The 68,204-nt window shown below is 51.3% G+C and overlaps 4 protein-coding genes, 1 long non-coding RNA gene and 1 pseudogene across 13 annotated transcripts; 3 read left to right on the forward strand and 3 right to left on the reverse strand.

Annotated features, from left to right (window-relative positions):
- The first annotated feature begins 1,591 nt into the window (after positions 1-1,591).
- On the forward strand, positions 1,592-10,085 carry LOC145532970 (cystatin-8-like). Of its 4 annotated transcripts, none has more exons than XM_081559203.1 (4): positions 1,592-1,695; positions 2,152-2,493; positions 6,340-6,453; positions 9,919-10,085. In XM_081559203.1, the coding sequence occupies exons 2-4, from the start codon at positions 2,263-2,265 to the stop codon at positions 10,000-10,002; spliced, it is 429 nt and encodes a 142-aa protein (XP_081415329.1). In that variant the 5' UTR covers positions 1,592-1,695; positions 2,152-2,262; the 3' UTR covers positions 10,003-10,085. The 4 variants fall into 4 exon arrangements, with proteins under 4 accessions (XP_081415329.1, XP_081415327.1, XP_081415326.1 ...); XM_081559201.1 differs by lacking the exon at positions 1,592-1,695 and adding an exon at positions 1,754-2,057; XM_081559200.1 differs by lacking the exon at positions 1,592-1,695 and adding an exon at positions 1,754-1,986.
- Positions 10,086-17,553: 7,468 nt separating this feature from the next.
- On the reverse strand, positions 17,554-20,600 carry LOC145532973 (uncharacterized). Its single transcript, XR_014073734.1, has 2 exons — positions 20,425-20,600; positions 17,554-20,036 (listed from the first exon to the last, which is right to left on the reverse strand). It is a non-coding gene; the product is annotated as an uncharacterized LOC145532973 (long non-coding RNA).
- Positions 20,601-20,667: 67 nt separating this feature from the next.
- On the forward strand, positions 20,668-29,268 carry LOC145532972 (cystatin-13-like). 2 transcript variants are annotated; one of them, XM_081559204.1, is made up of 4 exons: positions 20,668-20,858; positions 21,797-22,110; positions 27,070-27,183; positions 29,097-29,268. In XM_081559204.1, exons 2-4 carry the CDS (start codon positions 21,883-21,885, stop codon positions 29,178-29,180), a joined length of 426 nt encoding a protein of 141 aa, XP_081415330.1. In that variant the 5' UTR covers positions 20,668-20,858; positions 21,797-21,882; the 3' UTR covers positions 29,181-29,268. The 2 variants fall into 2 exon arrangements, with proteins under 2 accessions (XP_081415330.1, XP_081415331.1); XM_081559205.1 differs by having other exon boundaries at positions 21,800-22,110.
- Positions 29,269-33,703: 4,435 nt separating this feature from the next.
- On the reverse strand, positions 33,704-36,334 carry LOC145531310 (cystatin-9-like; annotated as a pseudogene). The gene is made up of 3 exons (XR_014072352.1): positions 36,094-36,334; positions 34,748-34,880; positions 33,704-33,974 (listed from the first exon to the last, which is right to left on the reverse strand). The product of XR_014072352.1 is annotated as a cystatin-9-like (transcript).
- Positions 36,335-40,580: 4,246 nt separating this feature from the next.
- On the forward strand, positions 40,581-43,230 carry LOC145532974 (cystatin-9-like). Of its 4 annotated transcripts, none has more exons than XM_081559208.1 (3): positions 40,581-40,890; positions 42,139-42,251; positions 42,957-43,230. In XM_081559208.1, the coding sequence occupies exons 1-3, from the start codon at positions 40,602-40,604 to the stop codon at positions 43,047-43,049; spliced, it is 495 nt and encodes a 164-aa protein (XP_081415334.1). In that variant the 5' UTR covers positions 40,581-40,601; the 3' UTR covers positions 43,050-43,230. The 4 variants fall into 4 exon arrangements, with proteins under 4 accessions (XP_081415334.1, XP_081415332.1, XP_081415335.1 ...); XM_081559206.1 differs by having other exon boundaries at positions 40,581-40,886; positions 42,108-42,251; XM_081559209.1 differs by having other exon boundaries at positions 40,581-40,886; positions 42,108-42,251; positions 42,982-43,230.
- An 18,568-nt stretch (positions 43,231-61,798) lies between these two features.
- LOC145532976 (cystatin-C) lies at positions 61,799-65,737 on the reverse strand. Its single transcript, XM_081559210.1, has 3 exons — positions 65,437-65,737; positions 62,908-63,021; positions 61,799-62,114 (listed from the first exon to the last, which is right to left on the reverse strand). The coding sequence occupies exons 1-3, from the start codon at positions 65,680-65,682 to the stop codon at positions 62,034-62,036; spliced, it is 441 nt and encodes a 146-aa protein (XP_081415336.1). The 5' UTR covers positions 65,683-65,737; the 3' UTR covers positions 61,799-62,033.
- Between the last annotated feature and the right edge of the window lie 2,467 nt (positions 65,738-68,204).

Consider the following 68,204-nt stretch of genomic DNA (forward strand, 5'->3'; position numbering starts at 1 on the left):
TAAAACTCAACATTCAGAAAACTAAGATCATGGCATCCGGCCCCATCACTTCATGGCAAATAGATGGGGAAACAATGGAAACAGTGACAGACTTTATTTTGGGGGGCTCCAAAATCACTGCAGATGGTGACTGCAGCCATGAAATTAAAAGACACTTGCTCCTTGGAAGAAAAGCTATGACCAAGCTAGACAGCATATTAAAAAGCAGAGACATTACTTTGCCAACAAAGGTCCGTCTAGTCAAAGCTATGGTTTTTTCAGTGGTCATGTATGGATGTGAGAGTTGGACCATAAAGAAAGCTGAGCACCGAAGAATTGATGCTTTTGAACTGTGGAGTTGGAGAAGACTCTTGAAAGTCCCTTGGACAGCAAGGAGATTCAACCAGTCTATCCCAAGGAAATCAGTCCTGAATATTCATTGAAAGAACTGATGTTGAAGCTGAAACTCCGATACTTTGGCCACCTGATGTGAAGAACTGACTCATTGGAAAAGACCCTGATGCTGGGAAAGATTGAAGGTGGGAGGAAAAGGAGACAACAGAGGATGAGATGGTTGAATGGCATCACCGACTCAATGGACATTAGTTTGAGTAAGCTCTGGGAGGTTGTGATGGACAGGGAAGCCTGGGGTGCTGCAGTCCATGGGGTCGCAAAGAGCTGGACATAACTGGGAGACTGAACTGAACTGAATAGGATTCTTTTATTCAAATCATAATGCATTTGTATCCCTGGTGACTCAGATGGTAAAGAATCTGCCTGCAATGAAGGAGATCCGAGTTTGGTCCCTGTGTTGGGAAGATCCCCAGGAGAAGGAAATGGCAACCCACTCCAGTATTCTTTCCTGGAGAATCCCATGGTCAGAGGGCTACAGTTCATGAGCTCGAAAAGTTGGACATGACTGAGCAATTAACACACATACTTACTAAAGGCGGGAAACTCTTAAAATACCCCTGGTACTTTTAACTTGTAGCAAAATTTAAAAATCATGGATGCATTAGAGTTGACCTCAGAACAACACAGGCTTAAAGTAGATGGGTCCACTTATAAATGGATATTTTTTTAAAAATGCATATGTGGACTGTAAACAAATTTCAACCATAGGCTATCTGTAGTTAAGTTTTAGGGGAATCAGATGTTCTATGTGGATTTTTGACTGTACTGGGGGTAGGTGCCCCTCACCCCTGCATTGTTCAAGAGTCAACTGTACCAATAAGTGACCAGCAATAGGCCATTCCCTGGTGACTCAGCTGGTAAAGAATCCGCCTGCAACATAGGAGGCCTGGGTTCAATCCCTGGGTTGGGAAGATCCCCTGAAGAAGAGAACAACCACCCACTCCAGTATTCTGGCCTGGAGAATTCCATAGACCGTATAGTCCATGAGTTTGCAAAGAGTTGGACACGACTGAGTAGCTTTTACTTTCTTTCACTAAATTTAAATTCATGTAATGCTTTGCACGAATTTGGTTCTCTCTCTGGTCTTTTATTATGCAGAAATACTTGCATAATTTCGCAAAGATGTTGGAAAGGTGCCCAGCAGAGGAGTCAGAGGCCAGGAGCTTAGGAAGCTGAGGTCATAGTGTGGTCAGCCTTCCACTCCAAGGGCAGAAGCAGGAGGGGCTTGCATGCCATGTGAGCCACCGGAACCAAGGACCAGGGGCCAGCAGGGGCAAGGCACCCTCTGAGACAAGGTCACAGGTGTGGGATTACATCACAAAGTGGGACTGTCCTGTGGGCATGGAGGTCTCAGGTGACCACAGACCAGGGAGCAGGAGCAAAGAGGCCCCAGACTAGGGCGTCAATGCAGCTGAGAGCGCTGGGTTGGTAGAAGAACTCTAGGCTGGGGCTAGGTCAGAGCCCATCTCCCCAGGACGGGGAGTGGGCCGGAAAGGGAGCCAGAGTAGGAAACCTCGGGGCCACCACACCCTTTACAGCCACCTCTTACAGGCCGGAGACGCAGAAACAGGAGTGGGCCGTGAGGCACACAGGGTAGGTGTGGACCCAGGGCTCTAAATGAGCTCCTTGGAGGAGCCACCCAGGAAGAGCAGGGCAGCAGGCAGGTGGGGACTCTGACCTGGCTTCTCATGGGTGGGGCTCCTTGGAGGACAGGGCTAGTCCCACCAGCTGACCCTGATGCTTCTGTCTTGATCCAAGCTGATCCTCTCCGGGTAAAATCTCTGGAACCCCTCGTGCCACCCCACACCACTCGCAGCTCCATCCCTGGAAGGACAGAGACATTCACCTGCGTCCCCAGAAGAAGGGGCCATGACCAGACTCTGGGGGACCTACCAGCTCCTGCTTGCCCTCCTGATGGCCCTGGGGGGCAGCAGGCTTGTATACAAGGACACGGACAAGATCTTGAGGGAATTAAGGAACGTCAGCAGCTCAAGCGGCAACGTGAAGCAGTGTCTGTGGTTCGCCATGCAGGAGTACAACAAGGATAGCAAGGACAAATTCCTCTTCCAGGTGGTCAAGGTGTGGCGGGTGCAGATGCAGGTAAGGGCGCTTCCTCCCAGTTTGCATACTCGCCCCTGCTTGCCCCTGGCAGCACAGACCAAAGCCAGGATGAGAGAGCGGGCTCGTGAGCAGCCCTGGGACCCAGTGGTCCTGAACACAGTGGTACTGAGCCCCACAGCCAGCTCCCTTTCTCAGGTGCCATGACAGGTGTCCTAGGGGCCCCAACCTATGAACTCGGTTGAACCCCAAATGGCAAATCACACATCTGTGATCCGTGTTTGCTAAGGTTGGGAGACAACTGAGCATCATGAATATTTTTACAATAATGCTACCCTGAGTGACATTCAATCTCCCCATACCCCATAGAATATGGGTTGACATGGAATAGGGAGGCTCATAAAGTGCCTCCTCCCAGATCCCTTCATTCTCTGAGTCCTACATCTCTTTAGCGGCCGTGGTTCTGTCTATGGAATCCCTCCTTACAGGGCCTCAGGTGACCCAGTGCTGCGAGTCATCGATCACCTGATATCCATGTGGGGGACGCTCCATCCCCAACCTGCCAAGTCCAAGAAGAGGTCCTTGGTGTTGGAACTCTGCTGACTTCTAGCCTCAGTTGGGTGTTTGGGGTGTGGTTGGGGTATAAGTGCACAGGAGATTTGCAAGGATGTGTTGCAAAGACATTCAGCAGACAGGCCATTCTGACAGATTTACCCCAGGTGTTGGACTCCAGGCTCTCTGGTGGCAGGAGTGGGGCCAGTCTACAAGTGACCCTGTCTCCAGGAATATGTGCACCATCAGCCCGTTGTCCCCAACACACGATGCTGACAACTGCACAATCCATCAGGGGCACCGCCGTCACCCTTCAAAGTAAATGCTCCTGGGTCCTGTGACTTCCGCACAGGAAGAAAAGCCCTTCATGGTTTTCTCCTTTGGGACACATGTAGCTTGGGCAACAAGCAGTACCAGACGCTGTAGATGAGGCTGAGATGGAAACAAATGATCACAACCTTTAGGAAGCCAGGGGACAAATTAGAAGACAAACTGTGAGACTTCCTTGGCCATCCAATGGTTAAGACTGAGTTCCCCTGCTTTAGGGACATAGATTTGATCTCTGATTGGGGAACTAGGACCCCACATGCCATACAGTGTGAACAAAAATTAATTAATTAATTAAGTAAAGAGCTGTCTTTCACTGGAAATCAGGTTCTGCTCTCAGCCAAGACATGTCGATCAAAGAGAGAGTTAGTAGCTCATTCGTTTCTGACTCTCTGTGACCCCACGGACTCTAGCCCTCCAGGCTCCTCTGACCATGGGATTCTCTGGGCAAGAATACTAGAGTGGGTTGCCATTTCCTCCTCGAGGAGATCTTCCTGACCCAGGGATCGAACCCAGGTCTCCTGCATTGCAGGCGGACTCTTTACTATCTGAGCCACCAGGGAAGCCAAAGACGATGAAAAAAATTTAAAAAGAAGACAAAACCCTGAGCCAAGCCCGAGAGCTGGGATGCCACCTATGGCACGTTGCTTGTGGGGCTTCCTTAGAGTGTTGGTGAGTCCCCTTCCTGCACCAGCCACACCCTCACCAATTAAGTGAGGATCTCTGGGTGGGACCTGGGTCCCCAGCATAGTCATGACTGACCCTGCCTCCCCAAGGAAAGATGAAGGTGACGCCCAAGGGCAGACGGGCTACAGGGAAAGGAGGCTGGTGGGCAGTGTTTTTTGGGGGGATTTCCTAGAAGCAGCCTCTAGCACTAGTGTTTCAGTGAAGTGTTTTATTTGAGAGGCCATCCAGGAAGCACCTGGCGGTCAGAGGGGATTGAGAGGGGGCAGGGAAGTGGCCAGTGCAGGGGAGTCGCTGAGCACGTTGACTGTCGAGGGCATCTGGACTCCGTGTCCCTTGGGCCTCGAGGAGACGGTGCAACACCTGTGCAGGGTTGGGCCACCTGCGGGAGGGGAGCTGGGTTCCTCTCCCAGCAGCTCTCGCCCGTCACTGACTGGGAGCTGCTCCAGGGCCCTTGGCTCCATCTGCCAGCAGGGAGCCCCGGGAAGCAGCAGGGTAGGTGGGTGCCTGGGCCTCTGCCAACAGTCTCTGCTACAGGAGGTGAGCAGGGAGAGTTTAGGGGAGCAGGTGGAGGGAAGAAGGAGTGTGACTGCTAGCCGTAAGGAGCCAGTGTGAGCGACCAGACGGGTGGGCTGTGACCAGGCCAGTCTGGACCTCCCAGAGATGTTCAGGCTGTCTTAGGAAGACTGAAAGCCAGAGGGGCATCAGGTCAGGGAGTTCTTGGGATCCCCATGACCAGATGTGGTCTTTAAATCTGCCATTCTCATTTCCTCACCTCCAGAAAGGGGCGTGTCCATTCAGGTCCCCGCTTCCCTGGAATCAGGTCGTCCTCTGCCTTCCTGTGGCCGGAGGAGCCGAGGCCAGGACCACAGAGGGAGAGCGTGTTCCATGTCTGATGCCTCCGTCTCAGTCCTGGGTCAGCTGCCAGCTGGCCAACCAGCTGCTCCCACAACAACCCAGTCTTCCTATTAGTTCTCTGGAACAAAACTAAGCTGTCATTTGTTGTTGTTGTTGTTCAGTCGCTAAGTCACGTCTGACTCTTTGCGACCCCGTGGACTGCAGCATGCCAGGCTTCCCTGTCCTTCACTATCTCCCAGACTCTGCTCGAACTCATGTCCATTGAATCAGTGATGCCAACCAACCATCTCATCCTCTGTTGTCCCCTTCTCCTCCCACCTTCAATCTTCCCGGCATCAGGGTCTTTTCTAACAAGTCTGCTCTTTGCATCAGGTGGCCAAAGTATTGGAGTTTCAGCTTCAGCATCAGTCTTTCCAATGAATATTCAGAGTTGATTTCCTTTAGAATGGACTGGTAGGATCTCCTTGCTTAAAGCTGGAGAGGCAGTGTGGGAAGGCCTGGTAGCGAAGGTTGAATCCAGAGGAACCTGGACCCAAGCTGCAGACACACTCCTGTCTCCTGCTGTCTTCTTCCTCTTTGCTTTGTTTTACTTCCCCTGGTCATCAGAATCACCTGGAGTCTTGTTCAGACACTGACTGTGCATATCTGCCCCCTACCCCCCACAAGAGCAGTTTATGACTCAGTGGTTCAGAACCTGCATTTCCATCCAGTTCCCTGGTGATGCCAATGCTGTTGATCCAGGGAGCCCACCTATGAAGGCCTGGGACACCACTGTGGAAGGACAGCCCTTATCTATTCCTGCTCTGACTCTAAGAGCTGATGGGAGAAGTATTTTCTGCATGGCAAGCTTGGCCGTCTCTAAATCTTGCTGTAATCTTTTAAAACCAGATGGGAGCAGATTTATTAATAAATGGACATAGAGCAGCCTTCACCTCACTCAGTCATTCATGAATTCTGTCAACCGCTCCTGTTCTGCTTCCTAAACACTCAGAGAACATGAAGACAAGCCTCGCTACACGGGGCCCTGGGGTGCGGTTAGGGGTCTTGGGTGGGGGAGCCTCAACGGCCAGGGGATCTTAGGTGACAAAATCTGAAGGGGGTGTGTGTGTGTTTATGGGAAGGGCTCAAGAAGGGGATCCCATGTGGCCAAGAGTCCTGTTCCCATGGGGCCCAAGTGAACTGGTGACACCTCGGGCACAGGAGCTGGTTGTTCTGAAGTAGAAGGTCTTGCCTTCAGAAAGGCCCCACGCTGGATGGAGCCTTGGCCCCAGGGAATCCGGCTCCAAGTAGGGATATCTTTGTGTGGTGGCTCCACAGGCCATCTCCTAAAGATATGTTTGGAGGGGAGAGGAGGAGGAGATAAGGAGAGGGAATAAAAGGAAGAGCAGTTTTTTCAGGGTTTGTTAAAAACATTAAAAAGTAGAAGAAGGCTTTTTTGAACAAAATTGCATGACTGCTAATCAACAGGTCACGGATCGTCTGGAATACTTTATTGACGCTGAAATCTCCCGCACCAACTGCAGAAAGCTTCCAAATGGTAACGAGAATTGCGTGGTTAAGAACACCTCCAAACTGGAAAAGGTAGGGGACACACCAACTGTCTGCGGTGGTCTTGGCTGCTCTGAGCCCCAGGCAGAACTTATGGTACCCATACCTTGTCTTTGAGTGGTTAGCACCACTCCCAGGGCAGAGTCCCGAAGTGGTCAGTCCTGCGGCCCTCGTAGCAGTCTGCAGGGCAGCAGACTGTGGAGGAAACCTCGTCCTACGCACAGGGTGCAAGATCACTCTCAGTGCAAGGACTCCATCCCTCTGGGTTCCTGGCGCAGGGAAACTTGCTCACACATATTCAGTGGGAGTCCACCCTCTTGGACCTGGAGGTACCACCCTACTGTGGCCCAATCCGAGGTTGCCCATCCTTGTGAAAGCACAAAGGGAAGTCCATTCATTCCCTCAACTGCTCATCAAAGCTTACCTGGCACCAGGTGCTATGCTGGGTGCTGGAGATTAAGCGATGACCAGGTCAGGCTTGTCCCCAGCCTCCCAGGCTCAGCCATGGGAAGAGCCCCAGGCTCGAAGCAGAGGGCTGACGTGGCCCCGGGGGCTTTTGGCCTCAAGCCTGTATTTCTGACTCGGGGTAGGAGTATCCGGAGTTGACCTGAGGGCTTCCTCTGATGTTGGTGAAGCCCCCCAGGCTCTCTGCAGGTGGAGGTGGGCCCCTTCCTTCACACCCGTGGTCCTTCACATGAGCCATGTCAGGATAACCTGGCAGCCTTGGCACACCTGGATGGCAGGGTTCCCCCTGCAGAATCAGACTCAGTAGGTCTGGAGAGGAATCTAAGAACTGGTGTTGATAATGAGCTCCTGCAGTGGGGATCCTTGGGACTGTGCTCAGAACCGCTGTGGCGTGCAGTCACAGCGGGAAACACAAAGGTCCGATGACGGGAACCTAAAACTTCCTCTGGGGCTTACTGTGAACATCACTGCCAGCAGAGCAGAGGCTCCTCAGGACAAACATTCAAGCAGGGAGCATGTGGGATACCATCTGATCTTTTATTTTAGTTTTATCTTTTCCTGGTAGTAGAAATATCGTGGGCTGAAGTTTATATTTTCTACTGGGTGCATTGTGGATAAAGGAGAGTTGTTACTTTTTACCTGTTTGTAGAAAATATTAAAGAATTAATATTAAGATTAATTAGGAAACTTGTCTCCAGGAAGCTCTTTTATTCTTTGTAAAGTTTCCATGGCCCATCTCGGTTTTAGAGCACACATTTTTAAGTACACATTTATCAATAAAGAAAACTTTGTTCCTTTCTTTCCAAGTGTTTGGAATAACGTTGAAGAGGAGTCATGCTGGGTGGTGTCTCATTCCTGGAGGAGTTAATGGGATTCTTTTCAGTATTTATACCTTATTAGTAAATACTGTATCAGGTGTTGATTTCCAAAGTTCTTCCAACTCCCTCTTTACCAAGGGTTATTTTTTTAAATTAAGGATGTTTTCTTCTATTAATTATTCTTTCAACATGTACCAAGTATATTGAATAATTTTTCTTCTTTGACCCATTACTAAAATAAATTCAAACAATAGATCTCCTAATATTGAGTCATCCTTATGTGTCTGGAATAGGAAGTACATGCCTTTTTTCGGTTGTTCTATAACTGAGAGTCGTGGTTAGTTCTCATCTGCAGAGAGTGGTGGCAGGTGCACAGGTCAGGGTATGCAGACTTTCTGGGTGAAGCCGCATCTTTGGCAGGGTTTCTGGACAACTGGACCTGGACATGGCAGGGGACCATCCTTGTTCCTCTGACCCGATCAGCTTTGTGGAGCTTGCTATGGACACACACATCTGGCATCCTCCTCTCCTTTATGGCAAATTTCTAGTTCTGTCTGATTGCAAGGGTGCAATTCCTGAAGGTCACTCCATGAATATGCTTGTGCATGTGGGTGGCTAGTCTCGGGTCACTGCTTTGTTGTTGACAGGATGGCCTCTTTTTCTTGTCATCTCCCTTTGTGGGAGCCATCCTGCAGGCTCCAGTGTGGAAGGAAACAGTGATGTGGGTGGGGTCTGCCCTCATCTCTTAGAATATAGAGGGCTTAGTGAAGTGAAGTCACTCAGTTGTGTCCGATTCTTTGTGACCGCATGGACTGTAGTCTATCATGGCTCCTCTGTCCATGGGACTCTCCAGGCAAGAGTACTGAAGTCGGTTGCCATTTCCTTCTCCAGGGGATCTTCCCGACCCAGGGATCGAACCTGGGTCTCCCACATTGCAGGCAGACATTGGACCGTCTGAGCCACCAAGGAAGCCTGGTGGGTTAGTGTGCCACTTTTTGTCTATGAATTCTGCTTTTCTATATATCAATATTAAGTACACTCAAACTCCCCAGAGAATGACTTGGAGTGTATGATACACAAACACACACACACACACACACACACACACACAGGTTCCATGGCCTCATCCCAAACCTACTGAATGAGAATGTCCAGGTACAGACACTGTACACACTTCATGTCAAGGGAATGCTGAAAAGCACTGCATGAGGGCCAGCAATTGCTCAATATGCTGCCTTTAATTTGCTGACTTTTTAAAGGATATTATATTCTATTTTACTAGGTAAGTCTGGGTTACAGTTTATTTCTTGGTTGTTTTTGGCTTCAGGGTTTCTCTGGTCTGGTGTAACAGGGGTTTTTCAACTTTTTTCTGCAATTAGATCAGTTGAACGACCAAAAGAGCTTTGGATTCCCAAGGTTTGACGTAATTTGCCCATAAAATCATCTTGACTTGGTATCTTGTGAGTTTGTGGGGACGGGGGCCCCATAATCCTCCCTTGTGTGTGTCAGAATTCAGCCAAGACCTAACGCCCTTCTCTCTGACACTGTTTGCCCCTCACTCCTGAAATGCCCCTGTGTTTCCAGTCAGTTATTGAAGATGGCCATTGCTGTTTTTCTAGGATGTCTACCTGCCCGTCCATCTGCCTAAGCCTCTTTCCACCCGTTCTATTACTCACACAGAGAAGTTTTCATTTGTCATTTCAACGACATTTTGAAAGGGAGAAGAAGGAGCTTTGGAATAAAATTTATGTTAGGTCCTAGAATCCTCTACATTGCTCTTATCTGATGTATTTGTCGTCAGAGCAAAAGGCATTATTTGATTATTAAGATGACATATATTAGTTTATACCTGGTGCAGAACTGTGGTATTTACATTATAGAAAATATTAAGGAGGATTAAAAATAAAATCAAATATATGTTTGATCTCCCACCAAAAATACGATGATTAGTATTTGCTGTCTATCCATGGATGGGATAGGGACAAACACTCCTCCATGTAACTGCTGGTGGCTTCAAGGGTCTGCAGCCTCCAGCCAGCAAATTCTGTGGGGGTGTTCCCTGACGGGTGATGACCCGTCTTCCGGCCTGTTCCTATGCTGGCACCTAGCTCCAACGCTGGCACCTAGCTCCTACGCTGGCACCCGGCAACAGAACTGCTTTTTCTCTAGCACTTGGCACACTGCTGACTTTTGCCCTGGTGGTGGTCTTTTTCAGAGACAAATGTGCACCTTCTGGGTGGGCGCACTGCCATGGCAAGGCTATTTCAGCATGATGAAGAAGCAGTGTGTGGACGCCTAGAGGCTCTGGAGCCCCGCCACCGCCCCTCCCTTTGTGAAGAAGTGATGGCCTGTGAGCGGCTACCAACATGCTTTCCTCACACATGTGTCCCTGCTTGCTGTTCTACTTTCTAGTTTCTTGCTATGTGGTAACAAAAGGTGAGCAAGATCCATGCCTCCTGCCTGGCCTCACCGGAGGCCACTTGCCTTTGGCTGATGTGATGGCATGCCACTAAGAATAAGGAAAGTTTGTCCCTGAGCACAAAGGATGGAGTGAGGGCTGATTCCATTTTCCACCACACACTTGGGAAGGAATCACTTTTTGATTGGATAACACCCTCACACACACATACACACTCACACACGCAGAGATACACACACAGAGGGCTGAACAGTGGGTGCTAACTCACAGGTTCCTTCTGGGAGCCTCATCTGGCTTCAGACTCCTCCCTCCCTGGGTCCTGAGTGGATGGGTCACCAGGGGGCTGGGAAACCCGCAGGCAGAAGCATCAGTCCTCCCCTGCGGGGTCTCTGAGAATTGGGAGAATTTGTTCTTCTTTTTATGTAAATATCAACAGTGTTCACAGATCGAGAGAGGTGAGGGCAATAAATCTTCAGGGGAAGCTGGAGTTCACATGTGTCTGGGGTGCATGTGTGATCATGTGTGTGCATGTGTGTGCACAGGTGTGCAGGTTATACACATGTGTGCAGGTATATATTGGTGTGGGTATGCAGTTGTGTGTGTGGAGAGAACGTGTGGTTCTGTGAAAGAAGTACAGAGATGATAGTAGGAGATAACAATTCCTCAAAGGAAGTAGCCATTAAAAATAGGTATGGCTGGGCTTCCCTGGTGGCTCAGTGATACAGAGTCCACCTACCAACGCAGGAGACACAGGTTTGATTCCTGACCTGGGAAGATCCCACCTGCCATGGAGCAACTAAGCTTGTGCACCACAGCTACTGAACCTGCACTCCTGAGCCTGGGAGCTGCAAATACCGAGTCCATGTGCCATAACTGCTGAGGTCTGCATGCCCCAGCACTCGTGCTCCGCCATGAGAGAAGTCACAGCCGTGCGAAGGCCGTGCACAGCAGCTAGAGAGTGGCCCTGGCTTGCCACAGCTAGAGAAAAGCCTGCATAGTAATGAAGACCCAGCATAGCGGTAAATAAATAACTAGGTGTGTCTGAGGGAGGCTTCTCTGATGGATACAGTTTCTAGTTTCACAGGATGAAAGCCTTGTGGAGATCAGGGACATAACAATGTGAATACACTCAGTGCTACCGAATGTCCGTTTGAAAATGGTTAAGATGGGAGGTTTTATATATATATATATATATATATATTTACCACAATTAAAATGTTTTTAAGTAACTAGCCTGTTTTATATGTGGCGTTGGGTACAATTTGGGACGACAACTGTGTTCCCAACTGTCAGGGTTTCGCCTCAGGGCCTGGTGGGTGATAGGGAAGCAGCGTTGCTGTCCCGACGGAAGGAGGCCACGAGACCCCAAGGCCATTGCTTTCGTCTCTGGTTCCTCTGAACTGAGGTCTCAAGCGGGAACATGGAGGTCTCAGTTGGAACTGTCACGCCACCCAGGGTGACACCGGGCACTCACCTTGCACAGCCCTTGCCTCTCCTTCCACTGTCCCTTCCCCCCACCCCTGTCAGTCCCCCCGGTCTCTCTTCCAGGCCCAGCCCTGCACCCCCCACTTTCCTCCAACACAGCCCCTGCTGTTCCCCCCTCCCCACCAGGAGCCTCCCCCAACTAAGGGCCCAGGATTTAGATCTGAAACAGGCTCTACGTCAACCTAATACTCATACCCTGATTGAAAACTACTCTTTCCCGCCGGCCAGGGGCCTCCATCTTAAAGTGTCCCCTGACACCCCGGTAGGACGCCCCCCAGAGGAGCAGCAGACCCCCGCCCAGCCCGGGTGCCCAGGTCAGTCCACAGCCGTCTGTCCCCCAAGCTCCAGAGGCACATGTGGGTGCCCTAGGAAGGAACTTTTGGGATCAGCCCCTTGGGATGGTCCTGCCTTTGGGCTTGTTGTGTGGGAACTACAGGAATCTGGTGTTCACTGCAGGCCTGGGGATAGTGTGGGGCCAGCCAGACATTTCAGGGCAGACATTTCAAGCACCACAGGGGTGCTTGCTGAGAGATGCCCCATACAGCCCTATTTCTAACTGTGTGTTAACTAACAAGAAAATTTAATCTAACTTCACCTCTTTCCAACCTGCCTCGCCAAGGCTCTTCGTTTTCTCTCTCTTCACATGAAAAAAGATGCCAAGCAGTCTTCGCTTTTCCTTGCTGGGTTTCATGTCATTTCCTCTAAAATGTTACTGGAGTTTCTCTCTCTCCCTCTCCCTCTCTGTCTCTCTCTCTCTCTCTCACACACACACATCGTCACTTCCCGAGGGGGAGGAGAGGGGAGGAGCCCCCGAGATCTGACCTGCAGCCTCCACTTCATCCTGCTGAAGCCCCCCTGCATCCTGGACTCATGCACCATTCACTTTGTTCTGAGACCCCTCAGCACGGGGTCCCAGGAAGTCACGGAGATGAGGGAAACGGGGCCCAACCAGGCAGCCCAGGTGGACTCAGAGGCTGCCCATTCTCAAGACTGGTCCAGGGCTCAGCAGGGGTTGAGGTCTTTCCACCCAGTGACCAATCCTGGCCATTCTAAGTGCAAACAAGGAATCCATTCAGCTCAGTCCTGGGTGGGGCTCGGGGAAAGGAGGCAGAGCTCTTAGGACCTGCAGGCACCCTAGAGACCGCTTGGGCCGTGGTGGCAGGGGGCACAGGGCCTCTGACCTGGGAAAGGGCCAGGGGAAGGGCCACTGTGCGAAGAGTGCTGCCCAGTGGTGGTCTCAGAGACACGAGCGCCGCACCAGCCCTGCCGTGTCCCCTGTGGCACTATTACCCCGACACACCGCAGGTCTGCTTGCGTTGAGCTGGGCCGGCATGGGGACTGCCTGGCTCCTGGGTCCTGCTGGACTGGGAAGCCATGTGGGTGCACAGACTCAGCTTCCATATGCGTCTTGGGAGAGTCCCCCTTTCTACGTGGTTGGTACATGTAGACTCAGTGGGTGCATTTCTAGAGTCTCCAAAGGAGTCAGAGACAAAGGGTCAAGACCCAGATACTGGAAGCGTGTGGAGAGGCCACCAGCGTCCACCCTGTGCAGGGGGCTGGGCAGGATGGCCATGTGCAAGCTCTGGGATGGACCTGGGCTGGCAAATACAAGGGGGTTTCACTCCAACTCTGGGAGCAAAATACAAGGCCATTTCGTTTTATGGGATAAAGATTTGGGTCCTCTCTCGAGATGGATGGACACGGCCAGGGCAGAGGAGGGGCAAGTGGGAGGAGGGTGCTGCAGCCAGAGGGGAGGCCCAGAGGATGAGATGGCCCTTCTGTGGCTGAGGGTCCCTGGCCCGCCTGGCTGCTTTCCTTGGTGAAGCCCACTCCCCTCAGGTCCACCATGGAGGTGCCCGGATTCCCTGGTGACCTTGGACAGAAGCAGGCCACTGCACGGTCTGCCTTCTGGCATCCGCGGTCTCAGCCAGGGCCACCCCATGAGAATTGTCGCGAAATAGACCAGGCGGGACACTTGCCTCCTCCTGCAGTCTCTGCCCCCATCACCAGGCTTCTCCTGGACATGTGGGGCCAGGTCAACGCAGCCATAGACGTCACCCAGGGCCAGTCAGAGGCTCTTCAACTCCTCCCCAAGGAGCCGTCTTCTCCTGTGGACTGACCAGAGTGGAAGGAGAGGTGACTGGATGGCCCCTCTACAGCCCAGTGATGATGCCGGTGGGGACCGGACATGGCCTTGTGGACCTACTCTGCCTACAGTGCCCAGGGTATTTTAAAAACTTCCCTCCTGCTATGCCCCATCCATGGCCTGGCCACACAGGCAGCACGCCCACTCTGGGATGCCCCCCGCCCCAGCTTTCAGCACTCACACACCGTGCTCCCACTCTCCATGGGACGGATCCCGGTGACGGGCAGCTTCCCTGCTCCTCGCCGCACATGGGTCGAGCCTTTGACGGGAAAGGATGGAAGCTCAGGAAGCCACGGCAAACAGAGGTGGGGGTACCCAGGGCAAGTGGGCACCTGGAACTCACGGTCAGGCTTGGCCAGAGGAGGCCCTCTCCCCACAATGTTTTACTGTCCCTACGAGCAGAGCCTGGCTACCTGGGGACCAGTCCCAGCTAATGGCTTCCATTCTCGGACATGAATGGGTCTGAGCTCAAATAAACGAGTCCCGAGTCCTGGTTGGTCCATCGAGCCCCTCATCCAGGGGAGTGAAGCCAGGAGCAGAGTCGGCTGTGTGACCACCTCCCAGACACCAGCACCACTGAGCTAGAGGGCTGCTGGCCCCTGCGGGGGCTGGGGTATAGCCACAGGCCAGCTCGGAAAATGGAGTTCTTGTCCCAACACTGTTGCCATCTAGTTCAAAGTCTTTCCTGTGTAACTGGGTCCTGCGGCTGCTCAGGACCGCACGCCCGCCTCTGTGAGCGGGTCCATGGGAACAAGAGATGTGCTGGGTCAGCTGCTCTGTGCATCCCGGCTGGGGAGCCTGACTGTTTTGGCTCAGCTATCAGGGCTGGGACCCTTGGATCTGTGGGTCTCTGCTGAGGCTGGGCTGGGTGGTGGCCTTGGGGACAGTGGGCAGCAGAGGCCTCAGCCCTATCTCTACGGGTCCCTCCCACTTCTTACTGTTGACCACATCCCATCCACAGTTGAAAAGCGTTATTTCTGAGGTCACCTTTGTTCTTGAGCTCACACACAGATTGACCGTTTCCACTTCTAAGTAGGCCAGGGACAAAACAGATTCTACAAGGCACTTCCCCAAAGAACAGAGAGTCCTGGGAACGGAGGGTGGAGGGCTTGGGTCAGGGAGTCTCCCGCTCTTATCTGGACACCAGGTGCCTGCAGCATGCAGCCTTCCACCCCCGCGGACAGGAACGTGACTCTGGGGACCAATCTTAGGAAAAGAATTGTTGGTGGCAATGACCTGGTCTCCTGCCCCGTTTGGTGCCCACCATGCATACTGCAGGGACGGGCCCCTGAGCTGTCTGACTTGGTGGGCTCAGCCCAAGGTGTGCTCATGCCCAGGGCCCAGCTTGCATTGCTTCCAGAACCCTGTCTCAGAACAACACCCAGCCCCCTACAGAGAAATGCAGAGAAAGCACTTCTGCAATCACTATCTCCCCCTCAGCTTGTCCATGCCAAAAACAAGAAGGTGGGACTATGCCCATTGCCAAGACGGAGAACTTGCCGTGTGAAGGACTTAGCCTCCCCGTCTCAGTGTCACAGCAAACTTCACCCATGAGGCAGGCCCAGGGCCAGGGCAAGGCTACAGAGCAGAGGATTGCTCCAAAGTGCTGGGGACTGGACCCCAATCCCCCTTCTGACAAAAGGGGATTTGTGATCAAATGAGGGTGATTTCTGTAGGATCTTGCCCAATTAGGCCACCCTTGGAGCAAGACTAAATAAAAGGCATTGCTGAAAGAAGAGCCACAGAATGAGACGAACTGAGCTGGAATCATGTACGACAGCCCAGTCAAACTAGGCCATGGAGCAACCTTCCCAAACTAGGACTGGAGCCAGGTGTCCAGCCCTGGGCAGTGTCTCCTGTGTGTCTCGCTCAGCCCCTGCCTTGGCAAGTGGCCAGCAAATGTAACTAGGGAGGAAGGTGATTCGGCCTTTTTCCTTTCAGGCTCTGCTTTTGAGGCAGAGTTTGGAGTTTGGGCCTCAGGGGCACAGCCTTTCATGGGGGCCTCTGTCTGGCTGAGAGCTCACCCTCCCCACCTCCGAGCAGGCCCTCAGGCCTGCAGGTGGCCAATGGCTTTAGGTGGATGGTGGAGAACTTTGGGGGGATTTGTTCAGAGTGGCAGGACTGAGACCTGGAGAAGAGGACTAAATCTCAAACAACTTATTTCAGTAACACTCTCTGGCCCTGTAGCCAAAGTGGGTCCAGAGATCCTGCCTAGGAGGACTCATCCACTTTGATCCAGGTGGGAGAGGATCTCCCAGGTTTATGCAAGAGCAGGAAAGACTCAATTGTCCACAGGAAGAAGTGGAGAAGGTGCTGATGGTTGGAAATGTGGAGCTAGATGGGCTGAGGCCCTCAGCTGAACCCTCCAGCCTCCTCCCAGCCTGCAGGCCTCAGTATGGGACCCGTGTCAGTGTGAGCGCCAGAAACACAGCCTCTGATGCAGGTTGTGAAGCTCCCTCCTCACCAAGGACCCGCCAGGCGTCCCTCCCCTCCACCCAAGCCCAGCCTGTGCTGTGCTGTGCTAAGTCGCTTCAGTCGTGTCCAGCTCTTTTCGATGCTATGGACTATAGCCTGTGGGATTCTCCAGGCAAGAATACTAGAATGGGTTGCCATGCCCTCCTCCAGGGAATCTTCCCAACCCAGGGATTGAACCCACGTCTCTTCTGTCTCCTGCATTGGCAAGTGAGTTCTTTACCATTAGTGCCACCTGGGAAACCCCAAGCCCAGCCTAGGACCTCAAAAATAGTTTGTGCTGACAAAGCTGGTGAAGATGCTGTTTTGTGAACAGTTGTGTTTTTTCTCATTCCAACCCAAGCCTGCTCTTTGCAGCCAAAAGTCCAGGATAGGGGCAGTCTATCAAAGCAGAAGAATTTAGGTAATAACTGCTCTCTTCTAGCCAAGAAAAACCAGGGTGCCCATGCTCTATTGTGCACATAGACAAAAATTTCTGTGGGACAAATTCCTGGATTCAGATGTGTTAAGGACTGTGTAACTTTTAAATGTTTGACAGAGATTGCTAAATCACTGTGAACAAAGACTGTTGGATCCCCATGTACCAATGCTGATGAAGGTGGTTTATCAACTAGACACTGTCATTGTGTTCAACCTTTTTCCAAAGAGTAGGGGAATGGTGATACTTCATTGATTTGGGTTGATTTTTATTTCTGTTAAAGATGCTAAGCATGTTTTCACATGTGTATTAAAGATATTTATATTTCTTTTTCTGCATTGATGACTTTTCTCCAAGTTTCCTATTAGATTCTTGTCTTTTTAAAGATTACTTCCCAAAACTCCTTGACGATGAAAATTAAAATGTTCTACATCATGCTTGTCAAGTTCTTACCACTCATCTCCCTTCATGCCCACTAAATCGGTGATCCTCAAAAACAGAGGTCATAACCAGTGCTGGCATGGATGTAGTAAAATTGGAACCCCTAGGCACTGCCCATGGGAATGCAAAATGGTGTAGCCATTTTAGGAAATCATCTAGTAGGTTCTCAAAAAGTTAAATATAGAGTTCAGGTAACAGTAACTCAGTGTATACCTGAGAGAAATAAAAGCATACGTCCACACAAAAGCCCGAATAAGGATGTTTGTAACAATACTAGTCCTAATAGCCAAGAAGTAGACACCACCCCCATGTCCACTGCCTAGGAGGTGAATGGATAGATAAAACACAGTGCACACATATGCAGGGAAAGTTTATTCAGTGATAAAAAGGGATGAAGTGGCAATTCATGCTATAACAAGGATGAAACTTGAAAACATGCTAAGACAAAGCCATACACTACAAGACTGTACAGAATATGAATCCATTTATAGGAAATGCCAGAAGAGATAAATCTATAAAGTAGATGAGAGGTTGCCTAGGGTTGACGGAGGCGGGGAACCTGGCCGGTACTGGTTGAGGCTTTCTAGGAAAGCTGATTATGGCTTTGGATGTAAAACTCTTGAAGACACTAAAAGCCATTGAATCACGCACTTAAATGGTTGGATTGTATGCTATGAGAATTATATTTCAGTAAAGTTGTTTAAGGGCTTCCCTGATGGCTCAGTGGTAAAGAATCTGCCTGGTAGTGTAGGAGACATGGGTTTTATCCTTGGGTTGGGAAGATCCCCTGGAGAAGGGAATGGCTGCCCACTCCAGTATTCTTGCCTGGAGAATCCCATGGATAGAAGTGCTTGGCTGCTGCAGTCCATGGGGTCACAAAGAGTCAGACATGACCAAGCAACTGAACAGCAACAAAAAAAATTGCTTAAAAGACCACATTGCCCCTGAGCAGTGAGCCCCCTGCCTCCTAGCTGCCCACTGGCCGCACCCCCTGAGGCAACCAGGGTGAGGAGCACCAGTGGGTGGTCCAAGAATCCTGATTCCCATAGTCAGGGCAGAATGAGATGCTTCATACTTGGCAATGGCTTCTGGAACAATCAATATCTGCCATGACCGATGACCCCGAAGCAGATGAGTGAGTCCTCTGCAGGGGCGTGGGAGAGGGGGAATGGGGCCATGCTGAGAGGACCCAAACCCCTCCCCTCTCTGCCACTGGAGGCCTAAGGACCAGCCTAGAACTCAGTCCTGTGGGTCCACATCCATCACAGCATCAGCACCTCAAACCCCTGCCCTTTGACTTTCACAAGATCACCTGGGTGGGCTCCCAGGGTGGGCTTCCCAGGGAGTATGGGCTCCCTCTGCCCCTTGCTGAGCAAGGTGCCAAAGGAAGGCGGATCAACCAGGGAGTCTGGAGAGAGACTTCAGCCCAGGCCACTGTTTTCAAACAATTCATGTGGTCAAGTTGGGGAAATGGACTCCTTTTGGACCATACCATCTGCTCAAATCACTGAGCTGAGACAACTGAGGAAATTGTCTTTGTGCTTTGCATTTTGAAAGAGCTTTCCTCATAAAAGAGAACTTAGCCCTTAGCCAATTATCTTCCAAATAAATTCTTGTGTTCCAGATGAATATCTGGTGACTTTGTGCAGAGGAATGTGTGTGAGCAAGTGATGTGCCTGCATGTGTAAGTATATACTGTACAAAATGTGTGAGCCAGTTGATTGTTCTCCATCTGGCTTCTGTGTTTCCTACGAGCTTAGAAGTTCAGTTCAGTTCAGTCGCTCAGTCGTGTCTGACTCTTTGAGACCCCATGGACTGCAGCATCCTGGGCTTCCCTGTCCTTCACCAACTTCCGGAGCTTACTCAAATTCATGTCCATCGAGTCGGTGATGCCATCCAGCCATCTCATCCTCTGTTGTCCCCTTCTCCTCCCACCTTCAATCTTTCCCAGCATCAGGGTCTTTTCAAATCAGTCAGTTCTTCACATCAGGTGGCGAAAGTATCAGAGTTTCAGCTTCAGCATCAGTCCTTCCAATGAACACCCAGGACTGATCTCTTTTAGGATGGACTGGTTGGATCTCCTTGCAGTCCAAGGGACTCTCAAGAGTCTTCTCCAACTCCACAGTTCAAAAGCATCAATTCTTCGATGCTCAGCTTTCTTTTTAGTCCAACTCTCACATCTATACATGACTACTGAAAAAACCATAGCTTTGACTAGACGGACCTTTGTTGGCAAAGTAATGCCTCTGGTTTTTAATATGCTGTCTAGGTTGGTCATAGCTTTTCTTCCAAGGAGCAAGTGCCTTTTAATTTCATGGCTGCAGTCACTATCTGCAGTGATTTTGGAGCCCCCAAAATTAAGTCTGTCACTGTTTGTTCATATAAGTTATATGTACTCTGCATGTAAGTTAAATAAGCAGGGTGACAATATACAGCCTTGACATACTCCTTTCTGGATTTGGAACTAGTCTATTGTTTCACGTCCAGTTCTAACTTTTGCTTCTTGACCTGTATACAGATTTCTCAGGAGGCAGGTCAGGTGGTCTGGTATTCCCATCTCTTGAAGAATTTTCTACAGTTTGTTGTGATCCGCAAAGTCAAAGGCTTTGGCGTAGTCAATAAAGCAGAAGTAGGTGTTTGTCTGGAACTCTCTTGCTTTTTTGATGATCCAACAAATTTTGGCAATTTGATCTCTGGTTCCTCTGCCTTTTCTAAATCCAGCTTGAACATCTGAAAGTTCACTGTTCACTTACTGTTGAAGCCTGGCTTGGAGAATTTTGAGCATTACTTTGCTAGCCTGTGAGATGAGCTTAGAAAGGGCTCCTGAATTCCAGCCCAGGATTCTGTCTCAGACATCTGACCCTTCAGCGGGTAACTTTCAGGTCTCACAGGCCCTGTCTGGACCTCATCTTACAGGTCTCAGGTATGATCCTCTTTGGGCTGTATGTTATCCTGGAGAGAGAAACAGTGATTTCCCAGTGTCTGAGTTTGTGGAAGTCCCTCCCCATGGCTGAACCCGGCCCCCGTGCAGGGCGAGACGGAGTCGTGGCCGTCAGGGGAGCCTGACTCGGGATGAGAAGCACACACAGGGGAGGAAACTGGACCAAGGGAGCCCATCCGGGACAAGCCTGGGGATGTGGAGAGATGGCTGCCATCCATCCATCCCACGGAGGGTCACACACCCGTGGCCATTGCCAGCCTTTGGCTTCGTGTCCTCGGCACCAGCCCTGGGCTCCCCTCCTGAGCTAGGAGGACCAGGTCCCCTGAGCCTGGCTGTTTGGCGCCTCCTCCTGCCTCTAAGACCAAGGGGTCCTACAATGGGGCCCTGACAGAGACTCACTGGAGGTGGCTTCACTTCCAGCTGCCCATCCAAAGCACAGAGATTTAGAAAGTCCAGAGGCATGGGACAGGATGGGAGCTCAGTGCTGGCGGCAGACGCTGTGGGCTCCCCAGTGAGTCTATGGGCTTGAAGGCAGAGGGTCCCCCATCAGAGAGGCTGGTCACTTGGGCTGCATCAGGGGGCAGGGCTTAGGTCACAAAGGGGCCACAGAGGTGACCACTGGCAGGGAGGGCAGCTGGGGGCAGAAGCACCCGACCTTGGCACCTACAGTCACCCTGAGCAGGCACATGGCTGTGAACTGAGTGCACCAGAAACGAGCCAGCCACGGGTGGGAGCCACTGTGCTCAGGTCCTGGGGAAGGAGAGAGGCTGCCTGCGGCCAGCGGCCAGCTCAGGGCTCAGCCACAGCATTGTGGAAAGGGCCTTGGTGCTCAGGTGGGTCTGGGTGTAGCCCTGGTGAGCAGGAGATGGCCCCAGGCGGCCGCCCCTTGTGCCCAGGCGAGTGGAGCAGGAGAGAGCCACTCTTGCCCTTTGTGTGTCACATCGAAGCTGCCGTGGAGCAGAGGCAGGGCAGGAAGAGATAGGTTACCGCCGGCTGGGAGGGTGGGCAGGAGAACCCGGTGTCCGTGTGCATCAGCCTCCCCATGGGTCAGGCTCTGGGAGGCACAGGTTTGGTTGGTGATTCCTGGCTGAGGGCACATGGTGACTCCAGATGAGCAGCTGAACTAAGATCCTGGGAATATTTGTTGCTGGGTGTCTGTATCTAGGCCCCAGGAGTCTCTTGATTTAGACACCACATCCTCTGTTCAGCCTGGACAATCTGTCTTTACTTCTCTGGGCAAACACACCCCATGGATCCTGCTTTGCCTCAGGCTGCTCGCTCCTGGTCTGCCCCCAACACCCGAACCGCTGCTTCGGCCTCGAGAGCCATGTCCTGCGGGTCCTCGTTGGCCGGAGGGCTTCCTCTAAAGCAAAGGCGCTTCACAAGCAGCGTGCCATCCCTAGTACATGTGGGCGAGAGTGAGCCGGACAGCCCTGGGCTAAAGCAGACGCTCAGTCCTAGGACTCTTACCTGAGTGTAAAGGGCATCTCCACGGGGCTCGGAGAGATGGGGACACAGCATGTGCGTTACCTTTCACAGGCTGGCGAGACTCACCCCCACTCAGCAGACAGATCCCAGCACAAACAAGTCCTAGGCAGCCATCAGGAAGAACAGGGGTGTGTGTGTGTTTGTGTGTGTGTGTGTACAGAGGTGTGTGTCCTTCCAAAAAGGAAACATCCAAGGTGGGCAAATGGACTGAATTACACGTCTTGCAGGCGGCTTCTTTTTGAGCAGATGATGTTAACAGTTGTTCTCCACTTTCCACCTGCAGCAGTGCTGGGAGGGGCCGGTGCAGAGGCAGCAGGGCCCGCCAAACAGGACAGGAGGGACTCAGCCTGAACCCCAGGTTGAGGAGCCATGGCCAGGTTCTGCCTCGGCCTGCTGCTCTGGATGGCCATGGTGGCCCTCACTTCCAGAGGTGTCCAAGCCTGGGGTTCGAAAAAGGTAACGAGGGAATTCCAAGACATCCCAGCATCCTATGTTTATGTGCAGCAGGCACTGTGGTTCGCCATGAAGGAGTACAACAAGGCCAGCAAGGACAAGTATGTCTACAAGGTGACAAACATTCTGAGGTCCCAGGAGCAGGTTGGTGGCTCTTGCGTCTCATCCTTTGTCCCCGTGCCCACCTTTGTGGGAGGGCCGTTGTCAGCTGAGAGCAGCTGAGAGATACCTGGAGTCAAAATTTATAAATTTTAATTTAGGGGTTTGGGGAAGAAAGTTAATTAAGTTTTCTCTTTTATAATTCTGGGGTAAAACATAATATATCCATTCAAATAACTTAAAAGTAGTTATAGTCACATCAGAAAACACAGGTAAGAGCACAGAGGGGCTCTTGAAGGGGCCACGTTTGGGACGGTGTGAGCAGATATCATCCACCTGAGTGTTGACAAGGATGCATTATAACACAGTGAACAAGCAAACTCCACACCCAGCTTTCATTGTAAATAGGAAACAGGGCAGAAGGGAAGATTCTTCTTTACAGAAAAATACCTACTTAGAAATGTGAAAGAATATTAAACTAGAAAATCACCTTTTGCAACCACCATGGTAATAACAAACTCAGGAAAAGATCAGCAATGAATCTGCCACCCAAGATGGGGAGAAGTAAGGGGAAGGGGCCATAGCTACAGGGATTGCTTGTTAATTAATCACAACCAGAACACGCTGGACAAACACCACGTGCCTCTGATGTGACATCACTGCAAGGACATGGCATCACTCATATACCGTGTTCTTGCCCCAAGTGTGTAAGAGTGATCGTCAGGGACATTTAGACAAGTCCATGTTACGGGGCGCTGTTTCCCAGGAGGTGCTCGTGGTAAAGAACCCCTCTGCCGATGCAGGAGATGTAAGAGACGCGGGTTCAATCCCTGGGAAGGGAAGATCCCCTGGACGAGAGCATGGCAACCCACTCCAGTATTCTTGCCTGGAGAATCCCACGGACAGAGGAGCCTGGCGGGCTACAGTCCATGGGGTCGCCAAGAGTCGGACACAACTGAACTGGCTGAGCACACACACAAGCATATTACGGGGCATTCTCTAAGACCACTTCAAAATATCAGTGCTGTAGATTTCAAGGAAAATAATACAGGTGAACATATTTTCAGGGCAGGAATAGAGACACAGACATCGAGAATGCACTTGTGGACAGAGAGAGAGAAAGAGAGGGTGGGACAAATCGGGAGAGTAGCACTGATAAATGCACACTGCCATGTGTAACATAGACAGCAAGTGGGAAGGTGCTGTATAGCACAGGGAGCTGAGCTCCGTGCTCTGTGATGACCTAGAGGGGTGGGATGGGGACGTCAGAGGGAGGTCCAAGAGGGAGGGGATATAATATATACATATAGCTGATTCACACTGTTTTGCGTGTTGTTGTACAGCAGAACCTAACACAACATTGCAAAGCAATTATACTCCAATTAAAAAACAGATAAAAATTTAAATATCAGTGCTGTGAAAGATGGGGGAAAGCAGGAAATGGTTCTCATGAAAGGAAACTTAGGAAGCATGATGATAAAGGCAAGATGTGTTTGTGTGTTGTCTCTTCGATTTAAAATAATACCAGGGACTTCCCTGGTGGTCCAGTGGCTAAGGCTCCGTACTCCCACTGCAGGGAACCTGGGTTCATATCTAGTCAGGGTACTAGATTTCACATGCCACAACCAAGACCCGGTGCAGCTAAATAAATAAACAAAAAAAAAATAATGCCATAAAGGATGCTCTTAGGGCAGCTGGAGGAATTGGAATATGGACTGTGTCTTAGAGGAACCAGCACAGTGTTTCCTGAGAAAGAGTGTTGTCCTGCTATCTATGCAGGAGCCTGAGGTGGGGTTGTTGGGGTGCAGGAAAGTGATGTGTTGTGGATAATGCTGGCCTGACCCACACCTCTCCTCCATTCACCCCATCTTCCCTCCTACCTGTACTGCCCACCTTCCAGCCACCGCCAACCTGCCTCCCTTTCCTGTTTCCTTACGTGGGCAGAAGTTTCACTCAGTGTCCTGACCCCCTAAGAGATGGGGACACCTGGCACCTTGTCCATCTGCATGGGCTGTGGGCCCTGGGCTTCCTCTGGTTCTCTCTGTGGCCCCAGTTGTGTGCTTTTTGTTTTTAGAAAGCAACACCTGAGCCAGGATATGCATTCCCCAATGAGTGGCTGAATTAAAACCCCACATCCCTGGGGGCTCAGATTTAATAGCTGTTCTTAATGAAGTTCCTGCCTTTCCTGGGACTAGCCTATTTTTGTTAATCTGTGCTCTCTGCTTATATAAATAGAAATAGATGACTCTGCCTTATAGGCTGATATTTAATCTCTTGGCCTTCTCCGGTAGCTCAGTCAGTAAAGAATCTGCCTGCAATGTAAGAGGCCAGAGTTGGATCCCTAGGTCGGGAAGATCCCCTGGAGGAGGGCATGGCAACCCACTCCAGTATTCTTGTCTGGAGAATCCCATGGACAGAGGAGCCTGGTGGACTATAGTCCATAGGGTGGCAAAGAGTCAGACACAACTTAGTGACTAAACCACCATTTAATAATAAACCGAATACCCACATATCTCAAGACTTATATATCATTTCATACTGTTCGCTGGTTCTTTTCATGAATGTCCATTTTATTTCTTAGTTCACTGTCAGCTCTTGAATTCAGGTAAGGATACAAAAGAATCAAGTGGAAACAGGTTAAAAAAGAGGCTAGGAGAGAGATGTTTTAAATTCGCTTGAAAACATATTGAAAAAAGGGATAAGGAAGAATACATCATCCCCAAACAAAAGCGAACAGAAAAATACTGGGTGGCAATTCAGATAAAACTTAATAAAATACCCACAGGCCCTATAGATGGAAAACTGCTCTATTCCACTGAATGACTTAAGTTAAAACTACAAAGATATTTATCAGCAGTTGTCACTCACAGCCTGCAGCCAAATCTGGCCCATGGCCCTTCTTAGTACATCCCATGAGATATGAATGAATATAAGAAACAAAAGGAGACTATTTTGTAACATATGAAAGTTATATTACACTGAAACTTATGTCCATAAATACAATTTTATTAGGACACTGCCAGGCACACTTTTTGAATGCTGTCTGGGCTGCGTCTGTGCTGCAAAGCCTGGAATATTTCCTCTCTGGCCCTTAAAGAAAAAGCACGTAACTACCAGCTCCAGTTCACAAAGGAGGAAACAAGCACAGAGAAGTTTAGAAACCTTCCCAGGGTCACACAGCTACTAAGAGCCAAGATTTAAACCCAGGCTGTCTACTCTTAATCCACTGATGCTACTCCTTCTGAATGATGCCAGCTGGGCCAAAGATTCAATGGTACAGCCAGCCAGGAGGGCACGGTGTCACAGGAGGCCAGGGGAGTCAGAGAGGCCTGGCCATGGTGGGAGTGAGGGGCTGAATCCACAGCTGGACCTCCATCTGCCTCCCTTTCCTGGGTAATCAGGGGTGAAAGTGGGGCTGGGTGTCTGTCAGTGGTTGCTGAGGATGATTTAGGGAAGTCTGTTTTTCTGGTAATTTTCACTTGGAAATTTATTCAAATACAAAGCACTCATTCTCAACTGGGCATAGATTTTGCTCTTCAGGGCATTTATGGCCATAGCCTGAGATGTTTCTGGCCATCACAACTGAAGGGGCAGCTACTGAGATGTGAGAAATGGAGTCCAGGAATGTGGGTCATCACCCCTCAGGCATAGCATGGCCCCCACAGCCGAGAAATTCAAATGCCAACAGCCTCAAATGCCAACAGCACTGGAAAACTTGATATCCAGTCCTGAAAAATATGCCTGGGGTAGATTTGGAAGTAGTTGAGGTAAAAAAATGAAAGTGACCACTGATTTCTTTACATCCCCCACAGACATCCGTCCTGGTGGGCACCCCCGCAAGTGTCCTTTCAGGCACTTAGTGCATAGCTGAAAATTTTTAACTATGTTTTATACTCATGAAACCACACTTAGATTTCTGCCTACACCCATTTTTTTCAATGCCCAGGCGACTTTTCCAGCACTTCCAAAATGTTTACTCTATTTTCTGAATTCTCTCCTATTCTTCTGCGCTCAGGTACAGAATCTAACTAACCTGGTCATTCCCTTTAAATGTTCTCTCCCTAACATCTTATAAACTTTGTTTTCCTGTTCAGGTTGTTTGTATGTCCTGGCTATTGTAAATAGTGCTGCAATAGAACGTTGGGGTACATGTGTCTTTTTGAATGATAGTTTTCTCAGGGTATATGCCCAGGAGTAGGATGCTGGATCATATAGGAACTCTCTGCTTAGTTTTTTAAAGGAATCTCCATGCTAATCTCCATAGTGGTTGTACCAACTTACATTCTCACCAATAGTGTAGAGGGATTCCCTTTTCTCCACACCCTTTCTAGCATCTATTGTTTGTAGATTTTTTGATGATGCCTGTTCTGACCTGTGTGAGGTGATACATCATTGTAGTTTTGATTTTCATTTCTCTAATGAATAGTAAGGTCGAGCATCTTTTCATTCTTCAATGGTAGTGGACGTTTACCATTGCTCATCTGGGTTTCTTAATGGGGCCTCCTTGAGTATAGGGCTGTGGTGGGCTCTGGACAGGGTGGGGGGTGGTGAGGGGAGATGCCTGGAAAGTCAGGGATTTGGGAGGGTGTGTGACATGGAATAGGGTGTAGATAACTAAAACTACCAAAGGGAAGCAATATATTCTCAGTGGATTTCACTGAAAATGTTGATTCTTTCCCAAGCTCCAGTGAACAAACCATTAGTTTTCCCAGGAAAATGGTCTTTAGGAAATAGCTTTCTTGATTTATCTTGGTGAGAGTTGTCATTGCTTTAAAATTAAATACCATAATGAAAAAGATGGAGAAACAGAGAGACAGATAGAGAGAACAAGGTAAGGACCACTTCTGCGTTACCCCAAAACTCTGTCAAAAGAAACTATAGGAGGGAGGGAGGTGGGGAGACCTCCTTTGCCCTAAGCAGTCAATGACATGTTTGTTTGTCAGAAATGACAACTGATACCACATATTCTTTGATGATCTCTAACTTGAAATGATTCACGGACAGGTCACGGATAGTTTGGATTACCTTCTTGAAGTCGAAATTGAGCGGACAATGTGCAAGAAAATTTCAGGGGAAAATGAAAACTGCTTAGTACAAGAGAATCCCCAAATGCAGAAGGTAGGTGCCGAGACAGCCTTCAGCAACCTTGAATTATCTTGCTTGAAATCACTCATTAGCCTCAGGGTAGTCTTTCCCATCTCTGCCTTACAGGGCTCATGCAACTCTTCGAGATTCCCCATTTCAGATCTCCTATAGGTTTTGAACTTATCTGTTTTCTTTATTGAGTCTTAGAAGGGAAGAAAGGGCAACTATCTGATCTCCTTGGGGAAAAGTTTTAAAACCAGATATTATTTTAAATAGTTATAGGCCTGGTTCATGGAAGGTAGGAAATTTGAAAATTTTTCCAAAGTATTAAGTAGCTGAAAATCAACTACAGAAGAAAAAAACAAAATCAGCGATAACTATCCCTATGGAAAGTTTACTGCTGTCAACTTATTGTTATATATCCCAGTTTTTTCTATATATTTGTGTTTTTGTGTAGTAGGGAATTGCACTGCACACTGTTCCATAATTTAGATTTTTACTTATTAATAAAATCTAAGAATTTCTGAAACTGTACAGTTATTTGAGGGCAGTATCACTGTAGACAGCGACTGCAGCCATGAAATTAAAAGATGCTTTCTTGTTGGGAGAAAAGCGATGACAAACTTAGACAGTGTATTAAAAAGCGGAGACATCACTCTGCTGACAAACATCCATATAGTCAAAGCTATGGTTTTTCCAGTAGTCATGTACAGATTTGAGAGTTGGACCATAAAGAAGGCCGAAAAAATTGATACTTTCAAACTGTGGTGCTGGAGAAGACTCTTGAGAGTCCCTTGGACTGCAAGGTGATCCAATCAGTCCATCCTAAAGGAAATCAATTCTGACTATTCATTGGAAGGACTGATGCTGAAGCTGAAGCTCCAATACTTTGAGTGCCTGAAGTGAAGAGCCGACTTATTGGAAAAGACCCTGACTCTGGGAAAGATTGAAGGTGGGAAGAGAAGGGGACAACAGAGGATGAGATGGTTGGATGGCATCACCGACTCAATGGACATGAGTTTGAGCAAGCTCCGGGAGATAGTGAAGGACAAGGAAGCCTGGGATGCTGCAGTCCATGGGATCACAAAGAGTCAGGCACAAATTAGAGACTGAACAACTAGAGCAACTAATATTTTCCCCGACACTGCCAGGAACCAGCTCAACTCATCCTGATCCCTTGCAACCTGGACACCCCGCCAGTCTGGACTCAGTTCCTCCATGGCCAGTTTGCGTTCCTGGTTGCTTCGTCCTTTGTCCCCCTCAACCTGACCCTTTAGTCTTTGTATCTTACACAACTTCAGTTCTACTGAGTGCCACATTGATGTAACGGAGGTTTTCTCACTTTATATTTTTATTCTGATTGAATAAAGATTTTAGGTGAGAAGAGGGACAGGGTGATCTCACCCAGGTCAGAAGCTGGGAGCAACTCTCCTTCTGCAGGCCCTGTGTCTCCTCCCAGCTCCCCAGCTGCAAGATTTTCCTGGTGGGACCTGGCCAGATTCTGATCCCCTTTCTAAAGCCTGTATGTCCCTGACTATTCTTGTGGCTCTGCCTCCCCTGGGAAGGACCCACTGGGCCCTCCATGCAGCATGGGGTCTCCAGGGGCTGCAGGAAGTCCGCTTGGGGCGGGGGGTGGGGGATGTCCAGAGCTGGACAGGAAAATTTCTCAAGGCTAATTCATCCTGGGTTCCAACGCTTGCTCTCCTGGAGCAAATGGAGCCCTGACTGTGATGGCCTCATATCACAGGGACATGAACCAAAGTGGCACTCATCTCAGTTGCACAGCTGTCTCCTCAGCCATCAGGTCAACTGTTCGGGGGGCTGTAGGGGCATGACTGACACCTCTTTAAGTGAAATCTTGACACCCGGAAATAGGAGCTTCTGGTTTTCTTTTTTTTTTGCAATTTTTCTTGCTTATGAGTTATTATTCTTTTTATCTCTTCCAGGCATTTTATTGCACCTTTATTGTGGCATCCAAACCCTGGAAATTTGAACTCAAGATGCTGAAGAAAGAATGCAGTCCTATCTAATGTCAGCTAGCCACTCTACAGCTCTCGTGTGCATTTCAAGAAGTGAAGATACTTGTAAAACACTAAAATAACACATCTGACCTCTCGACTTCCCTTTTGTAGCCTGCTTGCTTTTTGTGCATTCTCCAGGCGTGAAGGCTATGGATGCGGTGCTGGTAGGGTAGCATCTTCCGCTTGGTCAGTGCATTTACCAGCGGGGACAGTCTGCTCCCAATGAATGGGAGAGAATGTGAACCTGTTACCATATTTCACCGAATTCTGGGCACAAATTACTTTCCACTGACAGCTCTTTGTGTAGAACTAACAGGAAGCCCCACTCCTCCATTGCTTCAGGTGGGGAGTTTCTGCAAGCCCCTGAGGATGCATTGAGAAGGTCTGTCCATGGATTTCCACAGAAAGCTCCCTCCCAGGGCTCTGGAAGGCACAATGTCATGGCTTCAGACACAGTATTAACCCCTCCCGATCCAACCTGGGAGGTAGTTGGCTGATTGGGAGACTTGTGCTTTACTTTCGATTTTGAATTGAGGCGGGAAAATGTGAGAGTGATGGTGTAGGAAGAGAAAGCTGCATTTGGGCATGTGCGTGTGCGTGTGTGTGTGTACTCGTGTGTGTGCTCGCACAGAGCGGGAAGTATGATCTAACGCCTTGTGACTGATCACCCTACCCTTGGTGCTTCAAGCAATCTATCTATTTCTCTGTGGCGTCTGTGGATCAGGGGTCTGGGGTGACTTAGCTGGTGTCACCTCTCCTGAGGTCACTCTCAGGCTCTCATGGCACTGCCTTGGTCTGAAGGTGAGCCTGGCTCCGGGGAGCCCACTCCCCAGGCAGCTTGCCCTTGTGGCTACTGGCTGGTGTTGGCTGTGGGCAGGTGGTCTCTGCTGTCCTCTGTGCGGGTCTGTCTGCACAGCCACTGTGTACTGGGTGAGGCAGACGGCTTCCCCCAGACAGAGTGTCTGAAAGTCTGGGTTGGAAGCCATGGCACTCTCAGGGGCCCAACGTTGGAGGTAACACACTGTCACCTCTCTGGGTTGTTGGCCACCTTGATTAACTTGAGTTCAGCATAGGAGAGAGGGCTGCGAGGTGTGGTGACTGGGAGACGCCAATCAGGGGAGGCTCCCGCCTTGTGTGTGTATATGTCTGTCGGTCTGTCTCTCTGTCTGTCTGTGTATCTGTGCATAGGGCTGGGCTGAGATGGTGAAGTGAATTAACAAATGAAAAAGAAGCACTTTCCAGAACATAGTGGTGGACATGACAGCCCTGAAGGGCAGGTCAGGGCCAGCCAGGTAAGTGTGAGCAAGCACACAGGAGCAGGTGGGTACCTACCTGACTGCCGTGTGAATCTCCTGGGACTTCTCCTCCTGCAGAACCTGCAGTGGGCACCTGTGTGGGGCAGACTGGCCAGCGGGGGATCTGAAGCCCCTGAGAGGAGCCGCCTGCAGCCATTGTAGGACTTGGGAGAGAAACATCTCAGTGCTTCCTTTTAGTAAATTACAGTGTAATTGATGTACAACACTGTTAGTTCCAAGTGTAGAACTTACAGTGATGCAATATTTCTCTACGTTACAAAGTGATGCCCACCATAACTCTAGTTACCATCTGTTATCCTCCAAAGGTATTAACAATATCATTGACTGTGTTTCCATGCTGGATGGTTCAGCTTCATGACTCATCCATACCTAGAAGTTTGTCCCTCTTCATCTCTCATACCCATTTCACTGCTTGTCAGCATACGTCATTAAGGATTTGGGGGGAAAAAAAAGAAAGACTCACAAACACATTTCCCAGCAGAACATGTTGCTTTCCAGGGCTGACTACAGCAAGAGGAACCCAGAGTCCAAATCCCAGGGTGATTCTAGGCCCCTGGGGGTCTGGGGACCAGGATGGGAGGTGCAGCCTGGGGAGCAGACTGAGGCCAAGGAGGCCCCACAGCTGGTCCCGCCCATCACTTGACGGCCCTGCCCCCACCTCTGTTTACACTGGTGAGGTCCAGGGAATCTGCAGAGGTAAGGTTTCCACTTGCTTGTTCCTTTGTGTTCAATCCTTATTTATTCAACCCTGAATATTCATTGGAAGGACTGGTGCTGAGGCTGATGCTCCAATATTTTGGCCACCTGATGAGGAGAGCTGACTCATTGGAAAAGACCCTGATGCTAGGAAAGATTGAGGGCAGGAAGAGAAGGGGGCAATAGAGGATGAGATGGTTGAATGGCATCACCGACTCAGTGGACACGAGTTTGAGCAAATTCCGGGAGACGGGACAGAGAAGTGTGGCGTGCTGCAATCCACGGGGTCACACAGAGTCGGACACGACACTGAGTGACTGAACAACAGCAAGGGCTCTGCCTGGACCCTGACACCTGGGAAAGCTGAGGAGAGTGTCGAAATGTTTCCTGGCAGATGAGAAAGTGGCCACAGAGCAAAGCACAGGATCTAGAGGTAGCGCATTGGCCATTGATGCTGTTTTTCCTTCCATGGCCCTCTTAGGGCCCAGCCATCAGCCTTGGTGATGGCACCTGGGGCCAGCAGGTTAGCAGCTGGGAAGGCAGAGACCACTCTATTGTCTTGTTTCAGGAGAGGGTGCGCCTGCCTGAGCTGTGGGTGAGGCTTGGGGCCCAGCCACCTAGCCTCTACTAGGGGGATGGGGGTTGTTGCCCAGGGAGGGACAGCTGTCCAGAAACCCACTCCCATGATTCCTCAGCACACAGATTCCGGAAGGAGGAAGGGGCCAGGACATGCCATCCCAGGCGAGGTGCACAGGGCCAGGGCAGGAGGGCCTCCCACCACGACGGGTCCCTCCATCCACACCTGGGCTCACAAAGCCAAGCGCCCCAGGGGTCCTCCCTTCTGGACAAGTGGGGCCAGTGGGGCCAGACAAAGCCACACCCTGCAGCCCCCTGCGGAGGTAGGACCACTGACACAGCCCCACTCCCGTGGCCTGACGGCAGCAGCGTCGTCCAGGCGGAAACACCAAAGTCCTCAGTACCTATAGTGGGAATTTCTGATAATGTACTTTCACAGCCTTGAGAAATTTCATAGAAATAGCACCTGGAAAAAGAGCATATATCAAGAAACTGTGTTGATGATTATTTTTCATGTTTTTCTTAGAATAAATAGCCTTGTTACAGACTCCAAGGCCAGACCCGGAAGGGAATATGGCTGGGATCATGAAAGCATGGACCTTGGAACACTGGGTCAGTGTCAGGCATGAATGCTGCCTACACATTTGCTAATTGTTCCCAAGACTTTCCCAGAAGGGAACGGCCTGGGGTAAAAACAAGGAGATCTGGACTATGTCAATTTAGTGTCTTAGAAAAGATAGATCAAAGAAAGTCTTGTAGTCTGCAATCAGGAATAAAAGCTGGACTCTGAGTGGACTCTTCACCTCAGTCCAATAGAGGCAGCAGGTCCCCCGACCCATTGCACCAGATTTCGTGTTTTGTTTTCATTCTCGTCACTTGCTCCTGGACCTTTAGGGCAACAAGTACCCCTCTTGGTAGCCCTGCCACTGCTCCAGGAAAGGGGTGAGCTCATGAAGGGCCGGCAGCTTCCCCACTTTGGGGCGACCCCAGGGAGACCCTTCCCGGGAGCTGCTTGAGGGGAACAGTGGGGTCAATTCCTTGGAAACGTGATGGGGATCACAGTGCCTAAAGGACCCTGAAAGCTTCCTTTGATGGGAGAGCCAGGAGTCAGGAAAGGCGTTGGAGGGAGCAGAAGGAGTGGGAAGGGTCGTGGAGAAGAACCAGCGGGGTCTGTGCCCAGGTGGCAGGGGGACAAGCACACAGCTGTGCCCATGCTGAGCGGTGCCCACCAACAGTGAGGACGTCTGTGCCCAGGCTCCCCTCGGCCCTGCCCGAGTCCCGGGCCTGGGAAGCCAGCCAGCCATGGGTGGAGGACACTCACATGCTGAAGAGTCCTCACACCACAAGACTGGCCCCCTCCCCAGGAAAGCCTGCCTCACACACGGGAGCAGGTACTGATCTGAGAGGTGATTGCAGACAACACCGGGCTTCCCCTGGGGCTCAGAGAGAAAGAATCTATCTGCCGTGCCAGGAGCCACGAGTGACACGGGTTTGATCCCTGGGTCAGGAAGATCCCCTGGAGGAGGGCATGGCAAGCCACTCCAGGATTCTTATCTGGAGTATCCCATGGACAGAGGAGACTTGAGGGCTACAATTCATGGGGTCACAGAGAGTCAGACACAACTGAAACGACTGAGCACGCATGCTGGCTCAGGCCACACAGGGAGAAGGGGAGGGAGGGAGAAGGACCACGCGACTGCTGCCTAGAGTCCCAAGGCAACCATGGGCTTCTCCAGCAGACCTGCCTCTGAAGGGCTGCCCTGGGGCAGGGATGCTGAAGCCAGAGACACAGCCCAGATGCACCTGGGCAGATTGTTCCACCTGTGGTGGCTCAGGTGTGTGAAGGGGAGAGACCCACCCACCGGGCCCAGCCAGCTGCCCTGCTGGGAGGACGGCCCCAACTGCCCAGCCCCCACCCTCTGGAACCAGGCTGCACAAGGCTGCTTGCAATGCTGACTTTTAATCACCAGTTCTACGGGGTGACGTGGACAGGGAGGCATGTCCGCATGGCCTGGGTGCGACACCCAGACAGGTGCTCATCCAAAGAACAGAACCAGAGCTGCTCGGACACCGAAGGGACATGACAGGGTGGCAGGGGTGCCCCCCAGGCTGGGGTGTGGTCTCACTCAGCAGAGCCCTCCAAGCAGGTGTCATTCAGGAGTTTAGATCTTGTTCTCCATGGGTCAGTGGCGATCGTAAAGTAGCAGGTGTCAGTCTGTGGGAACAAGCACAGGGACAGAGTGTGGGGGGGTGGCCTCAGGAAGCTGGTGTCTCCAGCTCTAAAGGTGCACCTACCCCACCTACCTATCCTGGGTGGCCCCCGGGAGCAGCCCCAAGCTCATCCTAGATGTTCCCGACCTGGGACCCTCTGCTGACCCCAGAGGCACCTGGGTCACTCTGCCCTGCCAGGCCTGTGATCTCCAGGGACTCCTCACCCTGACACCAGGATGTCCCACATGACCCATACCCCCAGTGTCCCAGCAGGGCCTCTGACTTGACCTGGTCTTATCCAGGGGTGAGGCTCAACCCCTTATCACCTGGAGCAGTAGCAGCAGGGCAGGGCCTGGGAGGGAGGGCAGTGGGGCTCAGCCTCTATTCTTCCAGCTCTGGGCAGGGGCAGGAGGGCCACTCGGCCACGGAGATGCTGCCCCTCCCTCACACACTCCTTCTGCCGAAGGCGGGGCAGGGTGGTGGGTGACGACCAGGGAGGGGACATCTCGCCTTCCACCCAGGGGTCCGGACCATATGGTCAGAAACAGTCTAACCCCAGGGGTCCTGGGATGCAGCAGCCGAAATGGGACCAGTGAGCAGACAGGCCGGGGCGTATGAGTGACCAGTGACCCCTGGGCTGGCCTGCCTGGCTGGCCTCCATCCTGCAGACGACCTCTCGGTGTCCTTTCGAATGGCGTCGTCATCACTCCCCACACTGCCTGCCCTGATGCAGTGTCCATGGCCCTGTGACCTGAGGGTGGCTGGTGCGTGTCTTACGTTGTTCACGTCTGGAGTTGCTTGCAAAGGACAGTTGTCAATGTCTTCGTCAAATTTCCCACACCTGGTTAGGGTGAACTGCAGCTCCATGGAGAACACCAGGCCGACATCCACCTGGGGTTGGACAGACAGTGAAGTGGATATAGCCCTCCTGCCCCCCATTATGTACCTGGCAGGTAGATCTACTCAGTGGGGGCAGGACAGAGATCTTGGCAGGAGGAGGTTCACTGCTGGTTTACTGGATAAATCTGGGCTGAGAAATGGATATTCCCTTTTGCGCCCTGTTGTCACTACTTTCACCTGTCCTACAGCGAGGAAGGAGCCCCATGGAGCTGCTGTATGCTCTCACACACACATGCACACTCAGGCACTCACAAGCACACACAGGACCAGGAGTGCTCCTTCTACAGAATGTTCTCGGCATTTCTGTCTGCAGCCCACGTGAAAACCGCACACCCCTGGTTACATTCTGTATAGATTCCACTGCTAGGAGAATGTTTTAGGATGAAGAATGCCATCTGGGATGAATATAAATCACACTGGATCACTGAAACATGGACATCACCATAAGTAAAATAGATGACCAGGGCATGTTCGTTGCAGGCAGCAGGCCGCCCAAAGCTGGGGCTCTGGGACAACCCAGAGGGAGGGGGTGGGGAGGGAGGTGGGAGTGGGGTTCAAGATGAGGGGGATACATGTATACCTGTGGCCGATTCGTGTTGGTGTATGATAAAGACCATCACAATATTATAAAGCAACTATCCTCCAATTAAAATAAATACATTAATTAAAGAAAAATCACACTGGATCCGTGTAGGCGGAGGCACAGAAGGAGCCCACAGCATGTGGACTCCGAGGAGAGGCCGTGAGCTCCCAGAGGCCCCTCAGGACCAGGGGAACGTGGCTCCCGACCCTCCAGGTGCTTTCCCCCTCCTGCTGTTTGTACATCTCTGTGTTTTGTAAATTAACCTCTTTTAATGTTATTTCTTTGAAATCTTTTCTGAATCTCTTTAATCCAATATTTTCTGTCTGCCTCTTTTAAAAAAAACCCAAAAAACTAAGTAGCTTTATCCCCTTACAGTCTATATTTTGGTCATCCTTCTTTAAACAAGCTCAGATATAACGAAAACTGGAAATACATTTTACATGTGGGTAGACTGATGGAGATTGAAACATTCCCAAGTTATTTATTTTCTAAAAACTGAAACTAACCCAACAGGTTGTATTTCCCTCTATTTTATGGGGTTCAAATGATGATTGAGACCCCATGTTAAGCAACCCCCACCCCTGACAGACCCTCATCAACAGCAGGTGTGTACCAGCAGCAGGGGAGGGTAGCTACCGGATCCTTCCACGACCGCAGTACACGCACCACTTTGTAGGTGCTCCTGCCCTGGCTCCTCAGGTTGGACATGTGCAAGGCATACTCCACAGTGGCAGGGAGGTAGTTCTTCAAGAATCTCTGGTCATCATCTCTCTCTTTCTCTGCAGGACCCCAGCTGTGACTCACCAGGAGCTGGGGACCTAAAAGACGCGGAGCAGGGCCCAGGGCTGAGCCCACCTGCACCTCCGCTGCCGGCCCGTCATGGCTGCTGCCCCCAGGCACCCAGGCTTCACCCTTCCCGTCTCCGGCTCCCACCTGGCCTCCCTGGGCATGGGTCCAGTCTATCTGCTCCAGGACATACTCCTCCTCTGGTCCGCCCCTTTGGTGTAACACCCTGTCCCTTCCCTCTCATGACCCTGCCTCTCCATCCTGAGCTGATAACATTGCCTCCTCTCTCGGAGAGAAAGCGAGACCCAGACAGGGTGGGTTGGGAAGGACCAACCATGGAGGAGGTCCGCTGCTGCTGAACTCCAGCCACACGCCCCCCTTGGCATCTCAGGGGGGTCAGAGGCTTATGGGGTACTCCAGACTTGGATGCTGAATCAAGGGCACAATTGCAAGGGGTGTGAGTGGAAGGTGGTCCTGGGATACAGCAGCAGGTGAGGGTCGGAGAGACCAGGATGGACAGACGCAAAGAGGATGTGTGGCCTGGAGTTAGCGTTGCGGGTAACAGAAGGTGGTCTGCAATGGCTGGGAAGGATTCTAGAAGGCCTGCCTGAGAATCACTGTCCTGGAATGTGGGGGCTTTGGCTCTGTAGGGAACAGGCTTCCCTGGGCTTCCACTTCCTTGGTGTTCCTCCCCTGCTGCAGGCAGACTGGCCTCATGACAGAGACACGAGGAAGGAAGGAGGTGATGACAGTGGCCATCGGCCACAGGCCAGGGAAGGGTGCCTTGAAGGGGAGGGGGTGTTTGGCAAAACTGGGCATTGGACTGGGAATCAAATGCCAGGGGAGTCAGTGACAGAGGAGGGAGCTAGGGGATCCAAAAGACACCACATCATCAGTGCCTGGTCATTTTATCGTGAACACAGCCAGGTACGAGTGCTGTCAGTGACGGAGCTCCGACAAATGGGTGAGGAGGGGTGTGAAGAAGCCATGTCCAGGTCCGTGACACCCCCATGGGCTCATCAGGACAGCCACACACAGACCCCAGGAGTGATTTCAGCCCCATAATTATCAAGGACCCCTGAGTGTCAGCCGGGGAGAAGGCCAGCAAGAGAGGGTGGGGCACAGGACTTGGGCAGGGGGTTGCCGGGAGCCTCAGATGAAAGTGAAGGACAGATCCCTCCTCCTCCAGCCTGTCCACCTGGGTCACCCCAATGCCCTCCCCTCACTCCCTGGGTAAAAGACGGACCCCACACACACCGCCGCCCCACACAGAGTGGGCTCCCCCCATGCCGGAGCTGCCTCCACCGTCCCTTCTGGACCTCAGAACCATGGGGGTAGCCAAGCCAGGTTCCTGCTCACATTAGAACAGAGTAGGCAAACTTGTCCACACTAAGTGTAGAAATCCATAGAAGCCTCTTCTCGTGGATCAGTTTCCCCACTTCCATCACTAGTCAAACGGCACCTTGAAGAAAGTCCATGGCACTGCTCCAGCTCATGACAGGATGGAGTGCTGTGGCCACCATAGCAACTGAGCCTTGGGATGAGCAAAAGAGACCTTATCCATCACAAGCTCTAATGCTCCAACGAATAAAGATAATGTGGTATGAATACACATGGAATACTACTCAGCTGTAAAAAAGGACCCAGTTCTTCTAATGCAACAATGTCAATGGACATAGAGAATATTATGCTGAGAGACGTAAGTCAGAGAGAAAGAAACATGCTCTGTGTCAACCTACATGTGGAACCCCCAATGCTAATTCAAACAAATCTGTATGAAAAACAGAAACAAGATTCACTGATACAGGAAGAAACTAGTGGTTACCAGTACAGAGAAGAAGGAGGAGGGGCAAATTAGAGGTAAGGGATTAAGACAGATGAAGTACACAGTATACAATAGATAAGCAACAAAGATGTATTGTATAACACAGGGAAATAAATTCATTTTCTTGTAATAACTTTGAGTGGAGTACTCTTGATGAGGGTGAAAGAGGAGCGTGGAAAAGCTGGCTTAAAATTCAGCACTCAAAAAACTAAGACCATGGCATCTGGTCCCATCACTTTATGGCAAATAGATGGGTAAAAAGTGGAAACAGTGTCAGATTTTATTTTTATGGGCTCCAAAATCACTGCAGACAATGACCGTAACCATGAAATTAAGATGCTTGCTTCTTGGAAGGAGAGCTTTGACAAATCCAGACGCACACTAAAAAGCAGAAACATCGCTTTGCTGACAGATGTTCCATACGGACAAAGCTATGGTTTTTTCAGTAGTCATGTATGGATGTGAGAGTTGGATCATAAAGAAGGCTGAGCACCAAAGAACTGATGCTTTCAAACTGTGGTGCTGGAGAAGAATCTTGAGAGTCCCTTGGACAGTAAGGAGATCAAACCATCCAATCCTAAAGGAAATCAACCCTGAATATTCATTGGAAGGACTGATGCTGAAGCTGAAGCTCCAATACTTTGGCCACCTGATGCATTGGAAAAGACCCTGAGGCCAGGGAAGATTGAGGGCAGGACGAGAAGGGGGTGACAGAGGATAAAATGATTGGATGGCATCACAAACTCACTGGACATGAGTTTGAACAAATGTGAAGGACAGGTAAGCCTGGCTGGCTGCACTCCATGGGGTTGCAAAGATTTGGACATGACTTAGTGACTGAACAACAACAATAGCAACAATGTATATACACCTCTGTGTGTGTGTGTTAGTTGCTCAGTCCTGTCCCACCACTAATATTAAATCAACTATAATTCAATAAAAAATGTATAGAAAAAATTTTCACCCTAAAATTCCTTGTAATAGCTGTAATTAGAAAAATTTCAATTCTTAGGCATTGACTAAATATGAGAATGAGTTTTGAGTGTTAGGAAGACACCAGCTCTGAGACTGTCTGTGCCAGGGACAGGAAGGGGACAAGCTGGCAGGATCAAAGCCCTTCCTCTCCCCACACAGGCACCACCTACTCATGGAGGCCGGGCTTCTGGAAATCTACTTTTTTCTCTGTCCCTAGGCTTGGTAGTTTGACCCCTCCCTGATCAGTGCGGCCCCCAGAAACCAGTCTCATGCCCGCAGCCTCCAGCCCACACAAGGGCCTGACTGCTCAATGTGACTCTGCCCCGACCACTCCCGGGGGACTCTGAACTGGGCCACCTAGTCAGGTTGTCACCGTCGCCTGGGAGCTGGCTAAGATGCACCTTCTCCGGGCCTGCCCAGACCTGCAGGGTCAGGATCCCAGGGACAGGCAAGGCCCAGAGTCTGGGGAGTCCACAGACCTCCATGGGTGCTAGGCCCCTCTCAAGTTCTCAAGTAGCTGTGGACGGAGCCTAAATGTCTGTTGCGGAGGCACAGGGCCAAAGTCTTGTCCGGAAAGAGTGTGCTGTGTCATGGTCCCAGGGCTGCTTTGTGCCCCAGCTGAAGGCAGTGAAGGTCTCTTCTGTGAAACGGCCCCTCCCTGCTCACAGGTAGTTGTGTGTCCCTGAGCTGTGACCACGAGGCCCCCAGAGGGCACCAGCATTCCCCCGAGGACACAGCTCAGCTCCTGAGCACATGGGCTTTCCTGCTCTCTGCTTCTCCTTCACCCCTCTCCCTACTCTGGTGACAGCCCCCACCCCGATAAAGGGGACAGCGAGGGCCCGCTGAGTGTCGTGGCCACCCTGCCTGGAACACCTTTGAGGGAGTGTGTGTCCGTCAGCCGGTCAGGCCCCAGGCTGAGAACCCAGGACCTGTGGGGTTGTGTCAAGGGAGACTCACGGATTCTGCGGGAAGTTCCTGGGCCCAGGACCTGCAAACCCCACCCCCACCTCACCCTGGCACCCGCCCAGGGACCTGGGAGCCTGTGTTCCAGAACTCGAGGGTGCTGGGGGCCACGGGGATGGGGACACATCTGCACCTGAAAGACCTCAGCCTTCTGCTGCTTTCTCGGTGGGAAGACACTTCACCTCCGGGCAGGCCGCCTTCTGTCACCCACAGAGCTGACTCCGGGTCACTCATCCTCTTTGGCTCTGTCCCTCCTTGTCTCTCCAACCCTCACCTACTGCTGCGTCCCGGGACCACCTTCCACTCACACCCCTTGCAACTGTGCCCTGTCTGGGGCACTCCATAAGCCTCTGACCCCCTGAGATGCCGAGGAGGGCGTGTGGCTGGGCTTTCTCCATGGTTGGTCCTTCCCAACCCACCCTGCCTGGGTTTCGCTCTCTCTCCTGGACAGGAGGCAATGTTATCAGCTCGGGATGGAGGAGGCACGGTCACGAGAGGGAAGGGACAGGGTGTCACACCAGAGGGGCGGATCAAGGGAGGAGCATGTCCTGGAGCAGATAGACTGGACCCTTGCCCAGGGAGGCTGGTGGGAGCCGGAGATGGGAAGGATGAAGCCTGGGTGCCTGGGGGCAGCAGTCATGATGGGCCGGCAGTGGAGGTTCAGGTGGGCTCAGCCCTGGGCCCTGCTCCTGCTTCTCGTAGGTCCACAGCTCCTGGTGACTCATGGCTGGCATGCCCAAGGGGACAAGAATAATGAAAACAGAAATGCCTTGGAGCTTTACTTTCCTGCCACTGTGGAGTATGTCTTACACATGTACAACCTGAGGAGCCAGGACAGGAATGCCTACAAAGTGGTGCGTGTACTGCGGTCGTGGCAGGAGTTGGTAGGTACCATATTTTCCCCACTTCTGGCCTCACCAGCTGTTACTAGGGTCGGGAGGGGGTGTCATCAAGGGATCTCAATCATCATTTGATAACCATAAATTAGAGGGAAATGCAGCCTATTGGGTTAGTTTCAGTTTTTATTGAAAAAAAAAATGGGAATTTTTTAAACTCTGGGAGGTGTGTTTTCAGTTTTGTCATTTTTCACCTTGTTTTATGAAGAATAAGCAAAATATGAACTATGAGGAGATGACACTATTTATTTAAAAAAAAGAAAAAGAGCCAGACAGAAAACCCCAGATTAGAGATTTAGAATCGACTTTATGGAAATAACATTAAACTAGACTCATTTAGGAAAAACAGAGAGAGAGGGAGAAGGGAAAGCAGCTGGAGGCCCCTCATCCTGAGGAGCCTCTGGGCGCTCAGGGCCTCTCCTCTGACCCCACATGCTCCGGGCTCCTTCTCCTCCATGGATCGAGCATGATTTACACTCTTCCCAGACCACGTTCTGAATCCTAAAATGTTCTCCTGACAATGGAATCTGCAGAACACAACCAGGGGCGCGATTTTCACATGCACTGCAGACAGAAAGGCCGAGAGCATTCTGCAGAAGGAGCACTTCCGGTCCTGTGTGTGGCCGTGTGGATGTGTACCTGTGCTTTTTGTGAGTGCCTGGGTGGGAGTCACGTGGGGGTGACACCCCCTCTATACCTCTGGATTGAGTGACAGAAGGAAGGCAGAGGGCTCTCCACACGACGCCAGCTTCCCTCCAGGGACAGGAGCGGGTCCCGCCTGGCCCTGCTGCCCTGCTGTCCCCAGCTGGGCCTCTGCCTGCAGTCTCTGGCCTGGAGTGCAAGACTGACTCTGGGTGTTAGGCATAAAGGCTGGGCTAGAGTGGGGGGATGCTGCGAGGCCTGAAGTCCAGGCAGTGGGGAAGAAGACAGTGCACTTTGTGAGAGGGAGGGTGGTTCTTGAAGTCGTTGTACCAGTCCTGTGAATGTGCCTGTGTGCTTGCGTCCTCCTGTCTGTGTGTGTTGATATGTGCGTGTGTGCGTGTGTGTGTGTATGTGCATGTGTGTGGATGTGTGTCTGTGTGTGGATATGTGTGTGTCTGTGTGTGTGGATGTGTGAATATGGATGTGTGTGTGCCTGTGTGTGCAGGTGTGTGTGTGTGTGTGTGTGTGTGTGTGTGTGTGTGTGTGTGTGTGTGTGTATGGGAGGAGAATGCATCCACGTCACTGTCTGAACAGAGAGAAGCAAAAGGCCTGGTGTTCTCCATGGAGCTGCAGTTCGCCCGAACCAGGTGTGGGAAATTTGATGAAGACATTGACAACTGTCCTTTTCAAGCAACTCCAGACGTGAACAACGTAAGACGCGCACCAGCCACCCTCAGGTCACAGGGCCATGGACACTGCATCAGGGCAGGCAGTGTGGGGAGTGATGACGATGCCATTCGAAAGGACACCGAGAGGTTGTCTGCAGGATGGAGGCCAGCCAGGCAGGCCAGCCCAGGGGTCACTGGTCACTCGTACGCCCCGGCCTGTCTGCTCACTGGCCCCATTTCGGCTGCTGCATCCCAGGACCCCTGGGGTTAGACTGTTTCTGACCACATGGTCCGGACCCCTGGGTGGAAGGCGAGATGTCCCCTCCCTGGTCGTCACCCACCACCCTGCCCCGCCTTCGGCAGAAGGAATGTGTGAGGGAGGGGCAGCATCTCCGTGGCCGAGTGGCCCTCCTGCCCCTGCCCAGAGCTGGAAGAATAGAGGCTGAGCCCCACTGCCCTCCCTCCCAGGCCCTGCCCTGCTGCTACTGCTCCAGGTGATAAGGGGGGTGAGCCTCGCCCCTGGATAAGACCAGGTCAAGTCAGAGGCCCTGCTGGGACACTGGGGGTATGGGTCATGTGGGACATCCTGGTGTCAGAGTGAGGAGTCCCTGGAGATCACAGGCCTGGCAGGGCAGAGTGACCTGCCCACCCAAGAAGGTAGGGTTTGCTGGATGCCAGCTTTAGAGCTGGAGACACCAGCTTCGCAAGTCCTTTCCCCCCTACTCTGTCCCTGTGCTTGTTCCCACAGACCATCACCTGCTTCTTCACTGTTGACACTGAACCCTGGAAGACAGAGTTCAAACTCCTGAACGACACCTGCTTGGAGGGCTCTGCTGAGTGAGACCACACCCCAGCCTGGGGGGCACCCCTGCCACCCTGTCGTGTCCCTTCAGTGTCCAAGCGGCTCTGGTTCTGTTCTCTGGATGAGCAGCTGTCTGGGTGTCGCACCCGGGCCACGCGGACATGCCTCCCTGTCCATGTCACCCCGTAGAACTGGTCATTAAACGTCAGCATTGCAAGCAGCCTTGTGCAGCCTGGTTCTGGAAGGTGGAGGGCTGGGCGGTTGGGGCGATCCTCCCAGCAGGGCAGCTGGCTGGGCCCGGGGGATGCATATCTCCCCCTCAGACTCATGAGCCAGCTGCAGGTGGCACAACCTAGGAGCACAGGTGCGTCTGAGCTGTGTCTCGGTCTCATGGGATGAGCATGGTCCTTAGAGGGGCATTGGCATGGCCGGACAGGCAACCCTCAGTGCAGGGTGGACCAGACAGGGTCTCGGGCCCCTCAGCACCTGCCCAGGGTCTTGCTCACACACATCCACTGATCTGGGAGGCTACGGGAGGGGGAAATGTAGGAGGGGCTCCAGCCTCCACTCAGATGGGCCCACCCACCACAAGCTGCAGGGTCTCCTGGAGCCTCTTAGAAACATACAGCTGCCCAGGGTCTCTGGACATTTGGAGCAGCAGGCTGCATTTCCTCTAAACCCAGGGCCCCTGGGACACTCAGAGCTGAGAATGGCTGCTGATGCTGTGGAGACCCTGGGAGGGTCTCCCAGAACAGGACTGAGCAGGCCTGTCTGTCAGGGGAGAAGCAGGAGCAGGGCCAGGGCTGAGCCCACCTGCACCTCCACTGCCGGCCCATCATGACTGCTGCCCCCAGGCACCCAGGCTTCACCCTTCCCGTCTCCGGCTCCCACCCGGCCTCCCTGGGCATGGGTCCAGTCTATCTGCTCCAGGACATGCTCCTCCCCTGTCCCTTCCCTCTCGTGACTCTGCATCCTCCATCCCGAGCTGATAACATTGCCTCCCGTCAAGCAGAGAGAGCGAAACCCAGGCAGGGTGGGTTGGGAAGGACCAACCATGGAGAAAGCCCAGCCACACGCCTCCCTCGGCATCTCAAGGGGATCAGAGGCTTATGGAGTGCCCCAGACAGGGCACAGTTGCAAGGGGTGTGAGTGGAAGGCGGTCCTGGGATGCAGCAGTAGGTGAGGGTTGGAGAGACAAGGAGGGACAGAGCCAAAGAGGATGAGCAGCCCAGAGTCAGCTCTGTGGGTGACAGAAGGCGGCCTGCCCGGAGTTGAAGTGTCTTCCCACCGAGAAAGCAGCAGAAGGCTGAGGTCTTTCAGGTGCAGATGTATCCCCATCCCCGTGGCCCCCAGCGCCCTTGAGTTCTGGAACACAGGCTCCCAGGTCCCTGGGCGGGTGCTGGGGTAGGGTGGAGGCAGGGTTTGCAGGTCCTGGGCCCAGGAACTTCCCGCAGAATCCCTGAGTCTCCCTTGACACAACCCCACAGGTCCTGGGTTCTCAGCCTGGGGCCTGGCCGGCTGACGGACACACCCTCCCTCAAAGGTGTCCCAGGCGGGGTGGCCACGACACTCAGCGGGCCCTCGCTGTCCCCTTTGTCGAGGTGGGGGCTGTCACCAAAGGAGGAAGAAGGAGTGAGGGGGAAGCAGAGAGCAGGAAGCCTATGTGCTCAGGAGCTGAGCTGTGTCCTCGGGGGACGCTGGCGCCCTCTGGGGGCCTCGCCATCACAGCTCAGTTCAGTTCAGTTCAGTCCTATGGACTGGCTCTTTGCGACCCCACGGACTGCAGCATGCTAGGCTTCCCTGTCCATCGTCAACTCCAGGAGCTTACTCAAACTCATGTCCATCAAGTCGGTGATGCCATCCAACCATCTCATCCTCTGTCTTCCCCTTCTCCTCCTGCCTTCAATCTTTCCTGGAATCAAGATTTTTTTTCCAATGAGGCAGTTCTTTGCATCAGGTGGCCAAAGTATTGGAGTTTCAGCTTCAGCATCAGTCCTTCCAGTGAATATTCAGGACTGATTTCCTTTAGGATGGACTGGTTTTGTCTCCTTGCAGTCCAGGGGACTCTCAAGAGTGTCTCCAACACCACAATTCAAAAGCATCAATTCTTCAGCACTCAACTTTCTTTACGGTCCAACTCTCACATCCATACATGACTACTGGAAAAAACCATAGCTTTGACTAGACAGACCTTTGTTGGCAAAGTAATGTCTCTGGTTTTCAATATGCTGTCTAGGTTGGTCATAGCTTTTCTTCCAAGGAGCAAGCGTCTTTTAATTTCATGGCTGCAGTCACCATCTGCAGTGATTTTGGAGCCCCCCCAAAATAAAGTCTGTCACTGTTTCCATTGTTTCCCCATCTATTTGCCATGGAGTGATGGGACCAGGTGCCATGATCTTCATTTTTTGAATGTTGAGTTTTAAGCCATCTTTTTCACTCTCCTCTTTCACTTTCATCAAGAGGCTCTGTAGTTCTTCACTTTCTGCCATAGAAGTGGTGTCATATGCATATCTGAGGTTATAGATATTTCTCCTGGGAATCTTGATTCCACTTTGTGTTTCATCCAGCCTGGCATTTCGAATGATATACTCTGCATATAAGTTAAATAAGCAGGGTGACAATATACAGCCTTGACATACTCCTTTCCCAATTTGGAACCAGTCAATTTTTCCATGTCCATTCTAACTGTTGCTTCTTGACCTGCATATAGATTTCTCAGGAGACAGGTAAGGTGATCTGGTATTCTCATCTCTTGAAGAATTTTCCACAGTTTGTTGTGATCCACACAGTCCAAAGCTTTAGCGTAGTCAGTAAAGCAGAGGTTGGTGTTTTTCTGGAACTTTCTTGCTTTTTCTATGATCCAGTGGATGTTGGCAATTTGATTCCTGGTTCCTCTGCCTTTTCTAAAACCAGCTTGAACCTCTGGAAGTTCTCAGTTCACGTACTGTTGAAGCCTAGCTTGGAGAATTTTGAGCATTCCTTTGCTAACGTGTGAGATAAGTGCAATTGTGCGGTAGTTGAGCATTCTTTGGCATTGCATTTCTTTGGGATTAGAACGAAAACTGACCTTTTCCAATCCTGTGGCCACTGCTGAGTTCTCCAAATTTGCTGGAACATTGAATGCAGCACTTTCACAGCATCATCTTTTAGGATTTGAAATAGCTCAACTGGAATTCCATCATCTCCACTAGCTTTGTTTGTAGTGATGCTTCCTAAAGCCCACTTGACTTCACATTCCAGGATGTCTGGCTTTAGGTGAGTGATCACACCATCGTGGTTTTCTGGGTCATGAAGATCTTTTTCGTATAGTTCTTCTGTGTATGGTTGCCACCTCTTCTTAATGTCTTTTGCTTCTGTTAGGCCCATATCATTTCTGTCCTTTATTGTGCCCATCTTTGCATGAAATGTTTCCTTGGTATCTTTAATTTTCTTGAAAGGATCTCTAGTCTTTCCCATTCTATTGTTTTCCTCTGTTTCTTTGCACTGATCTCTTAGAAGGCTTTCTTATCTCTCCTTGATATTCTTTGGAACTCTGCATTCAGATAGGCATATCTTTCCCTTTCTCCTTTGCCTTTCACTTGTCTTCTTTTCTCAGCTATTTGTAAGGACTTCTCAGACAATCATTTTGCCTTTTTGCATTTCTTCTTCTTGGGGATGGTTTTGATCACTGCCTCCTGTACAATGCTACGAACCTCTGTCCATAGCTCTTCAGGCACTCTATCTGTCAGATCTAATACCTTGAATCTCTGCAGGTGGATTCTTTACCAGCTGAGACACCAGGGAAGCCAGGCCACAGCTCAGTGGCACACAACTCCATGTGAACAGGGAGGGACCGTTTCACAGAAGAAATCCTAACCACCTCCAGCTAGGGCACAAAGCAGCTCTGGAACCACGACACAGCACACTCTTTCCGGACAAGACTTCGGCCTTGTGCTCCCACAACAGACATTTAGGCTCCGTCCACAGCTACTTGAGAACTTGAGAGGGGCCCAGCACCCATGGAGGCCTGTGGACACCCTTGACCCTGGGCCTTGCCCGTCCCTGAGATCCTGACCCTGCAGGTCTGGGCAGGCCTGGAGAAGGTGCGTCTTAGCCGGCTTCCAGGGGACTGTGCCAACTCTGCCTCTGGACTGCACACTGGGTGGCCCAGTTCAGAGTCCCCGGGGAGTAGACGGGGCAGAGTCACATTGAGCAGTCAGGCACTTGTGTGGGCTGGAGCTGCAGGCTTCAGACTGGTTTCTGGGGGCCAAACTGATCAGGGAAGAGTCAGAATATCATGCTTGGGGACAGAGAAAAAAGTGGGTTTCCAGAAGCCCGGCCTCCGTGAGCAGACGGTGCCTGCGTGGAGAGAAGAAGAGTTGGGGTCTTTGCAGGGGGTGGAAGCTCTGAACGCCACCCAAGGCCTCTCGTGCCTCAGGGTGTCCACATTCACAAGGCTGCTCACAGCTCATCCCCCCACTCCCCGAGACGTTGTCGCCTGGTGTCTGTGAGAGTGAGCACCCCAGCCTCTTCAAAGAAAGAGAGTCCTTGTGATTATTCTCTTTGCTTTTTTCTGGCTGCATGGCTTTCAGGATCTTAGTTCCCTGACCAATGATAGAATCTGAGCCCTTGGCAATGAAAGCACAGAGTCCTAACCAGTGGGCCAGCAGGTAATTCCCTGTGATTTTGCTTTTCAAGCAGATTCCATGGTCACTGATCCCTGGTCTCCAAGCACAGCAGTCAGTCCTAGCTGGAAGATGTCCTTTTGCCATTTAGTATTTGCAACAGTGAAGTAGGGCCATGTGATCAAGTATAAGAAGCAACCAGATGCGAGGGGAAAATTCCAAAGAGGTTGTGTCGCTGGACCGTCATTCAACCTCAAAACAGAGGGATGTTGCACCGAGATGGATGGACTGAGAGGAAATTATGGTGACAGAAGGCAGACAGGGGACTACAGGAGGCTTGCTTCTACTTTCGTGAGGAAGCCAAAGTAGTCAGACTCACAGAGGTGGAAAGTGGAGCGGGGGTTCCCAGGGCTGGAAGGAGGGGAGTGGAGGAGGCTGTCAGAGGACACACGTTTTAGTTACAAGATGGATAATTTCTGGACATGTGCTGCCTGACTTAGGGCCTGGAGACACTGCCATGAATGTGCACCTGGGCTGAGAGGGTAGAGGTGGAGTGCTTTCGATATCAGAAATGAACAACACTTAAAAAATGAAGGTACAGGAGGGCGCTTTGGGAGCCGGTCATCTGTTTGTGGCCTGGAATGTGCAAGCTTTCTCAAGCGGATCGCAGACTCCAAACTCTTAAGTGGAGACATTGGATGCATGTGGCTTCTGTCTCTCAATCATACTTTCACAATGTGGTGAAATCAAAAAATCCACAACAGGCTGTCCCTTTTCTCGAATGACTGTAAGTTCACCGAAACCGCGAAGGGAACTGTCAGTGTTAACAGTAAGGCTTTTTAGCCCAAGAATGTGTTCAGGAATGGAGTTGGGATGGATTTGGCAGCAATTTTAGCAACATCTCAGTGGATGTGAGGGGGAAGAACCTGTGGAGACACATACGAATAGAATCCTGATACACCTGGACAGGTAGAGTCCAGGAATGCCCACAGCGGCCACTCAGAGTTTGTCATGGGAGAAGCCTGAAAAACAGGTGCCTGTCTCATCACGTCCTGAAGGCAAGCAGCCGTGTGCATTCGAAGCAGGTGTCCACAGACACTCTCAGTCTCACACGGCTTGGGTCCCTGCGTCCAGCGTGCGCCCTCACCATGCAGTCCAAGGGAGAACGGGTTGGGTTGGCCACAGCTGGCCTGGGTCATGGCATGTGGACACGACTGGTTCTGACAAGTGGTGCAGAGCCCCTGGACCCATAGTGGTCTGGGGGAGTGCTCCCTTTGCAGACGGAGAGCTACGGGCACCATCAAGACTGGAACCCAGAAAAAGAGGGTGAATGTGGACCTTAGACTGCGAGGACCCGAGACGTAGGTGCAGACAGGGCCGGGGCCTGATAAACCCAGAAGGTGTGCTGTCCTGGCGGGGCCCCTCGGTCTCCGGTCACAGCTCTGTGCCTGGCCCCGCCTGCCCCTGGACTGGATTGACTGCCTTTTCTCTCGAGACGCCTGTGCATCCTTCTTGTCCGGACGGGATGTCCCCTCTTTTACAAAGCTGCCCTGATGTCCTGTGGAAGAGCTGTCTCCCCAGGCGGGATTGTGGGCACTGTGTGGCCCCGTCTCCCGGGAGACTCAGGGTTTCTTTCGTGCCCATGTTCATACTATTGGCATCCAGGTCCCCCAGGGGTCTCACAGTCCCCCTGCAGTGGGACTGAATCCATGAAGCCTACCCTCCTATATCAGAGGCACTGATTTTAATGGTCAGAGAGTGAGAGCAGGGGCCAGGACCAACCTCCTTCTCTGGAGAGCTAGAGTGAGCAGTCAGTCATCTCTACACAGGACAGAGGACATTCCTCCCCAGCACCTTCCCCAACCCCCCGCCACCCATCTCACAACTTAACGCCTTCCTTCCAGGGAGGCCGTGTGCCCTGTCCTTGCAGCCTAGCCTGACCGGCCGCTCCCTCCCCCATCTCGAGTCTCCTTGCTGGGATCTCACACTAGGCTTCCAGAACACTTCCTGCTTGACACTCCCCTAGGGGCCCCACCCAAATAGCCCGAGATTCCCCAGACTTCCTAGGAGCTGGGAAACAAGGATGTACTTGGAGTCCACAATGGCAGAAAAAGGAACAGGCAGAGAGTGCCCCAGGATGGAGCTGTGTGACCATCGTTGGCCAGAGGAATCAGCAGGGGCAGAGCCAGGTCAGCACCCCTGCAACCCTGCACAGCATCCCGCCCCCACCCCGCCCCTCCTCCTACCCAGAGGCCCCCTCATTTCTGTTTTCAGTGACTTTGAGTTTTGCTCACTTGAGAAATCCCCCTTAGGTTTCCAGCAAATTTAAACTGAAAAAGAAGCCCTACAACAGAATCTACAAGTGACAAAAATACAAATGTTACCACCAAATATGTGAGGCCTCAATCCATCTAAAGACACAGGTGCCCCTTCTCATCCTTCACGGGTCCACTGATGGGCCATGCCCGAGACCACCGGGGAGGCCCTTGGGGAGGACACCTCTGAGCTGGGGTCTGGTTTCCAGTTCTTACTTGCAGCCCTGGGGACACATTTCTACTTCCCATCAGCTTCTGTCTCCACAACCACAAGATGAGAATCACAGGCATCTGCCTGGAGGGTGGTGATAAGATGAACGAGGCAGTGTGTGGGCAGCATCACGGAAACCTCGGGCCAGCTGGGTGCTGACAAGCGGTTCTCTGCCGTCCATGCCTCTTCCTCATCATGGAACAGAGTTCCTGAGAAGCGAGGCCTGGTCTGGACACTCTGGTCACCAGCAGTGAGCACTGAGGGTCTGAGCTGCAACACGGAGAGTGAGGACAGCAAAGGAGGGCCTCATGGGCTCCGTCACTGCCTGGCAGGTCCCAGAGGTGCAGGCAGATGCAGGCATGGGGTGGGCCTTGCTACCTGGCCTTGGTCTGATTCATGCCGGGATCAGAGCTCCAGAAAGCTCTTCCTGGAGAATCAAGTGGGGTGGAAGGCTCTGATAGCCGAACTCACCCACCCAGCTTCCAATTCCACGTGCTGGGGAGCCCGGGGTTCAGTCCCTGAGTTCTGACCCCACAACAGCTGTGACCCCAGCAGGTACTCAGCCTTCCCAGCCTCTTCCCTCTTCCTGGACATGGCCTGGGGTCCCGTTTGTGGAGCCTTACCCCAAGGCCACAGGTGCAAGGCCTTGCGTCAGGGCAGAGACATGGAGTCCAGAAACAAGGTCATGTCGGGAACTGACTGAGACCCTTGGTGACCATTGTCAAAAGCCCTGCTGCCTCCCCCCTCATCGTCAGCCTGACCCCAAATTAGGCAAAAATGCCCACCCTCTGCTCACGCTATAATGCCCTACCCAATTACCTAATGCCAGGCTTCCGGCAGCAATTTTCTTTGTCTTGAAAGTGAAAGTGCAATTTGCTCAGTAGTGTCCGACTCTTTGTGACCCCATGGACTATGCAGTCCATGGAATTCTCCAGGCCAGAATACTGGAGTGGGTAACCTTTCCCTTCTCCAGGGGATCTTTCCAAGCCAGGTCTCCCACATGGCAGGCCTATTCTTTACCAGCTAAGCCACGAGGGAAGCCCAAGAAAACTGGAGTGGGTAACCTATCACTTCTCCAGGGGATCTTCCCAACCCAGGAATCGAACTGGGATCTCCTGCACTGCAGATGGATTCTTTACCAACTGAGCTTCTTTGTCTTGAGACTATAAAAATTGGCCAGAAAATTGCCAGCTCTCCCTGGCCTGTCAGGAGGTTGGCCTGTTGCTTTTGCAGTGCCTTTATTATCTCTACTCACTCTTAGTAAACTCACTCCCTTCTGAAATACTCTGGAAATTCTTTTCCAACCCAAGCTCAGATTGCCATGACAAAGTTCACGAAGGGCATGGGCAGCTATGCTGGGATCTCTCAGTCTGGCTGAACCCTGCCGTCCCCACCCCCACTGCTGCTGGCCAAAATCTTGGCCTTCTCTGCCCACCGAAGCCGAATTTTCAGAGTTTGAATTTTCAGATACAGAGTTTGGGGGAAATAGAAAGGTGGCAGAGAGGGGGACAGAGTAGGCTCAAACCTCAAGAACTGTGCCCCCCTCCTTGAGGAGTCTGGGGATTTATATAAGACGAGGGGCTCGCAGTCATTGGTGATGAGGAACAGAGGTGATAGGATCTTGATTTCTCCGTCTTGCATTGTTTCGAAGACAGTCATCTACTGGCGTCAGTAATCGGTAATTGAGTCTGGCCGTTGGGTGGCTCTGTGGCCTTCTTTCTGCTATGTAACTACAAGGGGAAGGGTGTTGTAAGGGTGAACACCAGATACGGGATGTATTTAGCATGGAGTCAAAGGGAAAATTGTGAACTGTAGCTCCTGCAGAGTTAGGGGGGCAGAAAACCAAACTTAGTTACAGACATGTAGAGTTAAAGTAAAAAAACTAGGAATGTTCAGGCCTGCTCATTGTTCTTTTTATTGTCTTTATTCCCAGGAAAGGGAAAGAGAAAAACTCATTCCTCTCTTTTGTCTCTTTTTCACTGCAACACCACCCCCAAGTCAGCAGTATTGGGCTCTTGGTCTCTCCTGGGATGAAATCAGGCAAGGGATCGCACGACCTCCCTCCAGTCAAGCACCTCCCTCCACTCCTCCTGGCCGGAGCTCCTCCAGTGGTGCCTTTGGGGCTGTCCTGGCAGAGCCACTTTCTCACGCCATGTGGAGCCCTCCAGACGTTTCATTCTGACAACTCTGGGCAGCATTTATCGATGCTTTTTTCAAAACCGTTCTTTAGATCCTGCCAATCTGACAAGCTTGTCCCTGTCGCCTTCACGGCTATTCCTACGTAGATGCTGGCTGCTTTCCCTTGAAACGACTTCATTCAGAGTTGGGCTGGGGTCTCCTGCCGCAGTCTCTGTCAATTCAGCCAAATTTCCACTTCTTCAATTCATGTTGTCCGGGAATCAGGCCCCACACTGGCGCTTATTTTATAAACATCACACATCAGACTCAGTGTGGAGATGACACTCCCTTTCAGGGATCCAAAGACTGATCCATCCATGTTCTACCTTCTTTACTTTCTCAAGCACCTCAGCTGTTCTCCACCAAGCAAACATTTCTGAAGCCTCCCCACCACCCACATGAACTCAGGCTAAAGAGTCAGACTTGAATCTACCTCTGCAGTGCCCACACACAGAGGCTCCAGTCAGAGGTGACCCTTAGCAGTACTGATACGTGAGCAGCAGACACTGGAGGAGCTGGAGGAGGGGCCATCCTGTGTGGGTCCACCACCCCTTCCATATCAGAGATCACACAGGTAGTCTAATACCGGCCAGTTCAGGGCAGCAGCAAAAGCCTGCATCCAGACCAGCCACAGGGAGGCCCTGGGGGAACTGGGACATAGCAACTTGCTCCTGGGGCCTGGTCGGCAGCTTGGAGCCACGAAGGGGCTGCTCTTCAGTACTTTTATCGTGTGTGATTTGAATTTGAGAACAAAGGAAATAATGGTTCCCAGCTTTTTGCATCCCTGCGAATGCGAAGAGAAGCTGTGAGCCCCCCTCAGAGTGATGTGGGTAGGGGGGAGCACGAGCAGGAGGACTAGATGTGGGAGCCCTTCCTTTGTGGGGGTGTTCTCCACGGGGTGTCCAGGTGAGAAGCGGGACAGGAAGAAAGGATGGTACTGGTGATAGCCAGGGCTCACTCGAGGAGTGGTCTGTAGCGCTTGTTCTATAGCTGCTGCTGCTGCTAAGTCACTTCAGTCGTGTCTGACTCTGTGAGACCCCATAGACGGCAGCCCACCAGGCTCCCCCTTCCCTGGTATTCTCCGGGCAAGAACACTGGAGTGGGTTGCCATTTCCTTCTCCAATGCACGAAAGTGAAAAGTGAAAGTGAAATCGCTCAGTCGTGTCCGACTCTTCACGACCCCATGGACTGCAGCCTACCAGGCTCCTCTGTCCATGGAATTCTCCAGGCAAGAGTACTGGAGTGGGGTGCCATTGCCTTCTCCGTTGTTCTATAGACTTCCTATCTAAAAGTTTAAGATACCCAAGGGGGCAGGGCTCCACTCACTACCGCCTGCCCCAGAGCTCAAATTCTAAGGAGGCTGCTCTGCCCTCAGGGTTCCCACCTCCCCGGGTCTCTGTGCTCCTCCTTTCTCTGAGCTTGCATTTCAAGAGATAGCAAGGTTTGCTTCAGAAAAAAACTGAATTCACAGCAATGTTGACTTATTCTGGCATTAGTAAACCCAACCAACCAAACAAAAAACCAGAAGCAACCAAAGGACTCCTTAATGAAAGGGCAGGAGACCATCAAAACCCTACCTGATCCTGCTGAAGGGCAAGGGGAGGAGTGAGAAAGCTGATTCAGTTGGAGACTGACCATTCTAGCAGTGAAGCCTCAGTTCTCAACATTAACCTGCACCACAATCCCCTAAGGGGGAGGGAATTCCTTTTCCATTGTGCTGGATTTAGTTACTCAGTCATATCCGCCTCTTTTGCCACCCCATGGACTGTAGTCCACCAGGCTCCTCTGTCCATGGAATTCTCCAGGCAGGAATACTGGAGTGGGTTGCCATTTCCTACTCCAGAGGACCTTCCTGACCTAGGGATTGAACTCTCATCTGATGTATTGCAGGCAGATTCTCTACCGCTGAGCCACCAGGGAAGCCCAGTTACCCATTGCTGTGAAACAAATTAGGCTTCCCAGGAGGCTCAGTGGTAAAGAATCCACTTGCAATGCAGGAGACACGAGTTCTATCCCTGGGTTGAGAAGATCCCCTGGAGGAGGGCATCGCAACCCACTCCAGTATTCTTGCTTGGAGAATCCCATGGACAGAGGAGTCTGGTGGGCTGCAGTCCACAGGGTTGTAAAGAGTTGGACCTGACTGAGCTTGCAGCCATGTGAAATAAACTAACAACTTCAAACAATGAGCATTGATTATCTCACAGTTTCTGTGCCCCAGGAATTCAGGGAGGCCCAAACTGAGTGCCTCCAACTCAAGGCCTCTTGAGGTTACAGTCATGCTGTCAGCGGAGATGGGTCTCAGATGGAGGCTTGACAGCGCTGGCTGGTGGGGGACTGCTTCCAAGTGCCCCATATGGCTGCTGGCACGCCTTGGTTCCTCGTCCATGCATCTCTTCAGGGGCTGGTCACACTGAGCCAGCCAGTATCTGAGGCGGAAGCTGCAATCCACAAACATTTTGGGTAGACTGGGCAGTGATGGTCATCACTTCTGCTGTGGTCCTTTCATTCAAAACTAGCCACCAACTGTAAAAATTCTGAATTGAAACTTATGGAAAAAAAAAATATTTCTTTCACACAGTAACAAGAGTCAGGTCAGGAATATTCGGACCAAGATTTAAGTTTTAAAATTCAAAAGGTTGTTATGTGGGGTATTTTCACTAGAATAGCTGACGACCTAAACATAACAGAAAAATACTTTCTGTTCTAAAAACCAAATGACATTTAAAAAAGACATCTTTATTCTCCAAGAAATCAGATGCAGTCATAGTGATCTGTTTTCTCTAATACTGCCATCCTGTATATTGTTGTTATTGTTAATTAGTCACTAAGTTGTGCCTGACTTTTTTGCGACTCCATGGACTGCAGCCCTCCAGGCCCCTCTGTCCATGGACTTTCCCAAGCCAGAATACTGCAGTGGGTTACCATTTCCTCCTCCAGCAGATCTTCCCAACCCAGGGATAGAACCTGAGTCTCCTGCATTGGCAGGCGGATTCTTTACCACTGAGCCACTGAGGTACATTGTTGTAAATGTTCTGATGGAAATCAGTGATTTGCCCTAACTTTGCAGACTGCTCTTCCTGTTTTCTGAAGCTTAGACCTTCTTTGTCTATTTCTCATTTGTTTATAAATGTTGGCTCTGGTTCCACTGAATGCATTATCCTGTGTAATGTGGTGATTTTATGTCTTTTTAAAACTAACTTGGTGAAATAAATTATTTTTTAAACCAAAAAAACAAAAATTAGTCACCAAGTCCAGCCCATACTCAGGGGAAAGGCATTACATAAAGGTATGAATCTCAGGAGATGGAGGTCAGGGAGACCAGCGGGGGTGCTGCTTGCCAGTTAATTAGCATGGATTATGGAGCTCCACCCAGACTTTCTCATTCAGCAGGCAAGGGCCAGAGCCAGAGAATGTTCACTCCTAAATAATCCCTGGCCTGCGTTGCTGCTGCTGGTCCAAAGACCACATTTTGGGAATTGCTGCTTTAAAACCCCTTCATCCAATCACAGTGGGAAACAGCCTCAAGCTGCTGCAGGAGATTGGACTTCACCCAGGCAGCACTCAGCCCCAGGCCTCCAGTGCTGAGATTCTGGCTGAGCCTGAGCTGAATAAGAATTTAGAGAGGATTGTGAACTTAAAGACTTTGAATTTTTAACTCACAGGAGAACAAGAGCATTCTATTTGGGGTTTAATTCCTTTGGACTTCAATTTCTTAGGACTTCATTTTGCAAGAGGAGTTAAACTTGAAATCTTAAATTTGATTTTTTCCTGGGAGTGAGATAATAGGGGTCCAGTTAGGGTGGAAATTTCTAGGTTGACTTGTCATTAGAGTACAATTGTTTGACTGTACTTGTTTAATTTTGTTGAGGCTTGGAAATGTGGCTGGAAGTTATTTGGGATGGGAAAGAGAATACACAGTAAACATTTGGTTTGGGTAAATTGTAACTTTAGGGTGAATTTTTTAAAAACCACTTTATTCAGATATAATTCACAAACAGCAGAATTCAACCATTTCATGTGTACAGTTCAGTGGTTCTTAGTATATTCATAGAATTGAGCAACTATTCCCACTATCTAATTTTAGAACATTTTCATTATCCTCCAAGACCACCCCCAACCCATTACAGTCACTTCCCGCCTCTCTGCCACCCCCAGCCCTGGGCAACCACTAATCTCCATTCTGTCTCTATAAATTTGCCTCTTTTGACCATTTAACATAAACAGAATTATACAATATGTGGTGGTTTTGTTGTTGACTTTTTTCAAAGCATAATGTTTTCAGGGTTCACCCACGTGGTAGCATGGTTCAATACTTCATTCTTTTTATTGTCTGATTATATGTCATTGTATAGATATACTACATTTTGTTTACTTGTTCATCAATTGACAGATATTTGGGGTTTTTATTTTCCTATTTTTGGATACTATAAATAATATTGCTATAAGAATTCATGTATTTTTTTTTATGGTCACATTTTCATTTATATCACCATTTACATAGGAGTAGACTTGCTGGATTATGTGGTAACTCTACCTATAACCTTTTGCAGCTGTAACTTTTTATATCCCCACAAGCAATATAAGAGGATTCTAATTTATTGTCTGTCTTTCTTATTATAATCATGTAGTGGGTGTGAAGTGGTGCCTCAGTTTGATTTTGATTTGTATTTCCCTAGTGGCTAATGATGAGCACTCTTCATGTGCCTATTTGTCATTTGCATGTCATTTTTGGAGACATGTCTGTTCATATTCTTTGATATCTTTAAATTGAGTTATTCTTCTTTTTAAAAATTTAATTGGGTTATTTTTTAATTTTTAAAATTGGAGCTTATTTATTTATTTAAATGGATTAGTTGTCTTCTTACTGGTTGTAAGAGTTCTTTATAAATTCTGGCTACTTGTTCCATACCAGATATATGATTTCCAGATGTTTTCTTCCATTCTGTGGGTTGTCTTCCCTCTTTCTTGACAGGATTGTCAAATGACAAAATCAAAACAATTTAAGAGCAAGCTTATGTCTTTTATTCAAGGGGAAGCTACCCTTGGGTTGGGGGTTACAGCGGTACACCCTCTCAAGGGATTTTGGTCAAGAGCGAGTTTCTGGAGCATTAGAAGCAGCAATGTAGAGGCAGGGCATAACTGATTGGGCTTGCATATCTAACTTTATTTAGAAAGATCAAGGAACAAGGAAATAAGCATGAAGCCAGAGGTGATTTGGTGCTTGGGGTTGGACTGATTGGATATTGCATTCCTGGTCCAAGGAAGCATTTATGAGGATGTGAAAGGTCAGTTTGCTGATATGGCCCCTTCAGCAGGGCAGTCCCATCTTGGGCCGAGACATTTATTTCCACAGTTCACCCTTTTGGTCATCCTCTTGGCCACTCTAGTGGTTTGATGAAGACCATTGGCCTTAGTATGAGTCAGTTATCATTGCTTCTTTGGGTCCCAGTGTGATGTTCACAGGAAAAAACATCAAGTTCATATTCTTGGAGTTAGCTATGTCCTCTGGTCTCTTTCATCATCCTAGGCCATGAGAGGCCAACTATTGCCTGGTCAATGGCTGCCCACATGCATTTAAAGCTTTTGAGAGAATGCATGTATTATGAAGACAACAATTTTTAACAACAAGACAATGTCCATGGTTTGAACACGCCTGAGTAGGGATCCTCATGAACCAGCTAAAGTCAAATAAATCAAGAAATAATTCACAAGAAGGAGATACTGATCTTCTCAACTTACAATGTGCTTACAGCCTGGTAAACCCATTATAAGCTGAAAATATCATAAGTCAAAAATCCATCTAATACACCTAACCTACCAAACATTGAAACTCAGCCTGAAAAGAAAGTGAAAGTGTTAGTCGCTCAGTCGTGTCCGACTCTTAGTGACCCCATGGACTACAGCCCACCAGGCCACTCTGTCCATGGAATTCTCCAAGCAAGAATACTGGAGCTGATTTCCATTTCCTTCTCCAGGGGATCTTCCCCACCCAGGGATCGAACCTGGGTCTCCCACACTGAAGGTGGATTCTTTACCATCTGAGCCACCAGGGAAACCACCTCAAGTGTGTTCAGAACACTTTAATTATCCTGCAATTGGGCAAAACCATCTAACACAAAGCCCGTTTTATCATAAAGTGTTTACTTTCTCATGTAATTTACTGAATACTGTACTGAAAGTGAAACAGAGCGGTTGTGTGGGTCCAGACCGTTGGAATGTGTCACTGTTCACCCTTGTGTTGAGTGCTGATGGGGAGCATCAGCTGCTGCCTGGGGCCATGAGAGAGGATTAGAATATCTGTTGGGACATGAAAAGAAATTTCATCCAGAAGAATTAATAAATATAACATATTTAGAAATAAAATTAGGAAAGAATAGAAAGGATGGCTCTTACCTAACAGATATGAAAACATTATATTTCAAATGGAGTAGTTGGCGCAGAAAAATGAACCCAGCTAGATTCACCACTGACATGCAGAAAGCAACCCCTGATGCTGTGGGAATGATGATAAGGCTTGTCTTTTGAAGCAGTTCTTGGAAAATCCATAGGAAAAAAAACCCAAAAACCTAATCACCTCATTTGAAAAAATGATGTTAGACTCTTTGAAGACACCATCTAAAACTAAAACCTGTTGACATTCTGACTGGAGAAGTGAGATGCGTTTATGTGACAAACTTCAGTGGCTTCATGTGTTATGTGCCATTCTAAGTGTTTACAGACATGAACACACAGGATTCCCATGACCCCACAAGGAAGGAGCTCCCTGGTCCTTCCCCACCACCCCAAACACCTGCAGTTCAGCACAGCAGGGAGCTGGGAGGTCACATGGCCAGTGGAACATTCACCCAGCTTTCCTGGGCATCACCACTTCTGTACCAATGCCCACAGGCACCAGCCCCAGACCCACACCACATGTGACAAATCCCTCGAACACTGGGAGGTGCAGTCCAGCCATTTTCTCTTGCTTGGGGCTCTCATGGGACTCCAGTCACGTGACAGTCAGGGCTGCAGCCCCCGGCGAGTCATGGTGGCCCAGGCACCTGGCAGCAGGTGATGTCAGCTTTGGCTGTGAGCTCCTCTGACTACCTCCTCATGGCTTCCCCCAGGGCAAGTGTCCAGGGGAACTCAGGGAAGGAAGCTTTCTCTGCAGCCCAGAGGTCCCGGGCCACTTCCTCTGCAGTTTTTGGTGGAAGGAATCACAAGCCCACCCAGAGTCAAGAGATGGCTTCCAGACCCCACCTCTCAATGCAAAGAGTGTCAGCGTGTCAAATGACTGCAAAATATAGACAGATCAATGAGTGTTCGTGCAGAGCCAGGCACTGGGCTAAATCTATTTATATGAAGACTTTCACTTAAATTATACACAAAGAGAAAACCCACAGTCCCCAAATGGTGTCATGTGTGCTAAACCCCAGGATACAAAATTTAGATTTAACACCTCACGTAATTGTAGTCTCACCTTCCTCAGAAATGTCAACTTAATCAACAACATGGGATTTTCTGCTCAGCACCATGAGGTCACCTGCCACGTGGGAGGTCCAGAGGAAGAAGAGGCAACCCACACGGTAAAACCTATGTCCTCCCTGCTCCCTTTCCTGGCATCTGGGCCCAAAATACCGCCCCCCCACACACACACGTCCCCACACTATTTTTTGCTGACTTCCTCACCTATCCTCCTCTCTATAGAAGCTTCTGAGTTCTAGGACTCCTCTGCATGCCCTCAGGTCTCTCCATGAGATGCTATCACATTCATGAGCCCTTGGGTGAAATCAAGACCTTCAAATACACTCAGTTGAATCCTGCTTTTCAGCCACACTTTTATTTGTTTAAAATAAATAAGCCTAAAAGTACAACCATGCAGATGAATGTTGCAGGAGCTGCATTTCCTCCCTAGACACACTGGTCTGGGTGGCCTCCTGATCAGCGAGCCTGCTGGGTCACCCCACCCCACCCACAGTCCCGCCTGCTCCCTGGGGACTTGGGATGGTGCTAACCTGAACCCTGAGGTGTGGGCTGTGCAACAGGGGGTTGGGTGAAAACAGGTGAGCCAAGCGAAGCACACCCCAACCTGACCGCCCTGACTTCTACAGGAACAGGGCATTGGAAACATCACAAAGGGATGACTTTATGGGAAGTCAGCCTGGATGCTGGCTAATTTGTGGAAAGTCAAGATTTTCCACCCAGGAGAGCCTCTGCAGGGAGGCTGACCCAGCCTTCACTTCCATGTCCACAAGTCCCATGACTCCCTGTAGGGGCCAGCCCCAGGTCCAGATCTGGCCAGTGCAAGGCCTGTGGGCAACCTTTCATTCCTCGAATTCCAAAGCCCTTTTGTTCAGTCCTACCTGGGGTGAGAAAGCTCTGCTATGCACTACATGAAGATAGAGACAGGGGAGGCCCTCGGGGCCCTGTGAGTCAGGGGGTGGCAGGTGGGAGGGAACAGTCCCCACCCTCTCCCTGGCATCCCAGTTCTAGTTCTGCAGGTACACCATGGCACCTAGGGTGCCGGCCTCAGAGCCACCTGCGTGAGTCCTGTTTGTCACTTTGCCTTCTGTGGACACCACAGCACAACAGGAGGGCTGGTTAACGCTGCCCGCAGGGTGGCGGGTGTCTGGGAACAGCCTCTGACAGGGCAGCCTGTGAAGAAGCGTCACCCTTGGGGTGAATGGTCAACAAGAGGGCAGTGCCAGGGACGGGGAGCAGGATTGGACCATTCCCAGCTAAGGGCACTAAATATTCATTCTGCTGCCCAGTGATGGTGACACTGACAGGTGACATCTCCTATCGATTAAACACTCCTTAGGAAAAGAAGAAAGTCCACTGTGTGTCTTAAGTTCTATACCCTTTCCGTGGCATGCTGTGCTAAGACTCGTTTCACCTGGGAGCCCAGAGAAGGGCAGGAGGGGTGTGAATGAGTAAAATCTCTAGATTCCACAGCTCCTGAAACTTATCCAAGAAGGCGCTGCTCTCCTAGTTCACTCCCAATTCCGACCTTGACTGACCTTGATTCTGATGGGTACTCCCCCCACCCCATTTCCATCAGTCACACATATTTAGTCTTTGTCTTTTGGTAGGTGCCTAGAATTGTTTGTGGAAAGAGGATGACATAAGCCATTCCTTATTTTGCTTCTAGGGAACATGACCAGTGAGTCATTTCAGCCGTCTGATCAGCTCAGCACATGCGCAGCTCCTCAGAGGGTGGCCCATGCCTCAGGCTCCATCACACTCCCCGGCCCTCCTGTCCAGCCCCAGCACATGGTCTGACATTTTGCAAACACAGCAGCCAAGTCTCTGGGGCCAGCAGCTCAGGTCCCCTGCTCTCCTTTGTCTGACCATCAGGAGTCACCAAAGCTGAAGGTCCAGCTGCCAGCCTTATCCGCTCCCCGCCCCCTGCCTGCCCTCAGAGCCAGTGAGAGGGGTAAAGTAACAGCGTCGACCCTTCCTTCTCAACCTTCTGAGAGAGTGAGCAACTCAACGCATAGCTGCTGTTACATTTTTATTGAGTAAAATAGCAGAGCACTGTGCACTTGGAAAGCAATTAGAAGAAAGACATGAGTTAGAGCCCCCTGGCAGATCAGACAATGCCCAAGGAGCCTGTGTCTGCGGGAGCAGCATGGGGAGGGCACAGCCAGTAGACAGTCACCCACCGCAGGTGTGGGCGCTCTGTGGGGGCATGAGTGAGAGGCGGTCAGTGGCCTGCCTGACACCCAGTCCCCTATTAATCCTGGCAGCTAAACCTCACCAGGTTGATGGTGTTCATCCACGGGACGACATAAACCTGGAAGGAGCACAGCTTTTCCTGTGAAAGGAAAGAGGGAAACAGTGTGTCAGGATTATAGTTAAAGACTGAGGTGCACCCCCCTCAGCCCCCCTCCGCCAGAGCACTGGCGCTGAGATAGGTCCAGTGGGAGCACCCAGGGGCTGGGATACAGGTCCAGGAACCCCAGCAGAGGTGGGGCCTGGGAAGAGTGACCAAGGAGGGCAGCCCTCCATGAGGCCAAGCCCCCCAAGAACCAGCCAAGCCCCCGGGAGAGCTTGGGCTTTGCTGAGTGGGCAGCATCTCGGGGTTTCAGCATGGTTCAGGCCTCTGCGTGCGTACGTGTTAAGTTGCTTCAGTTGTGTCTGACTCCTAGCGACCCTATGGACTGTAGCCCGCCAGGCTCTCCTGTCCTAGGATTCTCCAGGCAAGTATACTGGAGTGGGCTGCCATGTTCTCCTCCAAGGCATCTTCCTGACCCATGGACCGAACCCCCATCTCTTATGTCTCCTGCATTGGCAGGTGGGTTCTTTCCCACTGGTGCCACCTGGGAGGTCCTCACAGGCCTCTAAAGCCTCTAATCTGTCTGGGGTGGGGGTGGGGGACAAGGATGGGATTAAAGGGCCCTTTCTTGCTCCCCAGCAAACACCTGCAGCTGTGTTCTCCATCCGGCAGGCAACAACCCCCAAAGCACACGGTGCCCCAAGTCCCTGGTGGAAACCCCCTATAGACACAGCAGTCACGTGCACACACACACCCTTCCCCATCACATCCCAGCCGCAGCTGTGACGTGTCCCCAAGGGCACCCCCATCCCTGCCCCTAGCAGGCACATACCCTCTTCAGGTGCGGCTGGTCATGGAAGGGGCAGTTGTCTAAGTTGGCCTGGGACTTGGTACATGTAGTTCGGCCAAGCTCCACATCCAAGAAGTAGTTCATCCCCGACACGACCTGGACATGCGGAGAGCAGACACACTTAGCACATCCCGTGACCACGAACACCCTCCCCCCCTCCACACACAGTTACCTTCCTCCCACCACACCTCAAGTCCATGGTCACGAGTTGCCAGGGCCACACCCAGGAAGCACAGTGGCCTGACAGCTCCTGTATCCCAGGCCCTCCCTGGAACTTCTTTACCAGCTGCTCCAACCAGGCGTCTCCCACAGGGACCCAGAAAGGGGAATCCACAGGCCAACATGCTAACCAGGTCCAGGAACAGAAGGCACAGCTTTGAGGAGCCAACCAGGGTGCGGACAAGCAACCGGCCAGCTCCCCGGGCCAGGGCGGGGACTGAGCACAAGGTGCGGCCAGAGCCCGCACCGCACCCACAGGAAGGCTGCTGCCCGGTTATTCCACTTTAGTGGAACTTCAGTCCCCAGTGTGGCGCCCATGGCATCCTGTTCCCCATATGTAGTCCAGGTTTATTCACTCCCTCTCGAAGAGGGGGAACCAAGAGCTTCACATTCACGGATGTTCAGGCCAATAGAAGACTGCCTGGCATGCCTTCCTCTTAAGTGTGACTTCTGACAGCGTGTCACATTCTCTGTGTCTTTTACACTTGAGTTTACAGGAGAGATGTGTACTCCGGCCTCACGTGGGCACTCGAGACGTGCCTGGTTAGAACTTGCAGAAGTATGAGGGGCAGGGACCCAGCTCCAAGTCCCACCTGGTGGAACCACGATCCCTTTCTGCTGTCACTTTCTCATATGGCCAAGGAGCTAGTGTCACCCTGGAGAGGAGCAGGCTGGAGGGGACCTGGCAAGTGGGGAGACCAGTCCCATTCAAAGGGAACAGCACCAGCCCACTGCCACAGGAGGAGAGATGGCTGTGGCCCTGACCCATCTCCTGTGGTTTCAGGAGAAGGTGGCAGGAAGCCCTGAGGCTGGCAGGCAGGACCACACTTCCGCGGCTTGTGTGGCTGCATCCCACTCTCCAAAGTGATGTAGGCCAGATGGTCTCAACTCTAGCCTTCTTTCAAGGACCAGTGCAAAGGCCTGTAGCCCTTCCTAATTCTCCCTCCTGCTCTCTTCCCACCTCTGACAACAGGCTCCTCTCTGGCCAGAACCCCAGGTCAAAGTCAGGCTGTCATCAACGGTGTGCCCATCTCAGGGTGGGGGTGTGACATCACAGCCCAGAGGCTGCTCCTATGGACATGATGTGTGGATGAGCCACAGTCCACAAGCCTGTTTTCTTAGGCCAGGCCCCCTGCCATGGGACATACCTGAGACCACAGGGGCCACTCATGAACTCATCTGTTTGCTGATAACCTCCGGCTTCTCTGGAGAGCAGCCAGGCCCCCTTCAAGGAGGGTGTTTGGCGTGTCTGACCCCCAGGTCACTGCATGATGATGAGAGGACCACAGGGAGGCCAGGTGTGTTCAGTGGCACCTGCGGAGAGGAGGCTCAGAGGAACTCGCCTCTTCTGTGTGACTCAAGGCTCAGTTCAAGGAAACAGCAGGCCAAACCCAGACCCGGTGGCCGTTTGAGCCATGACTGGCCAGACACTTCAGAAGCAACGCCAAGGTCATGAGACAGACCAGGGGCTGCCCCAGAATAAAGGAGATCACAGGAGAGTGGCTGCGGTGGGGGGCCCGGGAATATCCTTGGCTCTAATGGATACAGTGGGACCATCAGCGACATCTGAATAAGGCCTGTGTATTAGTGTCAGGGTTGATACCTGATTTTCAAAATTGTATTGTGGTTATAGAAGAAAATGCCTATTTTTACGAAATATACACAGAAGTGTTCACCTTCAAAAACTTCAGAAAATAAATGCATAAATGTACATCCCTACACACAGGTACGTGGGGAAGAGGTGGCTCAAGCAAATACGGCAACTTTTCAACAGTCAAGGCATCTGGGTGAAGAATCTACAGTGATTCTATGATAGGTACTGTTTCTGAAACTGCTCTGTAAGTCTGAAATTGTGTCAAAATAAAAAGCTAAAAGGAAAAGGTGCTTAAAAACAATCACTCAGTGGGCAGGCAGGAGGGCAGTCAGGTGTGAGTTTTCCTTCGCCTCTGGTCATTTAGTTGACAGCTCCCGATGAGCCTTGGGACCCAGTGACCCAGCGCCTACCTAGCAAGCTGGCCAGTCCCGCTAAGGGCTGCAGGAGCCTGGAAAGGCCGGTGGCCGCGCCCGGGTGAGAAGCGCAATTGCATCCTTGGCGATTCCTGGGGCCTCTAGGGGCTGGGGGCTGCCCTCCCGCACGAGCTCGGGGGCCCCCGGGCGGGGCTAGGGGTTGAGCGCAGGCCTCGCCCTCCCCGGGGCCGGGCTCCGGCGTTCTGGGCGGCAGAGTCCCCGCGCCCCTGCCCTGTGGCCTGACCTGGCGCCCCTGGTCTCCACACCCTGCCCCGCCGGACGCACCTGCTTGCGGGCGCGCACCACGCGCATAGCGCGGCTCTGGTAAGCGTCATTGCTCCGCTTGTTGAACTCGCTGACCGCAAAGGACAGTGCCTCCTGCACGCCCTCCTCGTTGACGTCCGCTTCCATCAGGCCGCCCAGCAGGCGACCCTTTCTAGGGCCCTGCGCGGCCGCGGGGCTCACGGCCAGAGCCAGGGCGACGATCAGGGCGGCTAGCAGGAGCAGCGGGGCGCGCGGGGACCCGACCATGGTCTCTCGGATGCGAACAGATCTAAAGCAGAAGGGCGATCAGCGAATGCGAGCCGCGCCCCGCGGGCCGCGGCGCCTTTATGGCGGGGCCGTGGTGGACCGCCCCGCCCCGCCCATTTGCCACGCCTCTTCCGCCCCGTTGCCCCGCCCACGTTTTCCGCCCTAGCCCCGCCCCTCCCAGGGTCGCCATCCTCCCGACCCCGCTCACTCTTTCCCAGTCCCTCCCTCCTCCCGTGGTCTCCATCCTCCCCGCCGGCCGCAGCGCCTTTTTGCCAGACGGTGGGGGACCGCCCCGCCCCATCCCGCTTGGCCCCGCCTCTTCCTCCCCGTTGCCCCTCCCGGGAAGCTCTGTCCGTCCGACCCCGCCCACTCCTCCCCAGCCCCGCCCTCCTCCCTTGGTCCCCACCAGCCCCGCCCCCGCCCACTTGGCCCGGTCTCTTCCGTCCAATTGCCCCACCCACGTCCTCCGCCCTAGCCCCGCCCCTCCGGGATACTTGTTCCGCCCGACCCCGCCTGCTCCTCCCCAGCCCCGCTGTCCTCCCGTGGTCCCCAACCGCCCCCAGCCTGTCCTCGAGTGCCGATCTTGTGCTCCGGCGCTCCTCGAGCCGGCTCACGGCGGTCTTTCAGAGGGTGTCCCCCCTCCGGGCTGGCGAAACCTGTGCACCCGAGCTCTGTCTCCTGGTCTGAGAGGGCGTCTTGGCCTCCTGGCCGTACGGGCGCCTGCTCAGCGTCTAGGAGTCCACGGAGAGCACGGCTGAGGTTTCCGAAACAGCGGGAGGAAGACCTCGGATGCGCCCTGTCCCGGAGAAGTTCTTCGCCACAGAAGCTCATCGGGTTCTCTTTCTCACAACTCGTTTATTATTCAACCGCACACCTTTCTGGGGCTTCTCCCTGGCCAGGGTGTCTGGGGCCTGTAGCTGGGGGCGGGGGACTCTCGAGGCGGTAGAGTCCCCCTTGACCGAGAGGTAATGCGAACTCGTGCATAACTACATTTTCTAAGAGACACATTAAAAAGTGTAAGATGGCAACGAAGACCCTATATGCGAGACAGCAAAAGAGACACAGATATAAAGAACAGACTTTTGGACTCTGTAGGAGGAGAGGGTGGGATGATTTGAGAGAATAGCATTGAAACATGTGTATTACCATATGTGAAATAGATCACCAGTCCAAGTTTGATGCATGAAACAGGGAATTCAAAGCCGGTGCACTGGGACAACCCTGAGGGATAGGATGGGGAGGAAGGTGGGAGGGGTGTTCAGGATGGGGAACACATGTACACCCATGGCTGATTCATGTCAATGCATGGCAAAAACCACCACAATATTGTAAAGTAATTAACCTCCAATTATAATAAATGAACAGATTTTTTAAAAGTAAAAAGAAAAAAATGTATAATAACAATGCTTTTTATTTAACTCAGTATATCCAAAATGTTATTTCAACATATACAAGCAGTTGTGAATGACAACTTTCACACTCTTCTGTGTGTGTACATTTTACCCTTGGAGTAGGTGTCAAGGCCAGTAGGCCCCATCTCCCAGAGGAACTGTGGTCTTGCCTGGCCCAGCTTTGGAGAGGTGGGGTGGGGATGGGGTCAGTGATCAGTGATTAAGATCAAGAGGTGATGGGGGGTTGTGTTGGAAGTGAAGGGTGAAATAGACATGGGTGCCTCTGGACACTGGTCAGGGAGGCCTCTGAGAGGACAGACATTTGGGTTGAAACCTACCTAAAGGGTAAGAAGTCCTGCTGACACAGAGGAAGAGCACTTCAGGCAAAGGAAGAGCCAGTGCAAAGGCCCTGGGGTGAGACTGGCCATCCTGCTCTAGGGATAAGAGACTGCTGTTGTTTAAGCAAGGAAGGGATATGACCCGGAATCTCACCCTGACAGCCAGGTGCACCCTGAACTGTAGGTGGGGGGACCCCTACCTCATGCGTGTGGGAAGGACAGCCCCTGAGGGAATGGATGAAAGCCTGGGGGCTGCTCTCACTCCTCTCCCCAGAGAGGCACATCACTGGCTCTGGTCCTCTGTCCACTGCTTGGAAAACTTGCTTGACTCTTAAAAATCAACTTGAATGAGTTATGACGCACACACAATAAATGCCTTATTTTATGTGTCCAGACAGGAATTTTAACAAATGCATACATTGGTATTACTGCCCCTCCAAGCTCTAGAACGCTCCCATTAGCCTGAAAGTTTCCTCCTGCCTCTCTGTGGTCAATCTCTTGCTCGCCCCTGGGCTTGGATGATGCACACCCCTGTCTCTGCGGACTGAGGCCTTGATTGTTCTTGAGCTTTCCACAAATGACCTCATGCAGTGTGTTCCTCTGGGTTTTGAGCATACAGACTTATAAAAACAATACTTTTTATTTAACCCAGTATATCCAAAATATTATCTCAACATACACAAGCAATTTTTGAGCCTCCTCTACTGTGTTAACCTAATTGTTGGTTCTGTTTCTCCCCAGACTGAGAGGATGTGGTCAGTTGGGTATTGATTGGGCTGCCAGATCCTTTAGT

This window comes from Giraffa tippelskirchi, chromosome 13 (assembly GCF_054371585.1).
Source record: "Giraffa tippelskirchi isolate mGirTip1 chromosome 13, T2T-mGirTip1v1.2.pri, whole genome shotgun sequence".
Lineage (NCBI taxonomy): Eukaryota > Metazoa > Chordata > Mammalia > Artiodactyla > Giraffidae > Giraffa > Giraffa tippelskirchi.

What these genes read in the sequence shown, in the direction of transcription:
- LOC145532970 (XM_081559203.1), top strand. Translation starts at nt 2,263, where the DNA reads ATGACCAGACTCTGGGGGACCTACCAGCTCCTGCTTGCCCTCCTGATG. An exon ending in TGTGGCGGGTGCAGATGCAG is followed by an intron (nt 2,494 to 6,339) that starts GTAAGGGCGCTT and finishes GCTAATCAACAG; the next exon opens with GTCACGGATCGTCTGGAATA. An exon ending in ACACCTCCAAACTGGAAAAG is followed by an intron (nt 6,454 to 9,918) that starts GTAGGGGACACA and finishes GGTCTTTTTCAG; the next exon opens with AGACAAATGTGCACCTTCTG.
- LOC145532972 (XM_081559204.1), top strand. Translation starts at nt 21,883, where the DNA reads ATGGCCAGGTTCTGCCTCGGCCTGCTGCTCTGGATGGCCATGGTGGCC. An exon ending in TTCTGAGGTCCCAGGAGCAG is followed by an intron (nt 22,111 to 27,069) that starts GTTGGTGGCTCT and finishes ATTCACGGACAG; the next exon opens with GTCACGGATAGTTTGGATTA. An exon ending in AGAATCCCCAAATGCAGAAG is followed by an intron (nt 27,184 to 29,096) that starts GTAGGTGCCGAG and finishes TATCTCTTCCAG; the next exon opens with GCATTTTATTGCACCTTTAT.
- LOC145532974 (XM_081559206.1), top strand. Translation starts at nt 40,602, where the DNA reads ATGGGAAGGATGAAGCCTGGGTGCCTGGGGGCAGCAGTCATGATGGGC. An exon ending in TGCGGTCGTGGCAGGAGTTG is followed by an intron (nt 40,887 to 42,107) that starts GTAGGTACCATA and finishes GTATGGGAGGAG; the next exon opens with AATGCATCCACGTCACTGTC. An exon ending in CAACTCCAGACGTGAACAAC is followed by an intron (nt 42,252 to 42,956) that starts GTAAGACGCGCA and finishes TTGTTCCCACAG; the next exon opens with ACCATCACCTGCTTCTTCAC.
- LOC145532976 (XM_081559210.1), bottom strand. Translation starts at nt 65,682, where the DNA reads ATGGTCGGGTCCCCGCGCGCCCCGCTGCTCCTGCTAGCCGCCCTGATC. An exon ending in TGGTGCGCGCCCGCAAGCAG is followed by an intron (nt 63,022 to 65,436) that starts GTGCGTCCGGCG and finishes CCGCATGTCCAG; the next exon opens with GTCGTGTCGGGGATGAACTA. An exon ending in ACCAGCCGCACCTGAAGAGG is followed by an intron (nt 62,115 to 62,907) that starts GTATGTGCCTGC and finishes TTCCTTTCACAG; the next exon opens with GAAAAGCTGTGCTCCTTCCA.